Source organism: Pleurodeles waltl, chromosome 3_1 (assembly GCF_031143425.1).
Source record: "Pleurodeles waltl isolate 20211129_DDA chromosome 3_1, aPleWal1.hap1.20221129, whole genome shotgun sequence".
Taxonomy (NCBI): domain Eukaryota; kingdom Metazoa; phylum Chordata; class Amphibia; order Caudata; family Salamandridae; genus Pleurodeles; species Pleurodeles waltl.
In genome coordinates this window covers 862389237-862461325 of record NC_090440.1, presented here as the reverse complement: position 1 = coordinate 862461325, position 72089 = coordinate 862389237, and the positions used below count along the sequence as shown (strand labels likewise).

The following is a 72089-nucleotide window of genomic DNA, read 5'->3' as shown; positions in this document are numbered from 1 at the left end:
TATATCTCTCAATATGACATACTACATTATTTTAATACATTTTCAATAATTCACATATATTAGTTGCGCTTTTAATATAATTTGTGAGCCTTGGTGGTCACTCTCCGGGGGCACATTTCCAAACGTGCTCATTATTTTTCTATGTTAATCATTTACTACATTTTTCATTACTCAGAATACATAAACATTTATCAATAATTTCTAATTAATATATTTGTATTAACACCAGTGAAAGGCCCAAATCCATAATTTGGGACGTGATTCTATGTTTTTTGTCCCCGTGAAAGAGTCCCAGTATGCAAGGCTCCCAAGTGAATGGAATGCTGCGATTCACGCAGTGAGACAGTGTGGACATGTACATAACATGTGCAGCAAGTCCGCCATTAATAAAGTGACACCATGGGCATTCAGCATCTGTACAGTTAAAGTATTTATTTATTTTGGCTGGAGTGAGGTAGGCTCTCTGGGTAATACAGTATTGTATCTGCTGAAACTGGACAAAATAGTACAGAATACGGGGAAGGGCAACCATTTTAATGAGTGCCATGCAACCTGTTACCGACAAGGACAGAGTCTTCCAGAATGTCACCTTTGAGTGAAGTGATAGCTTGCTTCAGATTCCCATTAAAAAGTCGGGATCTGAATGATAGACATTAATACCCAGATATTGAAAAGTATTGGGCTGCCAGTGTAGGGAGGAGACAGCAGGGTGCGGGACGGTTGGCATGTTGGGCATTAGGGGGAAGAGACCAATTGATTCAGTCTGGATAGTGATGCATAAGTGGTGAAGGTGTCAGTTACCACCATGGGGAATTGGGAAAGGTCTCTCAAATAAATGAGGAGATTGTCTGCATATAAGAACATTGAGTGAGTACCATCTCCGAAGGGTATGCCCCAGTCACGGCCCTCCCTTCGTGTGTACAGTAACCACCAGGGGCTCCATGGCCAGGGCAAAGAGGAGGAGGGACAGGGGACGTCCCTGTCTTGTGCCTCTTTCTATATCTATAGGGTTAGAAACAAGGGGGCACAATTTAACCCTAGCTGTTGGTAAAGTGTATAGTAGTCACACCAACCGTAGGAATCGGGGTCACAGTCCAAACCTTGACAAGGTCCTATGTAGAAAAGACCATTCTAAAGAGTTGAACGCCCTCTCCAGGTTGAGCACTAAACAGCCCGCCTGGGGCCAATGGGGTGGCGTGTATTTAAGGATGCAGAAAAATCATCATAAGTTAAGAGACGTAGTGCAGACTGGTACAAAGCTGTTCTAATCTGCTTGTACCAGAGTAGGGAACAGAGGTGCTAAGCAATTTGTTATGATTTTGGCCAATATTTTGAAATCGGAATTTAATAGTGCCAGCGGTCGGTATGAATTAAGTAACATCAGATCTTTGTGAGGTTTGGGTAGTTAGATTAGAAAAGCATCATGCAGTGTGTCAGGAAGGCATGCGGTGGAGAGGGCTTCCTTATAGAGTGTGTGCAGAAGGGATAGCAGCAGCGTCGCATATACCTTGTAAAACTGCTGGCAACCTGTCCGGACCAGGAGTTCTCCTGGTGGCTTGGATTTTAAAAGCCTCCGGTATTTCGGTCAACCTAATGGGCTCCTCCAGTTCCAACCATTGGTCTTGTGTAATCTGGTGGAGGAGTATATTGGACAAAAAGGAATCAATATCGTCTGGAGTGGACAATGACAGAGCGATGAAGATCTGTGTAGTGGCGTTTTAATTTGTCGTGGATGTCATGCTGCATAAAAAGTGGTGGGCCAGCAGCCAGCTGTAGCATCGTAATGGGCCTTTGAGGCCAGTCCTGTCTTATCAGCCAGGCAAGGAGGGAGCCAGCCCTTTTTGCCGTGGCATGCATTTTTGTAGAGTGAGCATTGTAATTTAGGTAGTGTAGTCTTTCAAAGAGCTCTGAATGTTCTTTTTGGGCCTTCACAAGCAATGACCAGCTACTGGGGTCTTGTATCACTGTGTTTTCAAGATGTAATAACCGGCGCTCGACGGCAAGTATCTCCTTGTCTAATTGCCTGCGAATGTTCCAGGTCAGTCCCAGTCAGTGTCCCCAGACATCTTGAAGGCGTCCACTCCGTGGAACATGAGTTGATAGAGCCACTGTTAAGGTTGAAATAATTGCCAATCATCTGGAAAACAGAGGCGCAAAATGCAGGATCTTCAAGTACTGTGGGTTGTAATCTCCATATAGGGACGTGGGAAGAACAGTGTCCTAGACTAATTGCAAATATTGGGGATTGTGGTCCGAATGGGTGCGGCTTAGGTAGTTGCTAGGTGTTATGGCTGGGGTAAGGTCAGCAGTACAAACCAGTCTATCAATCCATCCATGTAGCCCATGTGGGTCTAACTAGAAGGAATACACCCTAGTAGAAATATTGCAAGAGCACCAAACATCCAGTAGATGCCAGTTGCTCAGTCAACCTGCAAGGGAGAGGGCATTGGAGGATGCAGCAGAGTGGGGAAGCGGGGGAAATGGGTGTTCAAGTGTTGTGTCTAAAACACTATTAAAGTCACCCTCACAGAAGCCAAGGAAACCCACTCCAGCAGGACAGTACCTCAAAGAGTTTACGTAGAAAAGGGGCTTGGTCTATGTTAGGGGCATATATACTGCTGATTACGATGTTCTTGCCATCTAATCCTCCCTTAACTAATACATATCACCCTCAGGATCTATCACCTCATCTTCCCTTACAGATGGGACCCCAGGTCGGATCCATATCGGGGCCCCACGAGCATAGGAGGAGTAGTCTGTGAAGTAGATCTGCCCGCACCAGTGTCTTTGGAGCTTGTTTGCCTCCATGCGCGACAGGTGGGATTCTTGTAATAGGGCAATGTGTGTGGTCTGACATCTGGGGTAGGAACAGATAGCTTATCCACGGGAAGGGATGTGGATTTTGCACACATTCCAACTTAGTACTTTAATGTGGGTCATGAGTTGTATTGTTGTTGGTCCGCAGTGCAGTTTCAGAGCAGTTAAGCATGAGGGTAATAGCTTTGGGAGTAGACTCGGGTTGCCTAAATAAAAGCATCTTATAACAAGGGAAGTATTCAACAATGTAAATAACTTTTAACATAGTAAATACCAAAAGAGCAGTGTATAAGAAGAAGTGTCCTTCCAAATCATACACTGGGGTATTGTTGAGGAGATAGCTGGGCTGCCAATACAGGGGTGGGGGTCAGGGAAAGAGGGACTATTCAAATCTACAAGCGGGAATCACGCCCCTGTATTGGGTAAGTGTGAGAGTCTGTCCAGTGATAGCAGCGCATGTAGGGTCTGGAGACGAGTGTCCAGGCCTGATGACAGTGTATTGCGGATACATGTGTGGCATGGAGCCTTGTCAACTATATGAGGAGCTCCAGTGGCAATGGAGCCGTACAGCTAGCATGGCCCCCGCTAGCCAGTAGCAGAAGGGCAGGAGACAACATTCAGAAGTCCCAAGAAGGGAATGTGTTAGATGATGCTCTAATGTCTGGTGGTGACTGCTAGTCTTGCCTAGAGAGCCAGGTGGTGACAGAGCTTTATTTGCTAGATGAGCAAGAGTCTTCTACGTCTGGACTAGTGCAATATGGTATATCCGTGATTGCAGCGGCTTGTTTCAGTGCCCAACTACATTCTGCGATCATTTGTTCCAGGCCCAGGGCTGCCTGAGAGACCCGTCCAGGCTACAACCGGTTATCGTGCCTCTGACGCCGGCCCCTTGGAGCCAAGGAGCCCCTCCCGGTGTCACGATGTGGTAGATTGATAGCCTGAAGGCCAAACATCCCCAACCAGTTCCATGCATCTTCCAGGGTGGTGAAGAAGTGTGTAGTACCTTCTGCCATGACCCGTAGTCATGCCTGAAAGAGGAGAGAGTAACATATTTCCTGTAGGTGGTGTTTAACTGCGAGAAAGGAGCTCCGTTGTCATTGAACTGCAATGGTGTAGTGGAGGAAGAACATGATTTTGGTGTTATTCACCCTTACTTCAGATAGCTGGTGTGTTTCTCTCAGCACTGAGTCTCTGTCCTGGTAAAGCAGGAACTGGATCACCATTGGGTGAGGGTTTGAGCCAGGTGGGGGTTTACGCATTGGAACCTGATGGGCTCTCTCAGAAGAGAAGAGAAGAACTGCGAAAGAGCAGCTGGGGGAAGGGGATCCCACAGGCAGGATTGAACATATTGCACTGGGTCACATCCCTTGGCACCCTCAGGAAGTCCCACTAAACTATTGTTATTATGCTTGGATCGCCCCTCCTCATCCTCGTCTCATCCTTCCAGTGTCTGTACTCATTCTGATACAGTTTGTAGAGAGGATTCTGTACTGTGGGTTTTGGTTGCAGGGGCTCATGAATGTGGTCTGTCTCTGTCATTGTATCTGCAAAATTTCTGATGATCAGCATGAAGCAGGGTGAGATCTGTCACAACTGCATTAATTTTGGCTTCTAGCAAGGTTCTGGATTGATCAATTGCCATAAGGATGGTGTCTAGTTTGTCTTGTAGCGAGGTGGAACAGTCAGTGAGGAGGTGTGTTGGTCAATCGAGCGTAGCTGCCACATTGTAATATCACCAGATGTGTGATCATCTAGGTCATGTACAGGCAACACCGTACAACAGGACCCACTTGCCTGTGACTTAGTTTAATAAGTGCACCACAGCATGAGCAGCCCAGGTCAGCACACCTATAATTGTGGCTGTGGTTTTAGAAGCTTCAGGTCAGATCTGTACTTGTAGAGATGCTGGGAGATATATCTGTGCCCAGGTCCCGGCAGTAAGCGTGACTCTAGGGCTGATTCAATGGGAATCAGCAGTTGTACACGTGTCCATTAGATACATTCGAGGCTTCCTCGTCGAATGTCAACAGCAGTCTCAGGAGTGGCGTGCGACCTTTACTCCCAGATGGTCTCGCCAATACTAGCACTTGTATTATGTAGGGTCTCACAATGGAGATACTTGTTGTTAGGTGGGTGTTGGGTGTATTGCGGGGTGGATATTATTGTATTGAAAGGCCCTCTCATGAGGATGTCCATCACTATCGTAGGGAACTCCCCATCCCATAGCAATGTTCTAGTAATCGCTTGAACTGACCGAAAAAAAAACCTCCAGGGACAACGCATGGAGTATTCTGTAGTACATAAAGAAATTTAAGTAATCATTTTGTAGAGTCACGCTCTACCCATCAGGGACAGCGGCATCTTCCTTCATCTGGCTACATCCTCCCTGTACTGGCCAAGTAGGCCCTCCAGATTCTAAACATAAAATTTGCCAGGGCCTTTAGTGATAAAGATGCTGAGGTATGGAAACCCCATCTCAGTCCACCTCAAGCGGAAATTCCAATCCTCCTGTGAACACCAAACCATAGGTGAGTATGCCACCAACTTTTGCCAATTTATTTTGATCCCTGATTATCTTGCAAAGATATTGAGGGTTTCCAACACCTGGGGAATGGACTGCAGCAGGTTAGCCAGGCATAGCCATAGAGGGAGATCGCATCTTCCTAATTGGAGTCCCGATTTCAAGCCCCATAATGTGGCATCCCTTCTGACGCATTCTGCCAATGGCTTGATGGCAAGGGATGACAGCGGGCAACCCTGCTTGGTAACTTTCCCAGCTGGAATTCTTTTGACAACATCCCTTTAACACACACTCTAGTCAAATATGCTATTTAGAGCAGGCTAATCCATGACAGAAATATCTTCCTGAACCCCATGTTTTCCAGCACTGACATTAGGTATGGCCATTCAAGTGAGTTGAATGCCTGTTTAGCCCCAAAAGACAGCATCAGCACCGGCTCTGCAATAGAGCTCACTCTGCCGAGAATGCCATACAGGCATCTCAAGTTATGTCTCGTGGTATGAACTGGCATAAACCGATATTGGTCCCTGTGGATTCATTTGTCACACATTTTGTAAAGACATGAGGCAAATTCCTGCACCAGTAGTTTTGGCTCTCTATTTAAAAGCGAAATCAGCCTATATGAGGCACAGTCTTCCAGTTTCTTACCGGTCTTGTGTATTAGGGCAATGTGTCCATACAAATGTCTGGGCATAGGGCCTGACCTCCAACGTTGCTTGATACATATGAAGAAGTGGTTCCCCCAACTCGCTGTCCAGGCAATTAAAAAATTCTGCCGGCAGGCCATTCGGGCCAGGAGCTTTCCCTCCTTGATGTGCCGTATAGCATTAGTGAGTTCTGACACCGCGAGCGCCCTGTCCAATGCAAGCCTGTCCTCCAGTGGCAGGACTGAGGTAGGGAGATCAACCACAAAACTCAACAATTCCACCTTTTGGCATTATTGCTGAGAACAGAGGAGGGCCACTAGGTAGTCTGCAAATTAATGCACTGTTTCTGGGGCTGTGTCCACAGTTTGCCCAGTTACCGTAACCACCACCCGCACCCTTGCGATGTGTCAGCCATGGTTGAGTTTTTTTACTTGCCTATATCTTTGGCGCCGCTTGACGAATTTTCACAGACCTTTGCAAAAAAATTGCCAGTCCCGTCAGCTGCTGTCTGGAAAGTTTCGGGGTGATCCGTCTGGTGGAGGCGAGTAAAAGAGGGGGGTCCCAAAACACATTATCCCCATTCATTTTTCCATAGGGATTTTGAACAGCAATAGTGTACAAACTACTAGACGGAATTACACCAAATTTGGCAGGAAGTTAGGTCCTGGTCCAGAAAGAGTACTTATTTGTTTTGGAGTAATTCCATTCAGTAGTTTTAGAGAGATTAAAGAAAATCCAAATTTGTATATCTAGGGATGAGAAGGATTCGCAACTCTTCCTGATCTCGTGCAGACATGTGATTGACTGATAACACTTCAACAACAGAAGACATTGAAGTGTTGTCAGCCGTCTTGGGACACAGCTGAAACCGAGGCCCAAAAAAATATGTAAAAAAAAAGAAAAGGGGCCAGGGTTTAAACACCCTTACCCCTTAGATCTGGTGGTGGGGTCCTAGTGCTATGAAGCATTTTTTTTTTATTTTATGAGTGGAGACAGGCTGGATCCGTGACTTCGCTGTAAAAATTTTAAAAACGTATTGCGGGCTCCTGCGCTTCATTACTTTAATGCTCCCGGAGGCTTTTGTGAAAAAAAAAGCAGTGGGGTCAGGAGGGACGGGAACCGCCACCTCTGAAGAAACTATGGCCCATATTTATACTTTTTAGCGCCGCATTTGCGCTGCTTTTCGACGCAAAAATTGGCGCAAATGTGGTGCTAAAAAAGTATAAATATGGGCCTATACCTCTTGCTAGAAAGTAACTTTAGGACACGAGCTATAGCTTTTTAACATAAGTATAACTATAACTATAACTGATTAATTTCTATGGTTTTGTTTGGGTTAAATATCAACCTAACTATAACGTCCTGTTGTTTAGCCATTTTAGCTATAGTTTTATACACGTTATTTTAGCAAACTAGGCTTGCCACTGTGCACCTTAACCTAGATAGGTTTTATTCCAGCTCCGTCATATTATTTTAACAATAGCCACATTTGCGGTCTTGTTTTATTTTCTCTAGCTATCTGTTCTTCGCCTAGGTCAGTACTTCATTCTTAAACAAGACATTTCTTTCACTCAGTGTTTTTCTCAAGGCTGTAGTAAGATAGCTTTCTGGCAAAAGTGGTACGCTTTGTCTCTAATGTTCACAGAAACATACACACTCTTACGTGTGGATCCTTTCTTGGAACATCAGCCGTTTTATTATAAAAACACTACTTTGACCCATGTACCTTAGAGGATGATTCCAGCCAGATGACCACGACTGTATGCTGATTGCTCAGTGCTTCGCTGCAGCTGCTTATGTAGACTACAGGCTTCTTACTCAGGTATGAGGGATGATGCCTTCCCAGGGGAACCTGAAGGGCAGAATTAGAGCTTAACATGCTCTTGCTCTAACATAGCCTAGTTAGAAACTATCCTAAAAAACCGTAGTGACATCATGGTAGCGTTATTTTTGTGTTTTACTCTCCTTGTCACAATTTTAATCCTGTCATGCTTCATCACCCTAGTTATTGCAATACATGCTTCAGTATCTAAGATGCAGTTACTTCAATAGAACCTTATTAAACTATACTCTGCCTCTGTTTGTCTTTGCATATGTGAGACTAATGTAACTGAGAGAAACGGATGAGATCTGAGTGACCACGATTTCCCTGAGGAGTCATTTGTGCCGGCTTGCCCAATCATTCCTGCTCCTGGGTGGAGATGAGTCACTGCTAGTTAGCCGGAAGAAAACCCAGATTAGGCCGACAGGTGTCACCTAGTGTGGCTTCAGACTCATTCCCCCGCAGTACAAGTGATTCTGCCAGCCAAATCCAGTAGTCTCATTAGGATAATGAGAACCTATGCAACATGGCGCCGCCAATGTTTGGTTAGGCACTAATTTTCGGGTCCTCCTGAGTATCTCTGTCTCACTATGCAAAGACACCTCAGTACTATATACGGAGACGTCTGTGGTATTGAGGATTTTCCTCCTCAGCTAAATAGGGAGTACCTAACTAATGCAGTAGGTTGTTCAGGCTTGAACCCTAAAAGGATTATCCCCATTTGGTGTGTTTATCTCTGAACAAAATTGACCGTTCACCATGACGAACCCGCAAACGGTAGCAATTGCAGTCAATATGCGACCACCCCTTACTGCACATTTATTGGCACATGGCCTAAAGCCCCAGGGGGGTCCTGTTACATTTGTTGTTGAGGTTCATCCAGCCTATAGAACAAAATTTTTTCTATTCTTGGGTCACATTTCCAGCAGCTGATAGGAACACAAATACATTTCACCACTATACACCTGCAAATATACCTGCACAATATAGAGCAAACGCATATTAAGAAATACCTCTATCTTATCAAGAACATAATAATTGGTTTGATGGCGCCCTATTACATACAATCCTACATGTTAGGTTAGGTCCTCTAAGTAATGATGGTCCTACCTGGCCTTTATTGGCCACATATACACTGCACCCTGATGCAGCAACCTTGACGGTAGCTGAAGTCTGCTGCTTATATGCTGAGCTTACAGAAATATACAGACAGTTAGTACAGTTTGTAATGCAAACATTAAATACAAACCCAGCGCGTGCTGCCCCGGCGCAACCACATGCAGTAACGCCCGGCATTAATCCTGTGACTGTACATTCAATCATGGATAAGGTACCCACCAAACGGGAAGAGATTGCGTTTTGGTTAGCTCAAAAAATAAATGCACTGGAAGCAGTATTTCCCCCGTACGGAACCTCAGGATAAGCATAGAATATTAACTATATGCTTGCCATGTGGGATGGTTCCCACAGTAGATAACTGCAATACTCGGGGCACGGTATTTGCCACGCTCTATACTACTGCACACGGTACACCGACACTTGCCAATCTACTGGAAGTGTTAAAACAAATTCAAGATGAATACGGGGCTGCCCCGGCCCTGGACTTGGGGATGCAACTTATGGGCAATTTTGCCGCAGTATCTTCAATCACGTTAAGTAATCTTAAAGGGAAAGCAGTTGCACTAGCAGTATGCATGCCGCTCTGGGTCATTCCTCCACAGGATCAAGAACGTGAGCTCCCAAAGATTATCACTGAGACCTACTCTGGTATAGGTCGAGATAGTCTGCGGGTCAGACCCACAAAACCATATTTTCAGGGTAAATCTAATAAAGATTCTACCAAGCAAGCACCTGAGCGTTCTAAAAAACGCTGGGATAAAAAACTTCAAACACCTAAAAAAGAAAGGGGAGAATCTCTGCATTTGGAGACCCCTCAGAATAGATATGATCTCAGAAATAGAGATAATATAAAAACACCTGACAGATATCAATATACTGATACCCGCTAATCTCGTTTCTTTAAGGACTCACTGGAAAAATGCAGTGAGAGAGTTGGGCGGTCAGAGCGAAGAACTGAGTACGTGAAACCGAGACAGGAATCACAACGCTCAACAGAAGTTTCTGTTAAAAAAGAAAAGAAACTTCCCCAGCACAAACCCCAATTTAAAAAGAAAAATGTGTTAGAAGTTGCCATTTGTCATGCCACTCTAGAAGAGGGCTCTATTGAAGAACGAGAAGTGGGCACTAGATCTGCTAGACAGCGCAGCAGAGGTCACAATAGTTCACCGGAATCTTTAAGAGCATCTGGAGGTGAAAGCAACAGATGACTTCTTACGAGTTGAAACTGCAGACATACGTGTCTCCACGCCTGACAGGGTAAACAAAGTAATGTTGCAGTTAGAAGGAGACATTGTACGCACAATCGACACAATCTTTTGGGACTGTGTCGTAAACATATATGATATTCAACTGGCCGAAAAGGATTGTCCACCTGAATTTGTCCGTACTTTCCCATATGGGGAAGAGGTTATCAAACCATCCTTCTCGCCTCTTGTTCCCGATGAGCTTGCATAATCCTACGCCATTGATTGGGCATTGGCACAGGCACCAGCGTTACATCGCAACCACGTAGGGTGGGATAAAGATTCCCCTTATAATGTAATTCCAATTAAGAATCAACCCCAACCTCAACCCCAGTATCCAATAAAACCTGATGCTAAAGCACCTGTGAGGGAAATCCTCACACAACTAGAGTACCAGGGCGTAACCGAACCCTGTGTCTCACAATTAATAATCCTTTATTTCCTGTAGCTAAACCGGATCATTCATACAGAACAGTCTTAGACTATAGACCCTTAAACAGTCATACACACACTTATGCTATACAAAACTCACACAGCACAGCACTTATGAACAACATAGTGAGCAAAAAATACAAAACTACACTGGATATTTCTAATGGTTTCTTCTGCCAAAATATAGCGCCTGAGAGTAGAGACCTAACAAGTTTCAGCGCACTAGGCTCCCAGAATAAATTCTGTCATTCACAACAGGGGCATAAGAACAGTCCAGGACTGTTCGCGGCTCGTGTGACTTCAATATCGCACAAAATTTATCATGAAGCATTGTTTTATGTAGATGATATCCACCTCACGGACGATGAATTACTACAACATCTAAGACGGGCAGCCCGCATTGTTGTGGGATTTGCCGAATTCGGCTATAAATTCAACTTCAAGAAAACAAAAATAGCTTTCCTTAGTGTCCTGTTTCTGGGATACCAATTATCAAGTGAAGGAAAGAGCCTAGCACCACAATTCTTAGAAAAATGCACAGTTACAACCACCAAATACCATTAAAAAACTCCAATCTCTAGTGGGTTTTCTAAATTTTGGCAGAACATACATTCCAGATTACGCATCACACATGAAACCCTTGTATGACTTGATATGTCCTGACTTTTCCAGTAAATTCTGGACAGACGAACTCACACGCATTCTCAGAGCAATGCAACAAGACATGCTTGCAGCACAACACCTAAACACTAGGGACAATAAAAAACATCTGGTCATCAGAGTAACTGCTGGTGCCATTGGTTTCACCTATGTAACATTCAATGAGGGTGAGACAGTCCCGATTGCATACAAAATATATCTGTATTCAACAGCAAAACAACGTTTTGCTCCCACTGAGAAAATTCTCACTCCTGTTCAGATGGCTGTCATTAAAGAAAGACCACTGGCCAAGGGGAAACGCATTATTGTCGTATCTCCAATTCCAGCCCTCGAGGCTGTTACCAAAGCCAGTGTTACATACGCTAAAGCACTGCATCCACGTTGGATCCAATGGGCAACTTCTCTGACAGCCACTGATGTTGACTATATTTTTGACCCAAAGTTACAAACTCAAGAATTTTTGCAATATGAAGTAGAATTTTTGCAATATGCCTATTAATCAATATCAAAGAGTCATGTACACTGATGGCTCAGCACAACCTGCAATAGGCACATAGCATCAATACTCCACTGCTTGCGCAGTCCGAAGTGGCTACATGGAGGGTAGTAAGTTCTATCCACAATACACTTTCACGCAAACCCTAGGAGATTGCACTGCACAACTAGCAGAGCTAAAGGCTCCTGACCAGCTAACGCTGATTGTCTGTGATTCAGTCCTTCAATGAATATCTGCATTACAGGCACCAGAATGGGTTCAGAGATTCCAAAGGTAACACCATCAAACACAGACGTCTGTGGATGGAAAGTAGCGGATCTGAAGAAAACGCTACCAAATGTCCATCCGGACATACACTCGGACACCAGCACAGTGGAATACACATACACACATTGCTGGGAATACACTGACTGATGAAGCAGCCAAATCAGCAGTAGCTACTGTAATCTCAGCCAGCCACTGGCAATCACTTTGTGCCACATCCTAATCCATTGTTATTTTGCACACCATGCCACTTCAGTTTGGACCCAGCTATGTGGAAAACAGTCTTGACCCTGCTTAGCTGGGAACAGTCCAGCCCGAACTGCCAAGGCAGGCCCTTCCTGAAACAGAGCACAAGCAACCCAGGACTGGTTTCATCCTAGTTAGGACTTAATAGCCTGGTACAGCTCTATTACAGTGGCAGAGTGTGCACAGGACCCGTGTCTGTTTATGCACATTCAAACTAGGACAGCACAATAAAATATAAAAAAAAGTGATTGGGCGCACAACTCCATGTTGAGAATGGCAAAGGCTGCCCACAATGGTGGGGGGAGTTAAGTGCCTGCGGGGAGTTGCACGGTGATGGAGTTCTGAATTCCCGTTTTCAAAAAATACAAATTTCCTGAAAAATACAAAGGTTAAAGTGATGTTATTCTTAGGTATAATAAAGAAAATTTAAAAATTCACTGATAACAACAAAGGTTGAAGTAACATAATGCCACTTACGTCATATCATTTTAAATTAAAAGAAATCTGAAATACACTAGTTATAGTTAACTGAAGTAACTATAACTCAAGCCATGAAGAGGCAATTTCCTCTCTCTATGTGTGCTGCAGAATACATTGCGCAAAGAAATAGGAAGTAATGAGGAGAAATAAACATATTTCTCTTTGTTACGCCTCTCTATGGTAAGTGCAACATTTTGGCACAATCCCAGGAGTAGTACCTTTAGTAAACCTGGGATTGTGTCAAATTCCATGGGTGGGTGCACAGGAGCGCCCATGATCCACCCGTAAAATACCTACTGCAGTGAAATGTTACAAAGAACTAATATCCCCTTTCATTGCTTTGTAAATCCCAGTTATGGACTTCCGTTTTCTTGCTTCGACTTGCGTCATGCAAGGACCACACAAGTCTTTAGTAAATCTGTGCCTGGAGCACACCCTACTATGCACGGCTTTCGCTCTGTTCCAAACCATTTGCAGACAAAGATCCCCTAGTGGTCAATACACTGAAAGTGGGTGGGTAAGCTCCTGGTGCAAAGTGTCTTCAGTGTGTAACAACCCTTCTCAGAGAGCCCACTCCTGCCACCTACTCAAGCCTCCTTAGGTGGGCAAGCCCCTCCTGCACACAGCCTTTGCCCTGTAGTGAAACCCTTTAAATGATAGCTGTCTTCTTGTGTGCAATGAACCACACAGGTGAGCAAGATCCCGCTGCGCACCGTTTTCACGTATATGCACATACTTTTTTCTGACCCCTGGTATGCTGAAGAATTCGCACACAAAAGACTCTTGGGTGGTCCATGCTTCAGTCTCCTCCTACTTTTCTTCATGGGAATCTTCCTGTCTGTCCTCTCCTGCACTTGCCATAGCTGTTCAATTCAAAAGTAATTTAAAAAAACTGAAACAACAAAAGCTATGAAACACTGCAGCAACTCAGAATCAATCAATCAATCAGGGAATTTGTAAAACGCATTAGGGTCTCAAGGTGCTGAAGGGGTATTGGGGGGGGGGGTGTTTCTGCTGCTGCTCGAACAGCCAAGTCTTGAGAAGTAATTCTTGTTTCGATAATGGTATCCATTACCGAAACAGGGCAGTCACTTCCTGTCTACACATCATTCTTGTGACATTAGCCATTGAAATGGTGTTTCATTTTAGGTACTGCAACACTTTAAAATACAAAAATCACAAACAAAAAAACTTCAAAACATCTTCCTTAATTGTGGTTGAGAGGAAATCTCTTGGCTCAAAGTTAAATTAAAGTTACCTCTTTACACCAAACACAACCATTAAAAAAAAAATATTTGTGGGTCCGGCGGTATTCTGGCAGGGCAAACAATAGGAAGCAAACCCCTCTTGGGACTCAAGCTGCACCATTCCATTGGTTTAATGGGTTTCAATAAAGTACTACAGTACCTATGGGAAGAAGAAATGAAGTCAATATCTGCCATTAAGTTGAAAAATTACAAGACACTATGGCCCTCATTCTGACCTTGGCGGTCTTTTCTCAAGACCGCTGAGTTACCGCCGCGGTGAAGACCGCCGACCGCGGCGGTGTGCCGCTGTGCGCATTCTGACCGCTGGGAGCGTTCCGCCGGAAAACCGCCAGCAGCCACACTGGCGGTCGGCGGGAAAGTGGAGACTGGTCAACCTCCACCGCCACGCCAGCAGAACACCGCCCACAGAATTACGACCCACATTTCTGTGTGGCGGTCTTCTGTTGGCGGTCTTCTGTTGGCGGTCACGTCCCTATGGCTCCCGTCGCCTCCCGGAGGACCAACGCACAAGGTAAGTTGATCGTCCGTGAGGGGAGGGGGTGGGGGGGTGTTGTGTGATGTGGGCGTGCATGGGGGTGTGCGTGTGAGTGTGTAGAGTGGGTGTGTGAGTGCGTGTATGCGGGCGGGGGGTGCTGCTGTGTCTATGGGTAATGTGTGCTGTTCGGCAGGTGCGCATGTCGGCATGTATGTGTGCGGGTATGTGTCCCCGTTGTGTATGTGTGTGTAGGGGGCGTGTATATGTGCATGTTGGGGGTGTGTGCATGTCGGGGTACATGTATGTGCATGTCGGGGTGGGGGTGGGGAGGGGGTTCGTACCACCTCTGGGGGGTGGCAGGGGGGTGGAGGGTGTGGGGGGAGGACTCGGGTGGGTAGTGGGGGGTGGGGGAGACCCCTATCAGTGCCAGGGAAGGAATTCCCTGGCCCCGATAGTGCTTACCGCCATGGTTCGCACGGCGGTTCCCGCCCGCAAGAAACCGCGGCGGTAGGCAGGGTCATAATACCCTTGGCGGTCTTGGGACGACCGCCGGGCCGGAGTGCGCAAACTCCAGCCCCGCGGTCATGACCGCCGCGGCGGTCGGAGTGGAGAAGTAGCGGTCGGTCGCGGCGGGGACCGCCGCGGTCAGAATGCCATTTTTAATACCGCCGGTCTGTTCGCGGTCCGACCGCCGTCTCTCCGCCGACCGCCAGGGTCAGAATGAGGGCCTATGATTGATTCCCTGGAAAAAGTAAACATAAAACATAAGGGAGATACTATACTTAACTATGACAGTAAGATATTGTTTTACATTTTAAAAAACGTCAAAATTCACCTTCTGTGACAACGGTGAAAGTGACATTATAGTTAGGCATGATAACAACATCTGTATGTCAGAAGAAAAAAAATCACTGAAAGAAATAAGGGCTAAAGTGATGTTGGGTTTAGGCATAGAAGAAAAACATAGGTTACGTTAAAAAAAAGCTAGGAACTCAAAGAAAATAAAGAAAGTTTAAAGTGATGTTATACTTAGGTATAGAAAAATACCTTAAATGTTAATGCTAAAAAATTGAGAAATTCACTGAAAAAAATCAAAGGTTAAAGGGACATTAAAAAGACAATATTAAAATGTAACATTTTAAAAGTGAGAAACTACTGAGATTCGCCAGTTATAGATCAGCAACCTAACTATAACTTGCACCCACCATGCACTGCTTATGATCTCACATAATAGATCACTGTTAACATAATCAATGACATCATTGATGATATTACTGTTGACATCTGAAATGGAATCACTGATGACATCACTGTTGTCATCATCTAATGAATGTTAAAGTTTGCAATATGCTACATACTGGAAGTGTTTGAAATTGGGTCTCTAGTTGGCAGAGCTGTGCACCCTTTCCAAATAGGGACCGCAGTCCTCGTCAGGGTAAGTCACAATACAACCTAAATTATCCTGTGTTCACCCTCTGGTAGCTTGGCCCAGAACAGGCAGGCTAAGCTTAGAAGGCAAACTGTGAAGTATTTGTGCAATAACTCATACAGTAACACAGTGAAAACACCCGAAAAAGTACTCTGCACCAGTTTATAAAAATAGATAATATTCATCTGAATAAAACAAGACCAAAACAACAAGAATCAAATATGCGCAAGTCAAGATATCACTTTTTAGAGATTTAAGAAAGTCTTAATCCATGGAAATCAATTGGTGTATCATTTTAGCACAAAGTACCTTGGTTGCTTCAAAATAATTTTGCAGAAGGCCGCAAAGGAGGTGATATGTCAGACAGTAAATCGAAGTGATGATTTTTCCAGCATGGCAGAGGTGATGCATCGATTCTTTCCTTGCGGGCAAGGTGACACATTGATTTTCAGGTGTGCAGCCTTGGTTTCTTACTGTGTGAGGGGATACTCTAACGCCCAGGGATGATGCGTGGAAAATCCAAACATACTGTGATGATGAAACAGGCACTGCAGTAATTGATTAGGCACTGTGGTGATTTTTCAGCCGTCGATTCTGCAGACGTTGCATTGATATTTGCAGGCGTTGTGTTGATTTTTCCAGTGCAGCACATTGTCTCTCTCCAGTGATGTCTTTTGAAGGCCCTGAGACCTCTTAACAGGAGGCATGCTCAGTCCAAGCCCTTGGAGACCACTTGTGGGGGAAGGCAAAGTTCTTCCAGCAGAGTCAAGGAGCAGGCAGCAGGGCAATAGGTAGGAGAGAAGCCCTTCCAGAAAAGCAGTCCAGGTGAGTCCTTTGGGCAGCACAGCAGTCTTTCCGACAGAGTCCAGTTGTAGGTCTGGAAGTGTATGATTTGAAGGGGTTATAGACCATTCCTTGTAGCATGTTTCGTTCTTCACGGAGCCACGAGTGGTAGAAAAGAGACACCGGTCCCTCAACAAGTGCTTGACTATAGGGAGGTGCTTCCACCGGGCCCCAGTTTAAGAGATATATAATGAAAACTTGATAATTCATTGTCTGTATGCGGATAAGGGACAATTGAGCCTGAGTATTCATGTTGATTGAAGTCCAGATTACAACAGGTAGGGGACCAAATCAATAAGGGATCAAGGGTCCTGACGAAGGCTGACTGACCCTTATAGGCAATGGAAACTTCCAAAACATGTTGACAACTTGAGCGCAGAGATTTGGGGTGAATGGTTAATTGTTTCCTAATATCACCACCATGAATCTATTTTTGACCCTGTTCAGGGGGTCCCTGAATAAAGATTAGGAGTTGACTCCCATGAGACAGTTTTACTGACATTCTGCATGTTTGATCCCTGTTTGTTTTGTGTTGCATTGTTTTGTGTTCCCTGTCCCTATTACTCCATCCCTACTTTGGTCTGCGTGGGATGTGTTAGAAGAAGCCCCATGATGAAGCATGCCACTAATAGTGAGTGAGTGCAATTTTGTAACAGCTGAACTGTTTCTTATGTGTGGTAGCAGTCTACTCTGCTTGGGTAGGGTGCTTCTACCGTTATTTCTGGTCCTTTATGGGAGAGTGGTGAAGGAGTCACTTCCCTGCATCCAAAGGCACCAACTGCAACGACAACCGGCTGCGTGGATCTCCTCTCATCCTGAGCTGCGTGGATCCTGCATTACAGGTGGGGGTCTCGAGTGGTGCCATTGGTCCTCTCTGCCATTTTGGTGACGGTAGGGCCTTGCCTTCCCATACAGGACAGTACCCCCTTGCACCACGTCTCTTGCAGCTGCCAAGGCTTGTTGACATCCCTCCCATGGGATCTGCAGGCTCTGTGTAGCCCCAGCCCCCAGCACTCTTCCCTGCAACGCACAGCTCTGTGCGTGCTCCTCCTGCGAGGTGGGACCGCTCTTCCGGTGTGCTGCGTGGGCCTCTCTGCGACTCTTGGGCCCCTTGCCTTTGGGTCTTCTGTAGAGGCTGCCTCTTCTTTTTCTGACTCTCTGCACTGCTGAGGGTCGCTTGGGAGTCCCCCCATTGGTTGAGTCCCTTTGGACCTTGCTGGTCCAGGGCAGCTCCACTTTTCCACCACAGCAACATTTGCCTTTGCCAAGGCTTGTTGGTGGATTTTCCACACCACAGACTGACTCCAATCCTTTATCTGGCATGGGACGACGACTGCATCACTCCAGAACTCTTCACCTGCTCCAGTGCTGCATTGCTGACCGTCTTCGACTCACCATCGACCAACTACTGCATCCACAGACGGGTGGGTAGTGGTTCCTGCCACCACTGGACACTCCGACGTGAACTGAACTTGGTCCCCTTCTTTTCCAGGTCTTCCTTTTCCAGGATCCACCTTTGGTTTCTTGCAGTCTTGTCTGGGTCTTGGAAAATCCTTCTTTGAAGTCCTTTGGGTGGGTTTGGGTAAAACCAGTAACTTACCTCTTTTCTCATCGGTGGGGAACACTCTAGTACTTACTTTTGGGGTTTCTAGTACCTCCAGCTCCCCTTTACCGATTCCACTTCCTTGGGTGGGGACCCGACCTTCGCATTCCACTTTTTTAGTATATGGTTTGGTCTCCCACTAGGCATTCAGTATTGCCTATTGCTTTTCACTGTTTTCTTCTGCTTTTTATGCCTATTTCTGATTTCTACTGTACACAGTGTGTTTACTTACCTCCTATTAGAGGATTGCCTCTCTAGTGTTTTAGTATTTGTGTCACTAAAATAAAATACCTTTATTTTTTTAACACTGTGTGGTTTTTTCATGTGTGTACGTGCTGTGTGGCTACAGTGGTAGTGCATAAGCTTTGCATGTCTCCTAGATAAGCCTTGGCTGCTCATCCACAGCTACTTCTAGAGAGCCTGGCTTCTAGACACTGCCTACACTTCACTAATAAAGGGATACCTGGACCTGGTATAAGGTGAAAATACCATAGGCACTCACCACACACCAGGCCAGCTTCCTACAGGAACGACTTGTTAGAGGCAACTATGAAGATCCATTGGAGGGAAGTGGGGGTATGCCCGCGCCTTTGGGCACCAACATTTATTGAGGTTCAGTTCTTTCTCTGATCCTGAATACAGTGCTGTATTAGGTGAACAAATCAATTAATTTTTCAAGAGTAATAGGAAAGTGGTGGCATACTATTTCATCTTTAACTTCGTCTTTTATACCTCTTCAAAACAAAGTCATCAATGATCTCTGCATCCAAGTTTTTTCTGCTGCTAAAAGGATAACACAGACGAGAACATCCCTGCCGAATATCATAAAGAACCTCTTCAGCAGAAGATTTATTAAAAGGTTATTGAAACATCCATTTGAAGACTGCCAGAAAATCAGAATAATTTTCCTAACAACAATCTACAGACGATAGTTGCCTAATGCTGCACCGGACCATGAGCTAAAAAGGTACACTACCTTTGACCGGTCATGGGTGAATAGTAATATTACAGGAAGTTACATCATAAATTCAGGTAAGGCGTAATTTGTGTTGGTGAATTCTCCGTATTAAAACATAAATCAGATGCCATAATTGATGGTATTAAAGGACTTTAAGTCCTTTATTCCAGTGTATTGTTCCCTGGTTGTAGTCAGAATGGAAAGATGGAGCCACCATGAAAGACACTTTCGCTAGGCTCTGGTAAGTCATCAAATAAAAAGAAATACACCTTGATAACTCTATTCAGTTCCTGACCAGCGTGTATCCGCTGGTAGGAAGGCATTGCAGGAGATGCCGTAGAGGCACGTGAAAACAACTGGACACCCGAGGAGGGAAAATGGGCAGCCACCTGGAAAATTTCTCAAAAACAATCCTAGGCTGCCCAGTGTGCAAGCAGAATCTTGGGGGGTAGTAGCCAGGTCCCTAAAAAAGATGTGCAATGCAGTACCATGACATGGCAGCCTCTGTGAACTAAGACATAACATCAGCTCAGGGGAAATCCAATCATGTCCGGTGACGTTAAAGGTGCGGCAATTTTAATTAAAATCATCAAAAGCTCAGGGATCTCAGGGGAAGGACAATGCAGTGATCTTCAGTCCTTCAATGTCAAAATTTCAAGTGAACCTTGATGTCTGAGGCTTTGAGCACTGGACACTACTCCCCATACCACTTTTGTTGTCTGATCATCAAGTCTGGGGTGAGCTCTTCCGGACATTTTCTAAGATGTATATTGGTTTGGGCCTATTGGTATTCAGTGCAAAGGCACAGAAACACTTCGCTCCTGTTGCCGGGCAGAAGGAAAGGGGGAGAGTACAAGATTGCCAAGTGAACAGAAAGGGCGCAGACTTAAGGGGCCAATGGTAGGCTGTGTTTAGGTTGGAATTTTTCCCTTTTTTTTTGCGGTGCGGTTCAAATCTGAAGAAACAAGGAGGACTACCTACTAGGGAGAGGCAAAGACCAGGAGTAGCCAGCAAAGTTCCAAAGCAGCCCATTACTGGCTCCCACTTCCGCTGACCCAGGAGTGCCACCAAAATAGAAGAGCCTCACCGGCATGCCCAACTGATGGCTGGAAGCCCTCTTGGGCGCTGAGGTTGCCCAGTGGGTGTAGTGCAGGAGAGGCAGCCAACAGTCATTGCTGCGAAGAAGATGCCATCCGTGCAGGAGGCACCACCACAGCCAGGGATCCAGCAAAGGAAGGCAGCCCCAGGTCACTGAAGGATGCCGCAAGTGCAGGAGGCACCACAGCAGCCAGGGATTGCTCGAAGGAAGGAAGTCCGAAGGCCAAGGACACCGCAAGCACCCCCGTAGTTCATGAGAGGGTGGGCGACAACCAGCGATGCAGAAGATGCCAAGTCAGCCAGTGACGGAGCCAGAGGGAGCAGAACGCATAGGAAGGAGTCGTCCCCGGCCATGCTCCTTCTCCTCCTGACCCAGCAAGCTAGGAGGAGCACCAGGGAACACCCAGTGGTACAATGCGGAAGCAGAGCCACGGGAGCGGACAGCAGCGGCGGCCACAGTAAGTGCTGCATACTAGCGGGAGCAGTGCAGGTGGACGGCCAGTAACTGGTTTGCAGCAGGAAGCCGCCGACACGAGCCCCACCTTCCCCCACGAGAAAGAAGCAACTTTTAAATCGGAGCCCCAGCTCCATCAGATGGGTTATTTGCGTCCTTTTCAAAACATTAAAGGGTGAAAAGTTGGAGCTGGCCAATAGCTGGTCAGCAGTCCGAGCAACCAGTGTGAGCCCTGGCCACAGCGAGCGTGATCGGGGGTTGGAGGCAACATAGACACGCGATACAGCTCAGCTTCCCAGACACCTTACTGCAGCCCTCCGTGAACACTGCATGACATAAGTTTATCATTGTCTGTGACAAGCAATGAAGCTAGTTACAGAGGGCACACCGTGATCCTAATAACAATTGTGAAAGCACATTAAGCAAAGCACCCCCTCTCCGCATTGGTACATGGACATTAACTGGTGCAGGCAATAGGACCCTCAGCAGCTGGGATAACATGTGAAAGGCACCCCATACAATATATTATTACGAGGTGGACATCTACAGCAGCCTCTAGGTGATGCAACCTGACTGAAGAAGCAACAGAGAAACAAAAGGGAACAACCAGTGAGGATGATGCGACCTGAGTTGACCAGTGAATGTGCCAGGAAAATAAGGAGGCAAGAAGCAGTCAGGAACAGCCCGCAGGGGTGCTGAACAAGGCTGCAGATCACTGAGTATCAGACAGCTGGGGACAGCCCACTGAGGCGATGTGACCCAGTAGCCGGCAAAAACAGAAACTGTGGACCCCACCCAATTTGACCATGGAGGGGCAAAGCACCAGCCAACAGGCCGATCTGGAGGAGATACGCAAGGCACCAAGTGAGGTGGCATCGACACAGGGTAAAGTGTGGCTCCTAAGCAAATCAGGGGAGAGGAAGCAAGGGAACGGCCTGCACAAAAAGCACTCAGAGACAAGGGCAACTCAGAAATAACCAGTGAAGAGACAGAGGCCACCGGGGAACCAAAAAAACTACTTCAGAATTCAAGCAGCAGAAAGGAGAAAAGAAGGACACAGGAGATGAAGTGACTGCCTTGGAGTTTCCAGCACCTAGCAAGCGGGCAAAGGTGAATAATGGTGAGCAAATCAGTGCAATAGTACAAGAATGCTTAAAGTCATTTGCGCCATTGTTGTTTCCGAGTAAAGGAGAATTTGGTCACTGCAGGAGGTAGTGGGATGGAAGCACTCACAGAAGCCGGGGTTTCACCAGGCTCCCCCAGTAGCAGACCTCCATCGCCACGTGCAGAGGCGCACAGTCGGGGGTGCCCGTCACCAGAGAGGTTTGCGGATGAGGCAGCAACATCATGCACTGAGGTACTGCCAACATAGATTTGGGGCACAGAACTGGGAGGTAGGTGGCAAAGGCAGGCCAGTGCAGCCACGTGGGGGATGGTCCCGGAAGCATACAAAAGAGGCAGCTTAGTGGGGCCTCATATTGTCACCAGAGTCCCTGGGTTAGCCAGGATGATACTGCTGGTGGTCAAATAGCACATTTGTCGCAGGGAATTCATTGACATATTCTCACTCCTAGAGATACAACTAGAGGTCCTCGATTTGACCACATGGATAAGAAAGAAGAGGAGAAGAGAGGGAGAACGAAGATAAGAAAGGAGAGGAACTTTGACAACTGGCTAGATGCCTTTAAGATAATGGCCTGTATCGTAGTTAAGAAGTTCTTGAGAAAAGAAGCAGCCCTAGCAAATGCAAAGCCTGGTTAAGGGAAGAAGTGGAGTTGGCTAGGTTCCCTATAAACACAATGTGTTCATAGGCAGCTAGTCAATGAATAGGATAACAAAGAGGACGCTAAATTGCTGTGTGAAAGCTTTGAGCAAAGATTTAGAATCCCATCCAAAGGGAGTGTCCCTAGCAAAGAACCAAGGAACTTCCACTCAGCAAGCGAGCACCCAGAAATAGTCAAGAAAAAATCAACAAAGAGAAGGAGCTGGGGAGGGTGGGAGGCCCTCGGATGGACGGTGCCCCCCCTGGCCTGGTCATCTCACCCCTAGAGGTAGTGCCCAAGAAAGAGCAGGGTCAGTTCAGACTGATCCACCACCTTCCATTCCCAGAAGGTGAATCGAATGATGTATAGCCCCTGAAGACTTCATAGTGTATCAGTAGAGGACGCAGTAGACATAGTGCACTCAATAGGACAAAGTACTTTAAATGCAAAAGCGGACAATGAATCCACTTTCCGACTACTTCCAGTTCATCCTGAGAGCTACCACCTCCTTGGTTTCAAATTTGAAGGGAACACATATTTAGACAAGGTGCTGCCCATGGGGTGTTCCATTTCATGTGCCTACTTCGAGGGCCGTACCACTTTTCTTGAGTGGACCTTACATAAGTGACACCCGGGGGTGGACAGCTGCACTATCTAGATGATTTTCTGTTTGTAGGAAAGCCTAATAGACCAGAGTGCGGAGAATTTCTAAGGGTATTCCAAACCCTAGGAGCAGAGCTAGGAGTGCCTCTGGCAGATGACAAGACAATAGGTCCAACTACAAAGTTAGTATTCTTAGGCATAGAGTTGGACTCAAGAGCAGGCACACCCAGCATGACCCAGACAAAGTACAGGATATGAGGAAGGACATGCAAAAGCTACTGGGTAAAGAGGAGGGCACCCTTGGGGAACTGCAAGAGCTCATCTGGAAATTAAATTTTGCAGCCAGATTCATCCCAGCAGAGAGGGTGTTTGCAAGACTGCTTATATGTTTGATAAGGGGGCTTCAGAAAAAGCATCACCACACAAGACTGGGCTCCGGGGTGAAATGGGACCTACAAACATGGCTAACATCTCTGAAAGAATTTGATGGGACCATCATCTGGAAAAAAGGTTGGGTATCATCAAAACAGATAGAGCTATATACAGAGCATCTGGAGGAATAGGTTTTGGGGTGATACTTAAGAACAGATGGTGTGCCAAAGAATGGCCCTGATAGTGGACTAGGGTGGGTCTCACGAAAAATATCATGCTCCGTGAGCTATTCCCCATAGTGGTGGCCCTGACAGTATGGCAAGAACAGCTGAAGAACATGAAGATCACGCTTTGGTCAGATAACCAGCCAGTGGTCCAAGCAATTAACAAAGGGGCAGCCCAGTGCCCACGAGTTTTAAAATTCCTTTGGTACTTAGTAAAAATGCAGCTGGCAAGCAATATAGATATCACAGCAAGGCACATCTCTGGAGTAAATAATGCTAAAGCAGATGCACTCCCTCCCTTACAGATGGAGAAATTCAGGAGATTGGCGCCAGAAGCAGAGCATGGGATGACACTGTGCCTGGACAGTTTGTGGGGATTGGTAGAAGCGACCTGTCACACTTAATTGAGTATTCTTTAGCCTCAAAGACAGCCAAACACTATGCAACATATGCACAAACAGTTCAGAGGGTAACAGAGCTGATAGCTTTTGATAATCACGAGGTGACAAGCAGGGCAATGGAGAGTTTCATAAAGTGGGCTTTCAAACAAAAGAAGTCAAGGTCCTGGGATCAGGCGCACATAAAAAGCAATGGTGCTTTTTAGCAGAATACCAAAAGGATGGGATCCCACCAGCTCACACTACATAAGGTCGGCCATGAAAGGGTAGGTGGAGGCTAGAGGGGCATGCATGAGATACAAGGCGCCCGATCGAATTCCACACTCTGAAGCGGATGGTGGGGGTGCTGGATTTGGTGTGCACAGACAGCTTTGAGACCACGCTATTCAAAGCAGAATTCACACTAGCATTTTTTGTGGCATTTTGAGTAAGCAAACTAGTGGCTCCCTCAAAGCTTGGAAGATTTGAGGCATGCCGAAAGGCAAAATGGTGGAAAAGAGCGTAAAGAGGATGGGGAGGCCACACTCGGCATGGCAGCGTAGCAGGACTACTTACCTTAAGATGCTGTATAGCAAGGTATAACAGTCGGTGGAGGGAGTACATGAATCACAGCACTTGCAGCCCAGGTCCTGAGGGCAAGACGCAACGAATCACCAAAGGTAGTGAGATAAGCCTAAAAAGTTTAAAAGGAGTATCCCCCCACAAGAAAGGATAAAATCCCAGCGCCAAGACTTAGGGGGTCATTACAACATTGGCGGTATAAGGTGCTTACTGCCGTGCAGAAGGCCGCGGTAGACCGCCACAGCTATTATGACACACAACACGGAATCTGCCGAAATTCAGACACCCACACAACACCACCACACCAAAGGTCAGCGATAAACTGGCGGAAACAAATCCTCCACCTCCACGCCAACAGAAACACACCCATGCTATTACGACCCACGAATCCACGCGGCGGGCTTTCAAACGCGGTATTCCATTGGCGGTACACACCGCTGCACTCAAAATACACACACATCTCCAAAACACCGCCACATTGGACAATTCCAAATACACACACCTGATACACATACACACACCACTCCAACACACCCAACACTATATAAAATACACACCCACATCACACACAAACCCCTACAACCAGAAATTCTGAGAGAAGGCCAGAGAGACAGCACAGCTATTGACAACCCCATCACACAGAGGCACACAACACCATCACCCACACAACATCCACGCACAAAACACCACATACCACTACACTCACCACACTCATCAACACATACACCACCCCACACATCACACCCCATGTCACGCCAAAGACACCCCCGCTTCTCCGAGGAGGAGCTCAGGGTCATGGTGGAGGAAATCGTACAGGTAGAGCCACAGCTATTTGGATCACAGGTACAGCACACATCAATAGCCAGGAAGATGGAGCTATGGCAAAGAATAGTGGACAGGGTCAACGCCGTGGGACAGCACCCAAGAAATAGGGAGGACATCAGGAAGAGGTGGAACGACCTATGGGGGAAGGTGCGTTCAACGGTCTCCAGGCACAACATCGCAGTGCAGCGGACTGGCGGTGGACCCACACCTCCCCCACAACTAACAACATGGGAGGAGCAAGTCCTGACCATCTTGCATCCTGAGGGCCTCGGAGGAGTCGGTGGAGGATGGGACACTGGTAAGTCAAATCTTAACTATCACATCCCCCACCCTACCTGCATGCTATCACACACCCCCACCCTCACACCCTCCCCTATCACCCCAAATCCTCACCAATCTACCCATGACACCAAGCACCCATCCCAACACCAAGCCCTGCATGACACAACTAAGCATGGGTACCCCTCACTAAAGCATGCCCACTGCACATACTCAGAACACCCCCCCAACCATCACCACACAAGCCCCCACACAGGAATGCCTGCACTGGGGATCATGCACACCCAACCATTGCACACCATTACACACACAGATGCAATAATCATGTGCTTATACCCCTGCAGGAACCCGAAGGAACGTCACCACACCAGAGGGTCCAGACAACACCACTCCACCCCCAGAAGAGGCCCACAGTGACGACAGCAGCTCTGCCCCTCTGGATCCTGATGACCAGCCCGGACCATCGTGGGCCTCAGGACAGTCGGTTCCCCTTGCCCAGCCCAACACCGAGCTGCCACCCTCTGGTAACACCAGCACAGCACCCACCCATCGGGCCCAAACCTCCCTACCCAGGACAGGCCAATCAGCGGTGTGTCCACCACTACAGGGCACCCAGGCTAACCCACCACCCCAACAACAACAGGGACCTGGGGGCAGTGGTACTGGGCACACGGTCCAGGGGACGGAGGCACAGGAACACCGGGGAACTCGGAGTTAACCAACTCTCCACGAGGCCCTCTCCTCCATCATGGGAGCATACCACCACTCCCAGGAGACGATGGCCACGGTCCTGGACAAGTTGCAGAAGACCCTGCGTCTGCAGGAGGAACTGTATTTGGGGTTCAGGGAGGAGCTCAGGACCATCAGCTCCGCCCTGGGCACCAGTGTAGGGGTGCTGACGGACATTCAAAAGACCTTGAGGGACACCGTGGCACTCCAAGGGGCCCCTGACACTAGCCAGGACGACGAACTGCCCACCACCTCCGCCGGCGCTAGTGGACAGGACGCCCTGCCACAGGACCACCACACCAGCACCCCATCCCCTGCAGACGGACAACCACCACGCAAGCGGTCCCTGAGATCCAGGAACAGGACAGAGCAAGATGGCAAGACCCCGCCACGAAATAAGACCACACTGATTGTCCCCCAACTGTCCCACTTTGTCACCCTGTCCAGATTGGAACTGCCCCAGCTCCACTTCCAATGCCCAGAGGGGCAGTGCACCTGTGAGACGAATAGACTGGACTCTGCCATGGACATTCCCCCACCATCATCCATCACCATTTTACAACCTTCCTTGATTTTTTTAGCACTTAAATAAACACCCTTGAAAGCCAAAAAAAGCTTGAGTCTGTCTATGATTAGGAACTTTGTATTATCAATTACAGTGTCATAATGGGTTACCCAATGTAAGGCTAACATACCAATGTCACACATCACAAGCCCTTGAAGGATGCAAGCAGTTGACACGTAGGTTACCACACTTGTGAAACTGAAATGGAAGGGTACAACTCAATTAACAAATAGTGAGTGAAATGTAGGTACAGGATAGAGGTAGACGTGTGAAAGTTAATGTAATGTTAAACCAGAAAATGTTCTCACCTGTGTGTCACTGGAAATATTGCTGTATGACTGACTCCCTGTTGTCGTTTTCTTCATCCTCAGCTTCATCCTCATAACTGGCCACTGGCTCCACAGGCTCCACAGCTGCCACAACACCGTCATCTGGATCATCCTCCTGCAGAAAAGGCACCTGGCGTCGCAATGCCAAATTATGGAGCATGGAGCAGGTGATGATGATGTCGCACACCTTCTTCGGTGAGTAGAATAGGGATCCACCTGTCATATGGAGGCATCTGAACCTGGCCTTAAGAAGGCCAAAGGTGCGTTTGATTACCCTCCTAGTCCACCCATGGGCATCATTGTACCGTTCCTCTACCTGGTCCTGGGATTCCTCACTGGGGTCAATAGCCACGAAAGGTTGGGGTAACCAGAGTCCCCCAATAGCCATACATGGTGCCTCTGGAGTTGACCCATCATATCAGGGATGCTGCTATTCCACAGGATGTAGGCGTCATGCACAGAGCCAGGGAACATTGCATTTACCTGCGAGATGTTCTGGTCTGCCAAACAGACCATCTGGACATTCATGGAATGATAACTCTTCTGGTTTCTGTACACCTGTTCACTCCTGCGGGGGGGACCAGAGCTACATGGGTCCCATCAATGGCACTGATGACGTTGGGGATATGTCCAAGGGCATAGAAGTCACCTTTCACTGTAGGCAAATCCTCACCTCAGGGAAAATCATGTATCTCCTTACGTGTTTCAGCAGGGCAGACAGCACTCTGGTCAGCACGTTGGAAAACATAGGCTGGGACATCCCTGATGCCATGGCCACTGTTGTCTGAAATGACCCACTTGCAAGGAAATGGAGCACTGACAGCACCTGCACGTCAGGGGGTATTCCAGTCGGATGGCGGATTGGTGACATCAGGTCTGGCTCCAACTGGGTACATAGTTCCTGGATTGTGGCACGGTCTAACCGGTAGGTGACGATGATATGTCTTTCTTCCATTGTCAACAGGTCCACCAGCGGTCGGTACACCGGAGGATTCCGCCATCTTCTCATATGTCCCAGCTGACGGTGCCTAAGAAGGACAACAGCGAAGAACCAGTCACTATTCCTCCAGGTATGTACCCACAGTTACACACAAGACTACACAAGACAAAAAAGACTTCCTGTATGTGTGTTGAGTATAGGCCTAGCTATGCGTGACGCAGTAGTAAATGAAGCCATGTGGGCCCCTGAAATGGCGGCTGCCTGACCTCTAAACTGGGACAATGGGATTGTGGGGTAACTGCGCTGGCGTTGCACCTAGTCGCGGTAGGCGGTCGTAGACCACGGAGCAATGCTGCATTGGCTAACATTGGACCCTATGGGTCCCAGGAGCCAATGAACAGGTGCGCCGGCGGTGATGATGCGCACCGCCGCAGACGTCACCGCCATTTTCTATCTGTTCACTCACTAGATACCTGACCTTCGGCAGGAGAGGACCTACACTGCTAGTGCTGCTGTGACCTCGGTCTGGAATCGACGATGGCTGCTGCGTCTGGGGAAAGGGCCCCTGCCTTCACTGCACAGGAGTTGGAGAAACTTGTGGATGGGGTCCTCCCCCAGTACACGCTACTCTACGGTCCTCCAGACCAACAGGTTAGTACACAGGGAGCACGTTGTATGGGCTTGGCCTGGGTGGAGAGGGCTGGGTGGAAGAGGGAAGGGGGCAGAGTACATAGAACAGTTATGCATGGGAATGAATGGGCCACATGGCCAGAGTAGGGAGGGGGCCACTCACAACGACGGTGCAGTTGGTAATGACTGTTCCTCTTTCCTTGTGCATGTCATGTAGGTCAGCGCCCACCAGAAGAGGGACATTTGGCGTGCCATCGCCAAGGAGGTCCGGACCCTGGGGGCCCACCAGAGACGGGGCACCCACTGCCGTAAGAGATGGGAGGACATTCGCTGCTGCAGCAAGAAGACGGTGGAGGCTCAGCTGGGGATGGCTTCCCAACGTGGGAGGGGTGCCCGTCGCACCATGACCCCGCTGATGTTCCGGATCCTGGCGGTGGCCTACCCGGAGTTGATGGGCGCTTGAGGGCATCACAGCAGACACAAGGGGGTGAGTACAACCTCATTCAGCGGAGTTTGCGTGCAGTGGAGGGGTCTGGGTGGGGGAGGTGGGCTGTGGGTGTCCCTAGGCCAGGGCGAGTTAGGTAGGCAAGGCCCCTCCGTTATGTAGGCCATGTGGCACTCAACCCCACCTCAGCAGAGTGCCAAGTTGAGGTATACTTGCCCCTGTGGCATCCATGTGCGCAGATTCCCACCATTGCCATGTAGGCCATGTCCCAGAAATTGCATGTGCAGAGGTCAGGAGAACGGTGTAATGCAGGGGGCTGCTGCGTCTGTCTTGTCCGCCAACGGTAGCGGCATGCCATGCACTAAAACTCTCTTTGTTCTGTCTCCCCCCCTTTTCCTGCTTTCCCTGTCCTTTTGTACATCAGCATCATCAGGCGGAGGTACAGTGGCACCGGAGCACGAGGGAGCTGCATCCCACATGGCCATGGAGGGCCACACCACAGACTCTGAATGCACCAGTGGGACGGAGGGCAAGGGGAGCTTCACGTCGGCCACCGGATCACCAACCAGCGACACGGACTCGTCCGCCGATGGGAGCTCCCCTGTGGTGGCGGCACCACCTGTGCGCCCCACTTCTACAGGTACAGCTGCCACCCCCCTACCAGCACCGCCCTCCCAGCAGCCCCTCAGCGTTCGCCTCGTGCCCGCACACCCAGGAGGGTGGGCATCACCTTCGCCCCAGGCACCTCAGGCCCTGCCCCAGTCACCCCTGCTGCCCTCAGTGAGGAGGCCATTGACCTCCTCAGGTCACTCACTGTTGGGCAGTCTACCATTGTGAATGCCATCCAGGGTGTAGAAAGGGAGTTGCAACACGGTAATGCATTCCTGGAGGGCATTCATTCTGGTGAGGCTGTCCTTCAGCGAACCCTGCAATCTCTGGCCTCAGCACTGATGGCAGCCATTGTCCCTGTGTCTAGCATCCCCCTTCCAACTTCCTCCACCCAGACCCAATCTCCTGTACCCCAGCCCATCCCAAGCACACCTACAGACCAGCATGCACACAAGTCAACACACACAAGTAGCTCAAGCAAACATAGGCACCACACACACCACAGGCACTCACGTAAGCCTCACCCACATACAGACACAGCAACATCCACTGTCTCCACTGTGTCCCCCTCCTCCTCTTCTCCCTCCCCCCTCCCAGTCTCGTCTACACACACACCTGCATGCACCACATCTAAAGGCAGTAGGACTCGCACCAAGACACCCAGCACCACAAGCCGCTCACCTGCACTCACCACCTCCACTGCCATTTACACGTCCCCTGTGTCCTCTCCCAATGTGTCTGTGACGCCCCCTCCCAAAGTACCCAAACGCCGGCAATCACTCCCCCAACATCCATCCACCTCACGACAGCCTCCAGTACCTGCACCTGCACCCAAAACACCTAAAGTGACACCTCCTACAACCACCTCCTCTTCCTCCACTCCCAGGCCCCCTCCAGCTACCCATCCCAGTGTTCGTCAGAAACTGTCCCTCTGTCAAATTGACCTTTTCCCCCCCCCCTCCAATTCATCAGTCCCGTCATAGCGCCTCAGCCAAAAAGCCTCCAGTACCAGTGGTGCGTGTTCCAGGTTTTTGGAGTGCACCGGCCACCAGGGCAGGCAGTAGGACCCGGAGCCAAGGCAGTGGCAGCCCACCCCCTGTAAAGGCTCTGAAAATGGAGAGTGGACGACGGGACCGTCTTAAGACTCCTGGTGGGACAACAAGTGACATGGGATCGAAGGCGATTGGTGAGTCAGCTGTAACTCCAACAAAGGTGGGGAAGGTCCAGAGGAAGTCTGCCCAGCCTGTTGTGAGTGTCACGGCGGAGAAGTGCGCCATCATATCCGGCGGTCCAGACACAACCGCCAACACCGTTGTCACTGGTCCAGATACCACCGCCAGAGTCACAGCCCAGGAGGGCCCAAGTATTGTCACTGGTCCAGAGACCACCGCGAGAGTCACAGCCCAGGAGGGTCCAAGTATCGTCACTGGTCCAGAGACCACCGCCAGAGTCACTGCCCAGGAGGGCCCACGTATCGTCACTGGTCCAGAGACCACCGCCAGAGTCATTGCCCAGGAGGGCCCAAGTATCGTCACTGGTCCAGAGACCACCGCCAGAGTCACAGCCCAGGAGGGCACAAGTATCGTCACTGGTCAGGAGACCACCGCCGGAGTCATTGCCCAGGAGGGCCCAAGTATCGTCACTGGTCCAGAGACCACCGCCAGAGTCACAGCCCAGGAGGGCCCAAGTATCGTCACTGGTCAGGAGACCACCGCCGGAGTCATTGCCCAGGAGGGCACAAGTATTGTCACTGGTCAGGAGACCACTGCCGGAGTCATTGCCCAGGAGGGCACAAGTATCGTCACTGGTCAGGAGACCACCGCCAGAGTCACAGCCCATGAGGGGCCAGGATGCCACAGCCCCGCTGGGCAATGATGGAACGTCATGCCACACACCAATGCCCAGTGTAGAGATCGTCATGCCACACACCAATGTCCGTATCAGAACCGCCATGTCAAAGCACCACTGAACAGGGCAAAGACCTCCATGGCAAAGCACCGCTGAACAGTCCTGAAACGCCATGGCAAAGCACCGCTGAACAGGGCAAAGACCGCCATGGCAAAGCACCGCTGAAAAGTCCTGAAACGCCATGGCAAAGCACCGCTGAACAGGGCAAAGACCGCCATGGCAAAGCACTGCTGAACAGGGCAAAGACCGCCATGGCAAAGCACTGCTGAACAGTCCTGAAACGCCATGGCAAAGCAACGCTGAACAGGGCAAAGACCGCCATGGCAAAGCACCGCTGAACAGGGCAAAGACCACCATGGCAAAGCACCGCTGAACAGGGCATGCACCGTCTAGGAATGAATGGACCGCCACATCAGGCAACCTTATCCCATGTGCAGCTGGGACAGTGACAGGACAGATACTTTCACGTGGAGACTCATCCAGTCTGGATCACCAGTCACCCTCCAGAACCAGTGGAGACCTGCATGTACTTGAGAGACTGTGGCTTTGCACTCCCCAGGATGGCACAGTGGGAAAACCACCCACTGTAGTGACTTGAGAGACTGTGGCTTTGCACTCCCCAGGATGGCACAGTGGAAAAACCACCCACTGTAGTGACTTGAGAGACTGTGGCTTTGCACTCCCCAGGATGGCACAGTGGGCAAACCACCCACTGTAGAGACTTGAGAGACTGTGGCTTTGCACTCCCCAGGATACATCAATGGGCATGGAGCCCCGTCGTGGATCTGGCTTCGCATTCATCTGGCTGAGGTGCCCCCCCTTCCCTTCCCCCTGAGGTGCCTGTAGTGTTTCTATCTGATGCCCCGGCAGTGTTCTCTCCGATTTTGGTCAGGTATCTATTGTGGGCCTCGCCCATGCTTTTTTGGACTGTTGGTGCACGGACATTGTTGTGTACATATCTGCACTACTTCTCGGATTGTATGTGTAAATAAGAGTGATTTTGAGATATGTATATCTGTATATTTTTGTATGACATGTATATTGGCACATTACAATGTTTGCCCAATTTTCGCATTGACTTTGCATTCTTCCGGGGGGATTGTGGGTTGTTACTTTGATTTTTGTGACTGCATTGGTGTGTATGTTGTGATGTGCGAGAGTGGGGGTGAGGGTGTTTGGTGGGTGTCCCCCTAACTTTTGCCTCCCCCCTCCCCCGTGTCGTAGGTGCAGTACTCACCGGTATCTTCTGCGCCTACGTAGCTGTTGGTCGTAAAGGAGCAGAAAAACAAGGGCAGGTAGGATTTGTAATTCGGGCTCCATGGTGTCCTCCTTCCTCGTGGGATGTGTTGAGGTAAGCGTTTTTCCCATAGCAAAAGCTGCTTCCGCCGTGTTTTTATCCGCGGTGCATCCGCCCCGGAAAAGGTGGCGGATTGGCAGGTTGTAATAGTGTGGGCGGTACATTGTCTCCCGCCTGTCTGTTGGCGGTAACCGCCGCGCTGCTTGTTTGTACCGCCGTGGCGGGCGGTGTGTTAAAGTGGCTGTTTCCGCCAGGGTCATGATTCCCTTTTTTTGTCCGCCGGCCTGTTTGCGGTTTTACCGCACCTTTAACACCGTCCACCAGGATTGTAATGACCACCTTAATGTACTCAAACCCAAACCGTTTGATTTATGGCTAGGAGATTTATGGTCTTGCTACATTTATAAATGTCGGAATGATTTATGTTAGACCTACCAACAAATGATTTATGGCCTGTGTGGCTCATAAATGTCTAAGTGATTTAGGACAGGCTCAAATGATTTGTGAGCCTAACAAAGAATAATGTGGGGGCCTTCTTGCTAAAAATCCATGTTAATAAATTGCAGCCAATGTTCTTCCAAACTAAAGACTATGGTCCTCATTATGAACTCGGGGGCAAACACCGCCGACCGCCAACAAAAGACCGCCAGTGGCGGTAGCTTGCACACCACCGTATAATGATGGCAAAAAGACAGACTGCCAAACAATTGACAACCTCCACCCACCGCCAGGGCCAACGACGCCGGAAACGCAGTACATATCAAAACGCCATACATACAAATCCCCCGCCCACCAAATAATGATGCACAAATCATCACAGCGGTCAGTGAATGTCGAACAACCATTGGTGGTACCGACCGCCGCAGTCAGCAATGGAAACCGCCTACAACAAATGCACACATTGCATATTAGAAAGCACACACCTGACACACATCCACACCACTTTAAAACACACACATCCATGCCCCACAATCCTTTGCAACGCCGATAGCACAACAGATATTGACACCTCAACACGCATACACTGAACTAACCATCACACAAGTCACACACACAAAACCACCACAAAAAAACTCAAACACTGCACACCCACCATCACAAACCACACAACAGCACCGTCATGAACTCACCTACAACACAACACCCACAACACACACCATGGAACCCCCTGAGCACCCCCGCTTCACGGTCAGGGAGCTAAGGACCATGGTGGACGAAACACTCAGGGTCGAGGCACAGCTATTTGGGGCACAGGTGCAGCAGACGCCCTTGGCCAAGAAGATGGAACTATGGCAGAGGATAGTTAACAAGGTCAATGCTGTGGGAAACCATCCACGCACAAGGGATGACATCAGGAAAAGATGGAACGACTTGCGAGGGAAGGTGCGTTCCATGGCATCACAACACAACATCGCGGTACAGAAGATGGGCGGTGGTCCCCCACCTCTTCCCCCCGAATACGCTGACTGGGAGGAGAGGGTCTTGGCTATCCTGCACCCAGAGGGCCTCACTGGACTCCCTGGAGGACTGGACTCAGGTAAGTCAACTACAATACCCTAACAGTCACCACACCTGTAATGCATGTATCACCCCATCCCTCTCACTACCACCATGGCCCCCATCCCCTACACAGCACACAACACCCAGACACTCATATCCATGTTTCCTGTATGCCCACAACCCCCCATACAAATCACCATCCAGCCCCATGTGCACAGTCACCAACCCATGCATGTAATGTCAGGAGCACTACAACACCTAGAATGCACCTCCTCACTAAATGCATCAAAAAGAACATGAAGAGACCCTGCATGCTACTACATGGGAATGTAACCACCAATTACTGGTGAGCAGTGCTGCATGGGACAAGAAAGTGCAGGACACCCACATCTCTATTCTCTCACATACAGGCATGACCACCCATGCCACCCGGATGGAGACGTCAAGGAGTGGCAGTCCTCCACCTGAAGATGAAGGCCCCACTCAGGAGAATGCAGAGGGATGTCTGGACACAGAGAAAATCCCTAGGCCATCCCACAGTCCTGGACAGTCACCCTCCAGAAGCCCCACCCAGGACACCACTGACACCCCTACCACTCAGCCACCACCATCAGCTCTGGCCCAACACCCCCACACCAGTGTCTCCAACCCATGGACTGTCTGCCCACATGTACAGAGGCCCGAGTCTCCACCCACCACCACGCAGGATGATGAAGGGCCCAGTGCAAGTGGGATTACCAGACCTGTGCACGGGACACAGGCACAGGGGGCTAGGATCAGTGGCCCAGGGGGGGTGACCCAAGGAGGGATGCTGCTGCCCAGGAGATCATTGCTGAAGTCCTGAGAGCATACCACCATTCCCAGGACAGGATGGGCCAGATCCTGGCCATGTTGGAGGAGAAGCAGACACTGCAGGTAGCACACCACTATGAGGCCATGGAGCAATGGAAACAGCTCAATACTACCATGGCCTCCATGGCACGGGTACTGCAGCGCCAGACCAACATACAGCCTGAATCCTCCGCCCACCTGCAAGACCCTTCCACTAGCCAGGACTCTGCCCTGCCATCTACATCTGCAGCAGCTAGTGGACTGGTGGCAATGCCAGAGAACTCACAGGACACCAGCACCCCTTCCCCTGCAGCCCAGGTTCCCCCTCGCAAACGCCTCAGACCCAGACATCGCAGTGAAACACCAGCCAAGACCAAGCCCACCACCAGGAAGTGACTCTGCCCTGAACTGTCTCTCTTGTGTGCCACTGAGCTATCTTGTTGACATACCACTGCCATTTCACCATCTTCCAAAGGCACCATGGACTATGCCACTGTGCTACCAACAGCTGTAGAAATGTACCTGAGTATATTGTTCACCATGTGCCAACTCCCTTCTACTGTCCCATTACTCATGTATGTTTTCTCATCAAATAAATACACTTATACACACAAAATATCTGTCCTTATTTAATATAAACAATCAAATGTTAATGTGTATGTATTAGCCAGTTTCCATCATAATGCCGCTTTCATTGCAGGAGGGGGGTCTAACAGACTGTAGTGTTTGAAGTACGTCACACTGTATATTCCATTGCTGTAACAAACATCTGTTTCTTCATTCATAAAGTTGACACATCACTGGTAAGGGACACCACAGGATTTAGTACATAAGTCACCCTGAAACAATGCAGTAAACCCATTTGCATAATAGAAAATGTACCTGAGAGTCACTGGAACTATAGCCAGATTAGCTGGGTTCTGGAGTTGATGTCTTCCCCCTCGTCTTCTCCATCACTCTCATCCATCCTCTGAGGTGGCAGGGGTGGTTGGACAGCATCCTCCTCTTCTAGAAGTGGGTTAGCTTTCCTCACAGCCAGGTTGTGCAGTATGCAGCAGGCCACCACTATCTGACACACCTTATCAGGGAAATAGCACAGAGATCCTCCAGAGAGATGCAGGGAACAAAATATTGCCTTCAGGAGTCCTATGGTCCGCTCAATCACCCTTCTAGTGCGACCATGTGCCTCATTATAATGGATTTCTGCATCTGTCCTGGGATTTCTCACAGGTGTCAGGAGCCATTGCATGTTGGGTAGCCAGAATCCCCTGGAAAAGTGGGTGAAAGAAGGTTAAAACACACACTTTCTACTTGCATACAGCCTGCCTGGCAGGTATGTAACTAATGCAGTGTCATACACACTCATCTATGAGTCAAGCTCTGTCCCCCTGTAGTTGTCCCATCATGTGTGGCACACTGCTGTATCTCAGGACAAAGGAATCATGGACTGATCCTGGGTACCTTGCACTGACATGAGAAATGGACTGATCAGCAGAACACACCAATTGGGCATTCATGGAGTGAAAGTTTTTACGATTTCTGAACACCTGTTCATTTACTCTTGGGGGTATGAGGGCTATGTGGGTACCATCAATGGCACCTATCACATGGGGATATTTGCAAAAGCATAGAATCCTGATTTGATGGTAGTGAGATCAGCCCTTTGGGGAAACTGTCATAACTTTGCAGCTGTTGCACGAATGAATTCAAAAAATTAGACAGGATATGGCTGAACACTGGCTGAGATACACCAGCTGCCTTGCCCACTGTCACTTTGGCCAAAAACATGTAGCACAAATAATACCTGAACAGTTGTAGTTATTGCATGGGGATTCCTATTAGCTGGCATCAGAACAAACTCTATTTGTGCACATAGTTCCAGGATTGTGGCTTGATTCAGGCAGTAATTGATGATGATGTGACGTTCCTCCATGGTGGACAGATCTACCAGGGGTCTGTAAACAAATGGGGCCCTCCTTTGCCACATGGGTCTGTACCTATTGGGGAGGAAGAGAGAGAAACATTGAGTTGGGACATACACTTCCATAACAAGGGTCCACTAGTCATGTTGTACATGCGACACAATTGTCCCTCACACAGACACAAAGAACGTGGTAATCCTGTCAGGGTAATGTGTGGTGAGGTGTGTATGTTTTATTGCATCACAGTGTAGGCACACTTCCCACCATTATTCTATGAGGAGGATCAGTAATCAGAACAGTACTCGACAAAGGGGAGAGGGAATGGAGCCATGGACTAGGACCCCGGCCAGAATATGAAGGCGTGGTGGATGCAAAATGGCAGCCCCCTGCCGTACAGGTAGTGTAGTGTAGGAAGTGACCTCATTCCGCTGGCGTTAGTCGTCATGGCGGTAGGTGGTGGTCGCCGCCGTGCACCTGATCATTGAATAACATCGTTGTCAATGGGGAAGCAGGGCCAATCATGATCACTGCCGGCGGTGACAGTGCACACCGCAGCGGTATACACTGCCATTTTGCCATGCCCTTGCCACTTGACTCCTGCACCGCGAGTAGGGAAGAACTCCAGTGCGTGTGCTGCTGTGTCCTGAATTTGGTCCTTGAGATGGCACGTACTACAGGGGAACGGGCCCCGACTTCAACACGGAGGAGCAGGAGAAGTTGATGAATGGGATCCTACCCCTGTATGCAACGCTGTATGGGCGACTAGAAGCCCAGGTGAGTTTCTATTTGTCCTCCTTGAATGTGGGTTTATGTGGCGGATGCTTGTAGGCGTTTTGTTGGCTGTGTGAATGCTTACCCATAGTGTGTGTGGCAGTTTTTGGCTTGGCTATTGGCTATATGTATGTCTCCATGGGCTATGTCAGGTTGAACTGGCATGGCATGGGGCACCCACACTGACATCTGTTTCTTTACTCTGTGTGTCCCATGCAGGTCAGCGCCCATCAGAAGAAAGGATTGTGGCAAGCCATCGCTAAGGAAGTGCAGACCCTGGGGGTCTACAACCGGTGGAGCACTCACTGCAGGAAGTGGTGGGTGGACCTGAGGCGCTGGGCCCGGAAGATCAGAGAGGCCCAGCTGGGGACGGCCTCCCAACGAAGGAGGGGTGCCCGTCGGACCCTGACCCCCCTAATGGCCCACATTCTGGTGGTAGCCTATCCAGATTTGGATGGGCGCTTGAAGGCAGCACAGCAGCCACAAGGGGGTGAGTACCAAAACTGTTGTGTTGCTACTATGATGAGTGGAGGTAGGTGCTATGGGGTGCATGCATTGTAGTACCAGGCCCATAGACAGGTGTGTCCCTGCAGTCCTGCCCCCCTCTATGTCCGTGGGGTAGTGTCCTTAGGTGGATATGGCTGGGAATGTAGGCCTGTGAGGGGTCCCCTGTTTGGGCTATTGGTTTTAAGTTAGCCTCATGGATTAGCAGATTTGTTGTCTTGGCATCGTTTCTCATTGTTTCCCATTCCAAAATGTAGCATAGAAGAGGGCCAGGATGGTAATGTGGTGTACTGTGGAATCATGCCTACCAGTCAGGGGCACATTCATATCATATATTGTGTCTGCTGAAGGTTAATGCCTGAGATGGGTGGGAGTGTATGTGTCCCAATATGTATATTTTTCCTGTAATTGACATACTTATTTCTTCTTTTGCCCCACCCTGTGCTCTTGTGTCCTTGTGTGCTTTAGCATTATCTGGCAAGGGAGCTGAGGCACCAGAGAGTGGGGATGCTGCACAGAACCCAGGAGGCAGAGTCCACTGACTCCAAGGGGACCAGTGGGTTGTAGGGCGAGGGGAGTACCACAGGGGAGGCAACTACCACTGGAGGCAGTGACTTCGACACCTCCTCCGATGGCAGCTCCCTGGTGGTGGCGGACCCCACTGGGCCCACCCATTATTTTTCATCTTCCGCCATGCCCCATTCTATCACCGCCCTCCCAGTAGCTCCCCACCCAGTTGCCCATGCCCACTCACCCAGGACGGTGGGCGTCTCCTTTGCCCCAGGCACCTCTTCTCCTGCCCCAGTCAGCCCCGTTGCCCTCACTGAGGAGGCTATTGACCTCCTGAGAAACATCTCTGTAGGTCAGACAACCATTGAGAATGCCATCCAGGGGGCTGGCATCTGAGATGCAGCAATGGATTCCTGGAAGGCATTCACAGTACCATGTCTGGGCTACAGAGATCGTTTCAGGCTCTGGCCTCATTTTTGACGGCAGCCAGTGTCCCTGGTCTTGCCGTCCGCTCTCCCACCACCTCTACCCCTTCAAGGAGCCCACTTCCTTCACCCATCCCAAGCACACATACAGATAGTCATGCACTCAAATCAACAAACAAGAAGCACACAGAGATTACACATGCACCACACGTCGCACATCACATGCAGGCACACACCCAACATACCAAAGCAGACACATCCACCTCCCCCACTGTGTCCACCCCCACTCCTCCAAGAACACAGAAATGCTCACACTCATCCACTCCACACACATCCACCAAATATGAGCATACTAAACAGGCACCTGCATCCAAGTCCAGCACACCTACACCTCATACCACCACTCCCTTAACCTCCACTCCCAAACCTGTCTCCAATCCCCTCCAGCTGCACCTAGAAAGCTTTTTCTCTCCCGTGTTGACCTGTTTGAATGCACTGGCCCACCCGTCTTGTCCCTAAAAGTTCCCTTGGCCTCCACAAGCCCTCTCCTTCCTCTTCAAAGTCCTCCCCAGTCCGCCCTACCCATTCCCATTCCACCTCCAGTACCTATGCCCAAGACTCCCCCTTCCAAACCTGAGTCCCCGCCACCTCCTGCCCCTGAGGTGCCTGGTTGTCCCATTGATGCACCTTCTCAGTGCAGGATTTTTTTCATCGTGGGAGTCAAGTGTGGGCTATATTTGCCCTTCCATGACATGAATATGGACTGGTCTATGGCCTTGTTTGGACATTTATTATTATTTCTTAAAAATAACTTTTAGTGCCCAGCAGACCTGTTGGTGCTATATTGACCCATTGTGCAGCGTTTCACTGTGGGGGTGTGGTGTGCACAGGTGTGTATATTGGTGCTGGTATTTGTTGGCTTGTGTCTGGTATGTACATTTTGTTATGGTATGTATGGCTTGGGGTGGTCGGAGGGGATGGGTGTGCGTTGCGGTGTTAGTGTAATTGTGCACTTTCCTCCCATGTGTGCTAGCCTGCGGTACTTACTGTCATTGCCTTTGTCGGCGGTCACGGTCCTGGAGAAATATGGCAAGGAGAAGCACTGGCATTATTTCCAACTCTCGCACCATATCGGCGCCGGCGTTTTCTGTGTGCCTCCAGTGGGTGTTTCCCCTTATATGGGTCGTTTCCGCCAAGCTTTGCGTGGCGGTGGTTCTCGCCCCAGAACTGATGGAGGTGTGGTGTTTAATTATATGGTGGGCGGGTAGAGCCTTTCCGCCGGGCTGAGGATGGCCTCCACCATCGTCGGGAGTAGGCCACGTGCTGGGGTTTACAAACTTGAGCATGCTGTGGGATGCAGTTAATACACACGGGTCCAAATTAGCATTTAACCAACCCTGGCATGAAAGCAGACATGAGAATGTCATTAGCACTGGAATAATCCATCAGAGGGCAAGAGCATCCAATTTGACAGTATGTGCAGCGTTACAAGTGAGAAACAGTTCCTGCATACATGCCAGAACTCATGATTTTGGTGGCAGACTCCCAATTTTTATATGGAAAAAACATTATTTTACTTTCACTACGTTAAACACGTTCCCCCGCCAGACAATGCAAATTAATGTATAAAAGCGAAAACTCATGGTTTTGGTGGCAGACTCCCAATTTTTATATGAAAAAAACATGTTATTTTACTTTCACTACGTTAAACATCTCCATACAATACAAATTGATGTGGGACTTCATATCTCTCAACTTTTTTCTTTAAATCTCCCTCGTAAGGGTTCCCAAATGTGGGTATGTAGCGTGGAGGCTTTGTCGCATTGTGGTTAGCAGCAGTGATTTAAGTGGTCTGGTACTGTCCGGTACGGAGTACTGCCACTTTTTTATTTGGAAAGGGAGAGTACCTGCACTTCTCAAGAAAACGTAATACTTTTAATTGGAGAGTACCGACACTTCTCAGAAACAAGCAGGTACTCCGATACAGAGTACCTGCACTTTTATTTTTCCATTTCAAGCACTGGTTAGCAGTCCAAGTCAATAGCTTGCGCATGTGAATTCTCCAAACGCTTTAGAGTTCATTCATGTGCTCTTTCACCTCAGTCAGTTATCTGCATGAGATATGTCTCCCCTTTTAGCAGGTGGAGCCACGGCAATACAATCTGCAGGAGAATTGTTCCTTTCCCGCGCCTGGAGCAGTGGTCATTTAAACCCATTAGTTCCCGCAACGCACCGCTCAGCCAAACGAGCTGGTGCCAGTGATCTGACGTAAGCGTGTCCTTCTCCTTTAGGGTCACCAGGTGGCGCTGCAGCGAAATGGGGCCCAGACACAGGCTCTACTCTTGCCGACGGGTGTCCTTGGCGAAGGGCAATGGAAGCATCCAATGGAAAGTCTTCTCGGCTTTACACTCGGTAGTGAGGGCAGCCTAAACCGGAACTCTGGTTCAAGGAGCGTATCTGCGCAGGATAGGGGGGACAGGTAGGTGGAGGACTTGGGGTGGGTTGCACATGCCTTGCACGAGCACGAGCTGGGTAATGACAGAGGATTACATACTGATGTACATGGAGTATGACACGATAGCACCAATTGTCCTGTAGTAGAGCGCGTGCAAGTCGTGTTTTTTGTTTTCCTGCATTTTTATATAGCGCGAACTTTCCCCGAAGGAATTGGAGCGCTTTACATGCGCACGGGCTGCATTACACAAGGACACATTCAATGATTTGCCCACATTCACAGAATGTTGAGCCGATCCGAGATGCGTACCTGGTTACTTAGTTCCAAAGTCAGCATCTCTGGCAGTTAAGCCACATCCTTTCGCCCTCTGCCTCTTTTGGTAGAAAACGGGAATGGATTGGTAATCTGAATTGCATTGAGCGAAGGATACTTTGGAAGGTGAAATATGGACAAAAATATTAGAACATATAAGCATTATGTATGAAAAGGGCAATTTTTCTTATTCTTAAATGTATTTAGCCCACACGCGCTTCCCTGCAGTCATCCACATACCCTTTTATTCACCTCCTCTTCTCATTGCTTACTCGCTTACTGTGTCCCGCATAGACCTCCTAGGGTCTATGCGCGACAGTCTGGTCCAGTTCTGAGTTTTCCTCTGTATTCTGTAGTCTTGATTTTATAGTGGGATAAACAGTACTAAAAGTCACAGAATAAAAGCAGAACCCTAGATTAAATGAGCTTCTCACGCGTGAACCTGAAAAACTGGTGACGAAAATGCCTTAGCATTGGTCAGCGCCGATAGCGGCTGGATCTGCGTTTGCGACCTCTGTGACCACAGAGCAAAATTTTCTTAATGCTATGCGTTAGTAGCTCACCAATTCCTTTTTTGATGCATGACACTCCCGGTCTGGATAAGCTACACTTGCAAAGCAACTGGGAAACTTCATAGCTCCTGTCTCTACCGCCAGGTTTTCCGTTAGTGTTAATTTTTTTTTGTATTCTATGACTTAAAATTGTATTTTTTTAAGTTTTGAAAGCATAACATTGACGTCACTGGAAACAAACTGGCACAAAACTTTACTCCATGTCATTGCAGATACTTGCATTTAATTATATGGAAAAGGTTCATCAACTGAAAGCTTGAGCCAGATGCCTTCCTCTGGATCAGTTCGAGGTCTGTATGGACCCTCGAGCCCAGAATGAGCCAAGCTTTCATTTGGCTTCTGCCTGCCACCCATTGTCTAACCTCATGCACAAAGGATAAAAGACAAAGCATTGACGTTTTGATGTAAAAAAAAAAAAACAGCAAAGTAGATACTTATCTTATGCTGGTATTGCACAGTGTGAAACCAGAATCCTGGAACCAATCCTAACCAAAATGTGTACTGTGGTAAATATTTTATTTCAGTGAACCTCCCCTTTCATTATTATCATATGTGAGAGCACCTTGAAATACCTGAGTTCACGACGTGCCCTCTTCACAAACCTCTTATGTTTGATTTAATTTAATATGTTTTAAAGGTATTCAATCTATGATAAAAATGTAGCCTACATTTAGGGTATATATGACAATGACTTGCCTCTTATTCACCAGTGGCGTCGTCATGCCGAGAGGCTGGGGATGTTTCTATATTCATGTTTTTAAATGATCAAATCACCTTTAATTAATTCCTTGAAATGCAGTGATATAAACTGGTGTGTTAAAATAAAACACTTCCACGTGATAAAGACTGCCCTTTAGAATTTTGACGAGACTCATTTTTTACATGTTTGTTGCATGATTTACATGCACAGATTCTTAGAGCTAAGTGTAATCTTGTGAGCGTTCTCTATTTTTCACCTTTTGAGTAACTGTAAAATAATGTGTTGGAAGTTCTAGAATGAATGGACAGACCATTAAAAAAATTAGATAATAGTTTTAGATGGTCATGACTTCAATGGTAATAGCAGGAATGACCTTTTGATCAATGCCCTCAGAAAAGAAGTGCAACATATCTTCAATTAATACCATCAAGGCAGTATTTGAACATGGAATGTTTAGACCCTGAAATATCACAATACGTAATCCTTCAAACTCAGCACTACCCTCATTGTTCTGCAAGAGTTTAATTAACTTCTAATACAGCCAGCAGTTGGAATTTCACTTTACTCCACCACACTGCTTCTATTTGCAGTCTCACTAATATCACGAGGAAGTGCGGCTAGTCTTCCTTAACACTCCACATCATCATCATCATCATTGCTCCACTGCAGCCATAAATAAATATATATACTATTATCTTGTGAAGGGTAGGAATTAACGTTCTCTATCATCCATCCCTGAGTCACTTTAGAATCCTGTTGTGATGGTTCCAGGGCGAGTCAGTTAGAACTGGCTGGGCTCGGGATACCGTATTGTTCAACTGTTGTTTATTGCTGGAGCATTTTCATACTTTACAGAAATCGATGCTCACGGAGATCAACGGACCTTTTGACCCAGCAATAGAGTGTGGTAAACCCAATTAAACAAAAGCCCAATACTTTTTAACATTATGACCCATTTTGCCATACAAGGACAGCTCCAGTTAGATATAAGGTTAGGATATTTATTAAAATCTGAAGATTAAAGTCATATAGGTTATTCTCAATATGAAATTATTATAGATATGCATTATCACCAGGTGTTGCCCAGGGGGTTGAAAGAAACTTAGTAGAACTAACATTAACAAACTAAACATTACAATTGCCAAAATACTAACAAAATCAATTGAAGCAAATGTAATAAGCGTTGCTCAGTCTGGGCATACATTAATGGATGGTCAGTTTTCATTAAATGAGGGGATAACCCTCCCATGGCCAAATCGTGGACTAGCATGTGTTTGGATAAACACATGCTGTCAAAACAATAGGGGAGAAAAAGAATTTGAAAAAAGAAAAAACCTGGGGCAGCCAGGTTCTAAGGCGAACAAAAAAAAAGGAAAAAGTTTCAGCATGTCAGGAGCTCAATTAAGAGTCACCTGATGGGGCTTAGGAAAATTCTAAGTCTCAGTGCGACTTCTCAAAGGACATGGGCAACGTAGAGAAGAATATACCTCTCCAGTGGTTCAACTTACAAGCATTCTCCTTGAGCAAAAGTTCTGTTTTATAAGGCATCTGGTGAACTGCAGCCTCTCCTCTGCCTCTGAAGCTGAATGCATCTGAGTCTGAATCTGACCAAAGTCCAAAATGCAATGCAATATCAAAGTTCCTAAAACAATTTGATTAGTCAAGGGAATCAGTCCACTTTACGTTAGAGGGACATCATCCAATAATAATCGATCACATGACTCCAAACTGCAACATGTGCGTTCATTCCCAGGATTGTCCTGAGAACATCTTCCATCCATGTGACTCCATGCAGGTTTAAAACAATTGTATACAATGTTAATCCATGTTCCGCACTGTTCTGCTTTCAGGGCCAATATAATACACATTTTCTGTGTTAAAACAATAGAGTTTATTGCCAAAAGACTGAGCTCATGGGAGCAAAATCTAAAAGAAGACTTCACGTTATGAAAAAATAAGTCAACATTTCTAACACAATCACAAAATGCAAGCTCTGCAGGCCTTACTTAAGCAGGCACAAAAATAATGACATTATAATCAAATCATACGTTTTAGGATTAATAATATTTCAGTAACATGCAAATCATATTCAATTTAAATGCGCACAGTCTTAATGCAAATCAATAGATATTTTGCACACATATTTCAAATCAATATTCACTTGAAACTCAACATCGTTTCAATATATTCTATTAGTCTAAATACTATGTTACATTTTAATACCACATTAATCCTACTAACTTTTAATTTGATGCAAATACCACCTAAGTCGAACTCTACATTATAAAAAGGCACATTCATAAAAGTGTCAATGCAACTTTCTATGTTTTAAACTGTGAGTGCTCTGAGTCTAATAAGGAATATACTGTCACATTCTTATGTGACACCACCCAATTTCAAGCTCTTTCATTACTGATAAACTATCTACTATCAAGTCGATGTCCTGGACTTTACTTCACAAAACCTGACCTTTGCCTCGCCTTCACCTGTTAATTTGTTGGCACGCACACATCTAATTATGAGATGCCATTGGTTTCTTTACACCTCTCTCCCACTTTTATCTACTTACTTTTTCTCTTCATGACACCCCTAGTCCATACTACTTTTTTACCTCTCTCGATCTTTCATTGTGCCATCGTCTGTTTCTCTTGCTCTCTCTCTTATGCGTCTTCCATTTAGCTGCAGTCCTCCTAACTGTCATACCATCTTATGTCTCGGGATTTGTCATTACCTCCCATTCTCTTTTTTTTATCACTCCTCCTCCTTACCTCGCTTCTTCTTCCATGCCTTATTCCTTTGTCCCACTCCATTGGTACTTCTGCCTCTTTTACTGTCTCTCTTACTGTCACGCCTCCTCAGCTCTTTCTGTCTCCAGTCCTCATTCTCTTCCTTCCCTCGCCACAGTCTTAACAGAAATACCGCTCTGCTCTTGGGGGATGTCTCACTCTGTTACTCACTTCACATTCCCTTATCCCTGCTCATCTGTCGACCAGATGATGAGCAGCTATCCTTTGAAGTGGAAGATTTGTTCCTGTTGCCCTCTGCGAGGGGGGTGCCCTGCTCTCGCTCCTTGAAGCCCAGTCTGAGCCTGCTGCAATGGCTCTAAATTCATGTTGCAGTTCCAAACCTGTAAATTAAAGATCTTTTTGGTGCCAACAAACAGAGGAAACAATCAGTAAAGAGTCCATCGACTAGTCAGGAAATTCATTCTGTCCCAGAACGTGAAATTTTATTACAAAACTGCAGCGTTTCTCACAACCTATGACTTCTTGCCATGTTTGTTCAAAATCGCTGCAGACTGAGCTGGGCATAGAGCACAGGGTTATTCTTTAACCAGGCACACAAGACCGTGTCAGAAGTTCTGGGAACAAGCTCTGTAGACCAGGGACGTCAGCGACTCCACCCCACAGGTGTCACATTGGCTCTAGGAGCAGGCTGCCAGCTGATTGTAAAGACTCGTTTGGTCGAAAGTCTGATTTGTCACCTTTGGCTAACTGAACCATCCAGGAGCCTTTCAGAGTTCATACAGCTTTAAGCTTAAAAGAAAGCACAGAGCAACACGTTGTTGCCAGATTGAAATCCAACAACACGCCTTAAAAAGGCTGCATAACTACATGATGTAAAATTGGTAGGCTGTAGAAATCGCTAAAAAGTGGTAGCCAACCACTGAAATCTGTAGGGCTGGCAAGTATTTAGATTTTTAGCATGGTTCTCGTCCTTTTTCTGTGCTAGATACAGCTGGAATTTTGGCTGTGCGCATTGCGAAGAAAGTCATTGAGCATGTATTTTCTTTATGATATAGAAGTTTATTGTGGTATAGACGTTCCAGCAGAACTGGAGGTGTACAGTATGGGCATGGAGAAAAGAGAAGCTGAACAGGCGCTGAATTTGTGTTGGCTCAGATAGCCCTTGACGAAGGCAGTGTTTGAACAGACCAACAACACTCTTGCTCATGAGGCTGAACTGAGCCCTACGTACTTGTAAGTGCGTCAAAGTCCTAGCCTGACTACCATAGAGATGTAGTGCCTAAATTTGAGGGGGGAAGTGACCTTCAGAATGGTTCACGTCCCTAAAGCTCACACATCAGATGGTTAGGTAAAAGATAAACATTGCCCTGTGGTGCTTTTGAGATGATTGTCTATTTTGAGTAGAGGTGGAGGCCTTAGCTTTGATGAGCCAAAACACAAACAGTACAGCCACATGAAGTGGACTGTGATGAGTAAGTTTGGGATGATTACTGGTCAATACCAACGGAGATTTAGGAAACTATAAAGAATTCCCATGAGGCCTGGGTAGACTTTGTTGATTCCTCATTATAGTTACCAGAGGACTTGGTGAAAGGCAGTGAGGGTGTTAACATAAGAGCTATTCAAGTTGATCTTGAAGGAGCCCGTTCTAGTTGACGGCAAGCCCACGAAGCTTGGAGTGATAGGGAGGGAGGCTTGACAAGTGGGACAGCCCCAGAGTATCTAAGAAACAGGAGTGGGAAGGGTGGTTCAGGCCCCAGCAAAGAAGTAAACTGGTGACTCTAAAGGACTACACAGCACAGTCTATCTAGACAAACTTGGAAGAACCAGAAGAGATTCTGTCTGCCATGGAGACACAAGCCTTAGTACCCCGATAGGAACTCTGAAGATTGGAAGTTGAGAATTGTGCCTGCCTGCACAAGGTGAAGACTCTGTTCCACTTCCTTCCTCTAGACCAGAGGTCTTCAAACTGGGGGGCGGACCCCCTAGGGGGGCCTCAAGTGATCTTGGGGGGCACCAAACTCTGGGCAAAAGAAATATTATACAGATAACATGCCTTTGTTTTAAGCACAAGCATGTTATTGCAGTTTTAAAAAGGTAACAGTACTTAACTGCAATGTTTAAATAGGTTTAGACATATTTAAACATTGGCATCTTTCTAAAATAATTGTGAAAAATTCTGAGGGGGGGCTCAATGATTTTTATTTTTCAACTGGGGGGGGCACGGCATTAAAAGGTTTGAAGACCACTGCTCTAGACTGACTGAAGGCAACAGGCAGCTGGAAGCTGTGCTGTCTGACTGGAGGGGCCTCCAATGGCCATCTGTGAGTGCTGCTCAGAAACGTTTATTAATTGTCCATGCAGAAAGGAGAAGCCATGTGAAATCAAACTGTTACTTTAATATGCTAACATTTTTACTTAGACTGTGAACCAGTTGTCATTTTGACCTTATTTTATTCTAAAATAATGTCTGAAACAGTATTGCTTTGTTTAGGTTTAGGAAAACAATCCCAGAAAAATATGCTCAGTGTTAAGGGAACTGGATTACTGTTCTTTGTTTTATATTCTTACGTTGTGGAAAGTTAAACTCTAATCAGAATATGTGCAGAGTTTTGGTTTGTAAGGTGTATTCTATAAGCAGTAGTACAATACCATCATGCATTTACCAATGTGCAAAACACATAATAAGCACCTTTTGAAATTGCACACATGAGTTACTCCGCAAACGAGCACAATTCAGTAAAACTGAAGTCCTTTCAATGGTGCTGTTATAGTGCACTAAACGTATTCTTATAGATATTGTTTTCAAAATTAATTTGTAATAGATTCAACAGGTGCCTCCTTAAAGGATGCAGTATGTTGCACTCTATATTGCCTTTGTCAGAACTGCGTGTCACTTTTCTTATAAAATGTGTAGCATTACGCAACCAAAGCAAGGCAGTAACTTCCCTGTTCGTGGAGTGAAACCAAATTTTGGCCCTTTATTAAACAAATTAACTTGAGTGGTGGCTTTACCCTTTGGCAATGCATATGAGGTTATGTCTGCAGTGAAAAGAAGGGGAGCGTTCCGTTTTGTAACATGCGCAAAACAAATATGCTGTCAAGTAAAAGGAAGCCATGTGGACAAAAATTTGAGTTAGTCGCATGAGTGGTAGCCTTACACTTTTTTAAAGACTGTGCTACTGCCTACTTAAAGACAAGTACACGTCATGAGCGAGCAGTGAAGTGGAAAGGCAATCAAGTTTGGCAATCTGAAGAGGAACTACAGTCTTTAAAAGGCCTAGATGCCACCTACTTAGTATGCTCACAGTTTTGCATTATTTTTGCCTAGAATATCTCACCCCAGGCCCCTGATTTGTACCCGACAGGCACCCGAAGGAAGGGGGGGCACCAATCAGATGAGCCCTGGCCTGGTATGGTTCAGACCATAGTAAGACTATCAGCCTGATCCCACGACTACGAGAGATGAAGAGTTTAGTAAGTTGTTTCCTTGGCAGCACATGAACTAATTGGCCCCACTAGTGTTAACCATTCTGTCCTCACCTCTGGCAAGTGCCCTACTTTTTCTTAGAACCCAGTAATCCTTGCTCTTTTTAGTTTATGTGAGAAGGCTTTCTCCTGTTTTAGAAATTCCTCCCAGACATCTTCTACTTCATTATTAGTTTAGAATGGCATTCCAGGGTGAAAAAGAGACCAAGTGGTAAAATGAGACTTAACTATTTTCATTGCTTCAGCTAGGGCAGCAATATGAGCAGCAGCCTGCTGCACTTTGCCAAATGACCTCAAGGTCTGCAGTGACACTGAAAAGGGTAGATCGGGGAAAGGAAGAGACTCAAGTGGTTTAGGAGTACAATAGAGACAGGGGAGAGGAAGACGTGGGGTAGGAGCCAGTAGCAGAGGAGGAAAGAAGACCCACAAGTCAGAAAATAATACGAACATGGGAAAAAGAATAATCTAATCGAGTTTCTAGCACTTTTGGCAAGAGAGCATAGTTAATCAAACCTGAGGAGCTGCCTGCTTCAATTGACTCCAGGTCATCATAGATACAAACGCATGCTCTCTGTGTGTCTTCAAGAGCTGAAGAAGGCCCAAACTGGAGATGAGAAGGGTTACCAGGGCAGGAGGAAGGAATTGGTGGTGTTGGGGAACATTGGAGCCTAGCAATAGGGAAAGGTGAGAAAAGAACCAGCATCAGGGAAAGGAAAAAGGCACACATAATGGCAAAAAATACATATATGGGGCAAATGGACAGATTGAGCTGCATCCCTTAGAAATGGGCTTCTAGCAGCAGAACACAGTTAATCTATCCTGAGGTGCAGTCCGCTACAACTTTTCCAGATGATGTCGAAATCAACAGTAGCACAGACACATGCTCTCTCATAATGTGGCCAGGTGCTAAAGAAGGCTTGCACGGGGGCTGAGAAGGGGATAACATAGTAGAGAAGAGGAGCTTGAGATTTGGGGGAGGGGTACAGTTGAGCCTGTTTCGGGAGAAACATGGGGAAGAACCACCAGCAGGAAACATGAGCTAACACAAGCATATCTCTGCATTAGATTGAAACAATAAAATATTAGTAAATGTTTTTAGTACCCATCCAGAATAAAGCAGCATCTATCAGGCTTTCATTTTTTTCTATTTTGCAGATATTAGTTTTACCTAGTCTGAGTATTTTCTGTAGCTCTTTTGCTAACATTTATTCTACTCTTTTTGGAAGGTGTAATGTAATATTTTCAGTATTCCTACTTCTTTAATCATATTCATAACAAACAGAGAGATCCTCTTTGGTGAAGTGAAGACCTTTAACTTTTCAGATATATTTTTGCAGCGTTATCCCCAAACTTTGTATGTAAGTCCCTAGTATAGTGTACCATGTGTGCCCAGGGCCTGTAAATCAAATGCTACTAGTGGTCCTGTAGCACAGATTCTTCCACCTACAGGAGTAGCCCTGTAAACATCTCCGACCTGCCACTGCAGTGTCTGTGTGTGCAGTTTTAAACCATCAGTTCGACCTAGCAACTGCACCTGCTTGCCAGGCCCATACCTTGCCTTTTACTACATGCAAGTCTCCCCTAAGGCCGAAGGCAGCCCCGTGGGCAGGGTGCTGGGCAGGGTGCTGTGTATTTAAAAGTTAGGACATGTACTGGTGTGTTTTACATGTCCTGATAGTAAAATAGCGCTAAATTCAGTTTTTACTATTGCAAGGCATCTCTCCCAAAGGGCAACATGGAAATAGCCTTGAAATATCTTTTTAAGTGTAATTCCCCAATGGAAGCAGATAGAGGCATGGAGTTTGAGGTCTCTAAACTCAAAATTTAAAAAAAAATATATCTTTTGGTGAAGTTGGTCTTTAAATTGTAAGTTTGAGAATGCCACTTTTAGAAAGTGGGCATTTTCTCACGTAACCATTCTGTGCCTGTCTCAGGAATACGCGTCTGAGTCAAGATGACAGTTGGGCTGTTAGCGAATTCACTCTAGACAGTCACACAAAGGGAGCTGAGGTGTGCCCTGCATATCCTGATGGGTCTTCCTGAGCTGGGGTGGTGGGGGGAGCTGTCACTTGCACCTGAGTAGGGCTGTGCTTGTCCTTATACAAAGCAGTCTCCAACCCCCTGGGAATGTGTCTGGAGCAAGGACAGGAAAGACAGGGTCCTGGGCACTGCAAAACCTTTTCTTTGAAGGTTGCCCACTTCAAAGACCGAAATGGGTATAAGTTCTGGACCTCTGACACCACAAAGTTCGAACACTTCTGGACTGAGAACATTCTGTCAGGAAGAAGAGCTGGATGCCGTAGAAGGGACTGCCACTCTGCCTGTTGCTTTTTTGTGCTGGCCTGCTGCTTCTGTCTTGGAAGTGAAAGGACTGGATTTTGCTTTCTGCATCCTGCTGTCCAAGCTTCTCCAAGGGCTTGAACAAAGCTTGCCTCCTGTTAAGTCTTAGGGACATCAAAACTTCATCTACCCCAGTGCCTGGGCTCTTCTGAGGAGAGTGCTGACTTTCTAATTGGTGCCAGCTCCAGTCTCTGACCTTTGGAAGTGTAAGCTGGTGATCTGAAGAAGAAAATTCATCCGCTGTGGCAGAAAAATTTACGCAGTGCCTGTCCCACGGCTGGAGAATTGACGCAGTGCAGAATCGACACCGCGCCTGTTTCCATCAACACAGCACATCTGGATTTTCCACGTATTGTCCCCGATATGTCAATTTGTCCTCAGCCCCCTGCAGCGCAGTAAGGAACTGAGGCTGCATGCCTGGAAAATGAACGCATCGCCTCTCTTGAAAGGAAAGAATTGATGCATCACGCTCCCTGCGCAATAAGAAACTGATGCATTGTTTTGCTTTTCGGCGCCTCACATCCCCTGTGGCCGCATTGTCTTTGTTTTTGACGCATGCCAGGTATTTTGTGCTAAAAAGAAACAAACATTGATTCCTATAGATTAAGACTCATTGACACCGTTCAAAAGTGATATTTTTACTTGTGTATGTTGGATTTTTGTTTTGTTCTTGTATTATTCAGATAAAAATATTGGCTATTTTTCTAAACTGGTGTGGAGTCCTTTCGTAGTGTTTTCACTGTGTTACAGTGTGTACAAATACTTTACAAATTGTCTCTGAGATACGCCTGAGAGCTTGTGCCAAGCTACCAAGGAGGTGAGATGGGTTATCTTTGCTGTGTAACTCACTCACCCTTTACCCTGACTAGAGTGAGGGTCCCTACTTGGACAGGGTGCAAACCACTGCCAACTAGAGACCTCATTTCTAACACTTTTCATTTGCCCTTTTACTCAGGAAAGTACACAGAGACCGTGTATGTGCTCTACCAACGCTTTAGTGAGACACAAAATATTATAAACATCAAATGGGTCCACAGTTGCAGCCACTCACACGTTACTCCTATCATCTTTCAAGTGTCCTTTTAAACCGTCCGTCCGTTCTGATAAATCTGGCATTCTAGTAGTATGTCATCAATCCTTTGATAGTAGAGTCCACTTATTAAGTCCCCTTTGACACCATAATGAAATAAGGGGCTGGCTTATCTGAATTGGGTCCAAAAAAACAGGAACCTAGGGCATCTTCCTGCTGTACTAAGTATGAGAGAAGTTCCTTCCCAGACTAACTGTTGTAAATAGGTCGCAGTCTACACTAGCCTCAAACTTCAGTGATATCATCAATAGCACTGAAAGTCTGGCTTCCTGATTCTGCAGTGTTTCCTGAGTGAAAACCCACACTGCGTTCACACAAACAGACTTGGGTTCAAATGCTCACTAGAAAAAAAATCTGAAATATGTCAAAAATGTACTTGTACTAAAGGAATACTATTACACTGTCCAGTATGTTTTAGATTCCCCTCTGCAAAGCGCTCCCAAAGTCAAATTATCCTGAATGGATGCCTCCCATCATGCTCTTAATAGACAACACTGCTACTATAACAACAAAACTAATAGACCCTTGCGTCACATGTCAAGATATAAAAAAAAATTATTTCTTTATAATTTCTCAATTATCTTCCTTGCATTTAGATGTATCTCATGGTACACATTGTTAGCCCACCTGGTCCTTAGTAAGTAAACTTACAAGGGGACGAGTATAGGTCAATGAACCTTTTGGATCGCATAGAATATCCTAATCATGTAGTGATCACTAGCATCAATCAGCATAACCAACCATTCATTTTTATTGACAAACGTCTAAAACCATCTATTCATGAATAACCACAACTCAGTAAAGAGTTAAAAAAATGTATTTCCCTATTGGTTACAATACTAAATCATTGAGTTAGACCAAACTTTAATCAATCAGCTCAGAATTAATTTATTAATGAATATCAATAACATGATCTAATCAAAACTTAAGAAATCATATGCTCGAATGTTTTAATGTAAGCCAATAAATGTATATGCACCATCAATAGCAGAGTTCAGCAATTAGTTTGTCAGTCTATTGTCACTGTCAACGACACCCCTAGGAAGCCTACCTAACCAAGATTGGCATTAGCATGTGGGACTTCATGCAAAACAATTTAGGAAAACATGAATTTTGAAAACATCTTTCTAAGTGAAAATCTATAAAACAGCGCATTTCGTACCTAGAAGAAAAGGCACAAGTTAGTAAGTCACATTTTCATAGCTACCTATCCACAGAATGGATCAGCAACAAAGTCAGTCTTCGTCTTCAGGTCATCAGTGGATCGGCAATACATCAGGCCCTCAGAGTATGAGCCCAATGACAGAATCTTGAACAGTGTCTCCTGACGTCATCAATTCTCCCCTCGCATCTGCCTAAATTCTCCCGCATCTGAAATCTTAGCCCCTTGTCATGATTTTTTATTAGTCTTCCAGTCCATCCCCCTAATACCCAAATTGGTCAGTCAGTCAGTAGATATGACTTTAACCTATAATATTAGTTTACCAAATCTATAAATTTTAATATTAGTCCTTTTACAAGACGCGGATTGGTTCACTATACGATGTCCTCATCTTCCGGCTTTTCAGGTATCGAAAATGTTGCATGTTCCTCTTCAGTCAGTGCTTCCATTGTTCAAGTCCTGCGAAAGTACATTTAGCCTACTCTACACATAATTGTATCAAATTGTCTTCATCTCCTGTCCGCCGGTACATTGCAGAAAAATCTAGCTAAGCAACTTTAACATCGGGTGGCTCAAGGACAGGTCATGCATCAGCTTCTCTACAGCTCGTTAGAAATTCAGCCCTTCTCATGAGGCCTGGAAAAAGGATAGGCCTTGGTCACGGCTAAGTTAACTCTATAAATCAATATAAGACATAGGTTATACATTTCAATATGACATATTACTACATTATTCTTATATATTTTCATTAATTCACACATCTTTAGTTTTCGCATAATTTCGTGTAAATGGCTGCCACTTCCCGTGGTCACAATTTCAAACGTGCACTTTATTTTCTCTACAATTAATTACTCTATGAGCTTTTCATTAATCATAAACACCATTAATAATTTTCTAATCGGCACAGTTGCTTCAGCAACATCAGCATATTGTAAAATATTATTAGCCTGTATTCCTGAATCCAGTTATCACGTGTTTGTCATACTAGTGTCTTACTTATACACATTCATATGTGTTGCCGTCTTTATTACGGATATTTATGAACCTCAAATATGTCCCTTTGACCAACAGTCCAAGATGGCGGCTGAATGCCTCTGTTTTTAAATCAATGTAATCACTTCCATTATGCTGTTTTCCTCTTTTAACTGGTGCAAGTCCAGCCTGATTAGTATGAGAGTTGCAAAAAAATATTGTTGCGATAAACAAACGCCTTATGAATATACAGCTGCTCCCAGGACTCCCATATTTTGATACTTGACTAGAACAATGACATTTGGCACGTTCTCAGCATTGGATGTTGCATTTGAAACCCAAGGTGGATCAGTGCTGTGTCTAAACCAATTTTAATTTTGTAACTAGGGCCGTCAAGAAGCTCGGGCAGATATCAGAGATGCATTAGATGCCAATATTACATGTGTAGGACCATTAAGAGTTAGCCTGAGTTAAGACGATGAGATTTTTATTAGACAGAGTAATCAGGCTGAACGCACGATCAAGCTCTTAGGTTGTTTGAAACTCCAGAGGCTGATGTAGCTGCTCGATTACCTCCACTAGATGCGCGCGTTTTTCTTTAGTCTCATATTCTACACTACTTGGTCAAAATCCTCAGCCATTACCATGAAGTACTAAATATAGACTGCTCTGAGTTTACGTGCGGGTAACCAAAGGGTGCACTGTCAGGTGCGCGTTAGTAATTTGACCGGATGAAGGACCGATCGTTAGCAGTTCGTTTGTTGTAAGACATAGAATTGGCAAGTTTTTGTGTTCGGTTCAAAAATTCACTTCCGGGACAAGCCGTACTTCGGGCGGCACACTCCTTTCTCATCTATGCAGCTGGGCATTTGCCTTTGGTGCCTCACAAAGGCTGAATACATGTCTGAAGGGTGGGTTCTTTTCAGTGGAAAAGGATATGCGGTCACATACCGCTGAACCTCTTAAGACGAGTACTTCCCTGCTTATTGCATGAATCATGGCCAGAAATCTGAGCTAATCTCTATAATTTCTCACGCAGTAATAGTCGTTAATGGACTATGCTAAAAAATTACTGGATTAATTTATCATTGTAAACAGTCCAACGGGTATCTTTTATGAATGCCCGTTCCAAAAAAAAATCGCTTTTAGAGCAGAACGAGTACTAATTTGCATACGGTTCTTCTGTGTCTAGTGTCATAAAAACTGAAACATTTCCTGGGATATGGGGCGGAGTTATTAATAATAGATGAGACTAATTCAGGCATTCTGTCCTTATGGTGTTTTTCGAATTCGCAATAAGGTCTCCAAAATTTTATACGAGGAAAGAGGGAGATGAAAAAAATATAAACGGGGGAATTTATTTTTCCCATTGAATTAAACTGAAGCAGAGACAATTTGAAGCAGGAAACAGTCAAAATAAACCCATTTTTTGGCTTAAAATCGGGAGTCTCCACCTGAATCGGGTCTATTGGCATACAGGGGTGTGGAATTTATTAAAATATCTACTTGTCCAGGGGACAGGTTGCTTCTCAAATCTACTTGTCCTGTAAAAAGATCTACTTGTCCCTTTGGTGCCATGTAGTGTGGCGACAAATTATGGCAGCAATTAATAGCCTCTCTGATTATGCCAGGGCTACTACCATAGTAGGGCTTGAATACTTGGAGTTTCAATCCCTACTGTAGCAATTTCCTTATTTTGCCACCTTTCTGCAGATCTGCATACTGGGGCTGGAGGAAGCAGTAAGCAATCGTAACAGGGCTGGAATGCCTTTGAGTCTGCAAACCTACTAACCTGCGTGTTTTAAAGATTTTTACCAGCTTCTCTCTAATATTTTCCCATAATAAGAAAGGTTGGACATTTACTCCTGACAATGGCAGAATTAAAACTTCTTCCAGGGTTGGGAAGAAAGTGGCTGGAGGGAAAATGAACTTGCAAATGCTCAATAGATTTTCACATGAGCAAATCTACACATCGTATTTACCCATGCTAAAATACAGTTCACAAATATTTTATAGGGGTACGACATATACCAAGGGTGCACTTTTGTGACTTTCTTTAAGAATTTGGGGCCATAAGTAGGTAGGTTCAGATTTGTGACCTGCAAATTGCGAGTCGCAAATCCGAATGTAGGAGGGTGTCCTTGACACCATCTGTGATTCGCAAGGGCTTCGCAAATGCCCACATCATGAATAATCATGAGGTGGGTCGCAATTTGCGACCCCCTCGCGAATGGTGGCCTGCTGGAGACACGTTCGCGGTCACAAAACAATCCTACATTGCACTGCGAGTTGCAATTAGGAAGGGAACACCCCTTACTAATTGCGAGTCGAAACCCGTTTTGTGATTCGGTAACCAGGTTACTGAATCGCAAAACTGGGTTTGTGCATCGCAATGTGCTTTTTGCACGTCGCAAACAGCAAAAGTCGCTGTTTGCGACATGCAAAAAGCTACCTACATGTGGGTCTTGGTCCCTAATTAGGTCTGGTGTTAACAAAGACATTTTGTTTTTATTAAACTTCTATTTCTCTCTCTTTCGGCTGGCTTTACTGTGAGTGATCGCATTCTGCTCTTCCACAAGGAGCATATTGGCACACAAAGTAGTTTTGTTCAGTGTCAGGAACTACAGTGGCAATCAGTGACGTAACGAAACTGGAGGGTGCCCCTTTGCAAAGAACATGGAGGAGCCCCCTCTCCAGACTCACTCAGGGCAGGTGCTGTGCTGAACGGGCCCCCTGGAGGGCGGCTGCGGGGCCTTTGTTATGCCGCTGGTGGCAACGTGTGCTTTAAGAGTTCAAAAACTTTTTGAGGGGGTTTTGCCAATGTTTGTTACAATGTTGAGGGCCTGGTAGCTCCCACAACAATAAAGTGTTACAAAAGCCATGTCAAAACAAGACACGCATTGATGAAACTAAAAGACTTATAAAAAAAATGTCAGATCAGTTGGCTTTGTCAGTGTTTGTTTATTTTCATGCTTCCCATAATCTTGTTGAAAATGGTTACACTGATTTTCCATTAGAAATATTTTTGGGAAATACTAGCATGCATCAACACATTTTACTAAATGACACTTCATTTGCATATAATCAGAGAGCATTCTGGGAGCATTATACTTAGCCTCTTAGCCTAAACTTTTCAAACATGTGTGTACACGTTTTTTTTTTTTTTGTACTGGAACCAACGTCAGTAGTGAAGTGTGACCTTAAAACATTTATTTACAGCACGCACCCTAATAATGAAGGCTTTGAAATAATGAACCATAAATACAAGTTGGAACAGCATTATCTTTTGGAAACAAAAGAGAGAGTTCCACTCTCTGTAAACAGGCAGCCAAAGGGTTTGTGCTGCAGGGGGTTGGGCCTACTTGTCCCAAGGACAAAGTAAACATAAAAACTTGTTGCCCTTGACCCCAAACAAGATGTCCCGGGCGTCGGGCGATAGGAATTCCACATCCCTGGCATATATGTAATCTTTGCTAGTATCGTTTCATTATTTTTACAGTGCTGCGGCGCGGCTATAGCTATGCATGTTCTTGTCTTTTTTTGTGGTAGGTGGCTCAGAGTACTCCTAGCAGAATGGATAAATCCTTCTGAACTTTTATCTTGGCATAGCCTGCCACCGTTCATTGATGCGTGCTTTAGGTATGTATCAGCCTCTTAGGTTAACTATTTTTTTTATGGAAATGTATTAATGCTTTTAGACATGTTTTCCTGTCTGAAGTATTTTTATAACTGCATTTTCTTGCATGAGTAAAATATGGCATTTGGCTGCTATCTTTTACTCGTGCTTTGCACAAAGAGTTTGGTGATTGTGTTCTTATAGGAGGAGTCTCACCAGCCCTACTTGGCGCGAGTCTGATACTATAATCTTCTATTGCAGTAGTGAACTTTGCTTAGAATTTGGTTGCTGGCCATCGATTGCATACTCCATGGATATGCAGTGTCCTTTTGTAGTGGCCGTCTTATAGTTACACCTTATCACTGTTGTGGAGTGAGATAAGTGATTTTGGGGTACAACGATGTGTACTCTGTGATATTTGTGTTCTGGTTTGTAGCAGTGCTCGTCTTGTACTTTTGAAATGCTGCAGTGTTTGGACTGTGTTTCTGTTGTATTGCTATTCGGGTGGCATGGATGCCAGCCTTCTATTTAGGTAGTATTTTCAGGCAAGTAGGGAGACTGGTGCTTGGTCCCCTTGCACCACATCAGGCAGGTGGTTTGCATGCCACATTGCAACCCAGGATGGTATAATGTGTTAATTTGGATGCTTCTGTGGTTGGTCACACGTCACATATCATCATTTACTCGTGACTGTATGTGTACTGTGGGCTTCTTGTCTTGTCATGCACCATTGTGAGTGATTGTTTACCACATGAGATTAGTTCAGTGTGCTTAATAGAGTGCTATTTTGACAGTGTACAACTCATGTTCTTTTCTGTACTTGTGCCTTGTAATGCACACTTGGGGTGCTTGTATGAGTGCAATGCCTGATTTGTGGTTCAGTCCGTTTTATTCTAGACTATCTTTGTAGCCTGGTGCCACATGACTTCTTGGTTGTTGTGTCTGGTGTACCCAGAATCTGTTAGTACTATCCAAGCCACAACTTTGATTATTTCTCTGCCTGGACTTTGCACATGTATTGCGGAGGGGGATGATCGCAGTTATTGTGATAGCCGCATTAAGTCTATGGGGCCTTCATACAAAATTGTTCTTACCATGTTGGGATACACTAGTTTTTTTGTTCTCCTGCTTCTTAATATTGTTCTTGTACACTGCCTGTTAAGATGACTGTTTGTGTATTTCACCTGTCTCACTATACGTTTCCATTATTGGCTTTAATACCTCTAATGGCTATATTGTGCATGTACATGTAGTCTGAGAGCCTCAATGTCTGAATGTAACTTGTTTTCTTACAGAAACCATGCTGCCTGTGGTGTGGGCCGTGGTCCGGACCTACGCCCCATACGTAACGTTCCCTGTGGCGTTTGTAGTTGGGGCTATTGGCTACCACCTAGAGTGGTTCATCCGCAAGGACATGCCGCTGCCCAAGGAAGAGAAGAGCATCCTGGAGCAGCGGGAGGATCGTAAGCTGCAGGAGACTACCGGCCAGGACCTTACACAAGTCCTCAGTCTGAAAGAGAAGTTGGAGTTCACACCCAAGGCCGTGCTGAATCGTAACCGCCCAGAGAAAAGCTGAAACCAGGATGCCTTATAGGAGGGCCAGGAAACTCTGGGGGTTAAGGTCGTTCTGGGAGGTTCTGCAGTCATTTGGCCTCTGAATGCCATGTTAGAATGTCCCAGAATCCTTTTGGGAGTGTGAACCATTTCAGAACCATTTCAGAACCTTTGAGAGGGTGTGATGCTTAAGGACGTTTCCAGATCGTCTGGCCGATGAGCGCCATTTTGGAATAACCTGAAATTGTTTTGGGAGTGGGTCCACTTTAGAAAGTCTCTGATTCCTAAGAGGAGTGCGGCCTTTGTGCTATGAGCATTGCCAGCAGCAGCCTGGATGTTTGACAGTACAAGATGGTACAAGAGCTTTCACGAACTTTGGTTATCATGCCTCTGTTTTTCCTTTGTACATATCCAACATCGATTCTTTTTCTCCTCCCCTCACAAGATTTCACACTCACTGCTGTCTACAGTGATTTGTATGTCAGCTTGGGCAGCGGTTGCGAGGAATACAGAGACCCTTCACTATGGTTTGCCAAAGAAATGTGTTGTGTTTTTATTCAATCATCATCCATACAACTGATACCAGAGAGGCAAAAGGCATGTGTTCTCTGTTAATGCCCTTTAAATTAGCGTGCTTTTTTTTCGTTCTACTCGCATTTAGACTTGTGGTGATATTTGCCCCAGGTAAGGTGAAAGAAATAGAAACCAAAATTAAATTAATTTACATGGCCTTTATGCTAGCAAAAAGGAGGATGGCCGTTGCGTGGAACGCTTCAGACACCCTTTCCACAGAGATGGATGTAAAGAAATAGGCAAACGCTGAACATTAAACGCTATTAAAAAAAAGAACAAAAAAAAACAGAAAAGGGGTGCACACTACGCCTGGGGCACTCCCCTGCAAGTAAAAACTGATGCATGCCCTGCTTGAACGACCAGCAAAGTTGAGAATGCTGACTAATTCTTCTGGAGAGGACAATACAGTAGTTAATGGAGAAGAAATAATGTACCGCAGTTTGAAACCCAGCGTGACAACTACTGATCAAAGATAGTAGGGGTAGGCCATTCAGACACAGAATCACTGGTCAAACACATAAACTACGAAAGGTCTAGGCAACAGTAAGGAAATGATTACTCACACCTAACCCATATGAATGCATCTATCTTCAGACACCAACTATGACACATCATACCTACTTGATAAACTGACAACATACACATTTAAGGCAACACTAGTGAAATGTAGCTCTTTATTATTACTAGAATAAGTTGTGCTGGACGTAATACAGTATTTCAGTTTCTCTATAGCTCACGAAATTGATTGCAAATTACAACATTAAGGCAACATGTAATGTCAATCCCGATAAAGAGCCATTTGGGGAAAAAAGGTTCTCTACCAATGAAAAGGAGGCGTCTCCAATGATCTTGAAGCTATGATATTTTTATGCTGCATAATTCAAAGTATTTTGTCTTAATAGACTTACTATTGGCTCAAACTACGGTCTCGGAGAAGAATTTGACAAATATGAGACTGTTCTTTCATTATTAGATCATCAAATCTTATGCAGATCTCCAGTCAGGCCCAAGCTTTGGAACCTCCTGCTAGCACGGTCTGCCCATGCACTGTACTTTTAGAAGAGCACTTAAAACTCAGATGTCCTGCTAATTTTATTTCTGTTCACTAGCATTTCTGTTATATCAGTGTGCTCTTCCAGGGCCAAAATGTTCTCGAGGACATGAACGCTTTGCAAATAATAGATAATGAATTAATGAGTTCCTGTATTGCTCATTCCTCGATTGGTATTGTAATGCCCCAGACCACTAGCCTGACGCTTCTAAAAGAGGAATGCCAGTTGCATGTCTGCCTCAACAGTGTCAGTGAAGTCGAAATGCAGAGTTCCTTCCCTGACATGGTGGGGGGCGCTACTTGGTTGTCACTCATCTTTTTTTTGTTCAAGCCAGTAGCCGAGTGCTAGGTGAGATGGAGAAGTGCAGTACATATACTGACTGACTCATAGGAGAATGAAGAGGTTTTTAGCCAGTGTCACTGAAAGTCTGTCATGGAACATAGTTTGCAGTACGAATCAACCTTGTCATGTGATGGAGTATCCCTAGCTATGCCACCGACACAAGCAGTACTCAACTGTAGAAGGGAAACTTATTAGCTAGTTGACAATTCAACCCATCATTTATTTAAGTGCTTAACACTTAGATGTTTGGGCAGTTTCAGCTATTACTAGTGCTTGTATGAACTTGATTGCATTGTTCACTGGTCAAGTGACACTCCTAGCATTGACACGTGCATACACACTCTTACCATAGCAAAGTGCAAGCGTAATTGATGTTTGTACAAAATGTCCCCTCTCCTCAGTCTCCACTGCTCTCTAGTTCTCCCTCCTCCCGCCATGTCCAGTTCTTGCCCCAGGATGCCCACCTCACATTCCGCTCTTCCCTTCTGGAGTCTCACTCACTCATCCTCAGCCCCACTGCCGTCCAACCGTTGTTAATGCACCACCATCTTCACATTAGCAGAGTCCTAGGGGAGAAGGTTGTTGCTGTTCCTGCTAGGTTTAACTCGTAATATCTTAAATATTCGGATTGCTCGCCTGAGAGAGGCGCAGGAAGTCTTCTGACCCCTTCTCCAGCTGTCTCTCTCTCAAACTCCCTGGTGCAATTACAAAAAGTGGTAGGCTACAAGGAAAAAAGGGCTTACCAGAGGTGTGCCGTTCTCTTGGCTCATCACTGTCATTGTACTGGATCACTTACAACAACTCGTCATCAGACACATACCACACATCCTTATTTCTTATAAAACCATGGTCCTGGCATGCACAAAATTCTCTTTTTAGGCCTCACCTAGAAACATCTTTAGTCCTCTGTTGTGGAAAGGTTTATTGTGTACAATACCAATACTCTCATTAGACTTTGGATTTGACAAATACACAACATTGGTGGGCTTTCTTGTTAGTCTCATTGACTTGCTTCTTTTTCAGTGGCTTTCTTTCCTCTTTTTGCATTTGTCCCTTCCCAGATGCAGCCCACCTTACCCATCCTTTTGATTAGAGGACTTTATCCTTCCGCTGTCTACAGAAAAGGAGCTACTCTTTAGGCTTAGCATTAGATAAGGCCTATGTATTTTAGTAAAATTGCATAACCAATGTACTAATTTATGGACATTTTCAGCCAGCCCTTTTCATACATTGGTCTCTTGTGTCATGCACGTTTTTTTTCACCTATTACAACATATAGATGCATCAAGGAGCATTAGGTAAACTACTTCAGCCGTTGGATAACTTGACTGTGAGTTACAGCGTTCTGCTCTTTCACAAAGCACATCGGCACAATAAGTAGTTCCTTTGAGTGCCAGGAACTACTGCATGTACGCTTTGAGATTAAACAAATATTGGTAGCCAATTTGTTTTTATTTTGGCGGAGGCCAGGGACTCTTACAACAACGTTTTATAAAAGCATGAAAACAACAAGCATTTCCAGAGCCAAAGGCTGGCAGCTACCAACATATCGATTGGCTTTGCCAGTGCTAATTCCTCTTTTGCTTCCAGCACTCTGTACGACCGTGCAGTTCCTTTCTTTGAAATGGGTGTTGAATCTGATACTTGATCCCTGGTTAAAATGTGCATTCAATGTATATGCGATGACTCGGTGTGATGAAGAGCATCAGCAAAACGTTTTGGCAAAGACGAAAGGCAAGACCTACTGGATTTGTCGTTGCTTGTTTTTTTTTCTTGGGCTGGTTATCAGGGTGTAGTCATCCTTGGGTTACAATTGCAGTACAAAATGACGTGGATAATTGTCAAACTTCAACTCACACTCGGCCTCTTCCCCCCCCCCCCCCCCCCCCCCCCCCTCTAAAGCTTGCAACTTCTGCTGCAGTTAATTCATGCGGGGGTGTGCACTGCTGGTGCCGGCTCCGCTGTTAGAGCGATTTATGGTCGGGACTGTTAATATGCGGGTCGCGTGGCGTGTCTGTCTGTGTAAGCGTGCATGGTGTGTGACTGTGCCATTACTGTACTGTGTATGTGAGTGAAGCTTGTACTGCCGCTCCTGATACGGCACTTGTTTCGTCCTGCGAGACATTTGCTCTGCTTCTGTCAGTGAAACATTGGCTCTTTGTGCTTGAAGCTTGCGGTGCCCCTGCATACATTGCACATGTACTGAGTGTTAGCAATGCATGGTAAAAACTGTTTTCATTGTAAATGGTTATTTTAGTTTTTAGTCTGTTATTGCACCCCATCGATACTTCTATAACAGGTTTCTTTTTGCATTTATAAGAATGCCATTGCCGCCCTCGTGTGGCCGGACATGAGATTTTACTGTCGATCGCTAAAGCTACATTGACAATCTCTGCGCCTTTTTTAACGACGCCTAGACAACGCAGTCAAACGAAGACTTAAAAAGAAATTAGTCATAGACTGCACAAGTTGATAAGTGATTTTATCCTTAACACTGGCATGACAAGGGGGTACCATGTACTAAACATACTCGAATTATGGGTGCCCAATTATTCCTCTTTAAAACAATTATTAGGACAACTTTTTTATTTTTAATGAAAATACATTTACATTTTCTTATTCTTCATCTAAACACTCAGACAAGATTAACAGCACGCACCGTACTTATGACCAGTTCCTTTCGATGTTGTAATAAATACACTGCAAACATACTTAAAAAGAATAAACCTTATAAACAAAATTGAGCAAGTGGCCACGAAGGAAGCTTCGGGAACTGGCGGTGTTCATGCACGACCACGGTCTTGGTTGACACCACTCAAGCAGGCGACCAGAGAAAGCTTTAGTCTCCTTTTTTAATTTGGTAAAGAAAGTGGGGCGTACCAACACTAAGGCCCTCATTCTGACCTTGGCGGGCGGCGGAGGCCGCCCGCCAAAGTCCCGCCGTCAGATTACCGTTCCGCGGTCAAAAGACCGCGGCGGTAATTCTGACTTTCCCGCTGGGCTGGCGGGCGGTCGCCTTCAGACCGCCCGCCAGCCCAGCGGGAAAGAGGCTTCCACGATGAAGCCGGCTCGGAATCGAGCCGGCGGAGTGGAAGCTGTGCGACGGGTGCAGTTGCACCCGTCGCGTATTTCACTGTCTGCGCAGCAGACAGTGAAATACATGTAGGGGCCCTCTTACGGGGGCCCCTGCAATGCCCATGCCAGTGGCATGGGCACTGCAGGGGCCCCCAGGGGCCCCGCGACCCCCCCTACCGCCATCCGGATCCCGGCGGTCCGACCGCCGGGATCTGGATGGCGGTAGGGGGGGTCGGAATCCCCGCGGCGGTGCAGCAAGCTGCGCCGCCGCGGAGGATTCAATGGGGCGGCGGTACACTGGCGGGACCCCGCCAGTGGTGCCGGTCCGACCGCGGCTTTACCGCCGCGGTCGGAATCCCCATTGGAGCACCGCCGGCCTGTCGGCGGTGCTCCCGCGGTCCTCCGCCCTGGCAGTCAAAGACCGCCAGGGTCAGAATGAGGGCCTAAGCATTCAGAAATGTAATTCATTGTTTGTAGTCATTTTGATACTGCAAAAAAAAAATCTTAACACTGTCAGGCTGTCAAAAATGATATATTATAGAAAAACAGTGAGTTCGAATGTTGCTGATGAAGAAACTTATAGCTTTCTTTTTTACTTAATTTCTACACATCAGGTACCCCATTTCACATCATGGCGGGCTACTCTGTGTTAAGCTAACACGTGTCTTGAATGCAGGCCAGGGGCTTTCTCAAGAGTTGGAGGATGGATTTTAAAACAGTTCCTCTTAATTATTATGTCTGTCTCGTGTATGTGTGAGCACGTCTGACCTTATTTGGGCTTTTATAATTGAATTTGTAAGGGGACGCTTTAGAGGTTAGATGGACCATTTGCTTACGCTTGGAGTGATTCCACAAAGAGATTCACCTTTACGCATCTAATCCTTTCAATTTAATCAGTAAACCAACATTTCGTCTGGAGACAATAATCTTTACACACCATGACCCATTTTGCCACGAATAACCACACCTTTATGTAAAAGTTAGAACGTTTATTTCCCTATATTAACAATGCTAATGTCACGTAAATTAATCTCAAATTCAAATGATAAACATACATGAATAACACCAGTTGACCAAATCTTCTAAAGAATCTCGGTTTATCTAAACATTAACAATTAAGCATTCAAGAGTCTCAGTACAAATTAACAGCAAGAATAGCTGCACAATAGAAATGATATACATCTAGATTCAGCAGGTGAACAACATCAACTCTTTGTAAATTACAATTTGTTAACATTTCCAGGGCTCCGTAGCTAACCTGATTAGAATAGCATGGTTGGACTTCAGGCAAACAATTTAGTTAAAGTTAATTTGGAAAATATCTAAACTATGGCTTTATCAAAATAGCGGTTGGTACCTAGAAACAAAGAACAAAACCTACAACAAGGACAATAGCATTTTGTTATACCTCTCCCCATATGGATCAGCAAGCTGCGATTCTCTTCGTCAGTTGGTCGTCTGTTTGGTCAACTTCAGCAACAGACAGTGAAAGGGGATGACTCAGACAAGGGGGCTCTAAGCTATCTGAACCATTTAGGAAACAATATCCAAGGGGTAAGCATTAGAAACTTGAGCAATAAAGTCAAAGGTACAAAATAAAGTCATCAGGAACTGTTCGGCTCCTTCAAAGAACCACTACGGGGGAAAATCAGAGTAAAATGAGCCTCCTCTCCTCTGTGTAGTCGGGCTAAGATACAGTGACCTAAATAATCTTCCCAACTTGTCATTGGTCAGAAAATCGTACATTTCCAATTAGTCCAATAGAAATGAAAACCCAAATCTAACAGATAACTAAACTGTCTTTCACATGTCGAAGATTGGCTTGTCTTCTCCTGTTCCCATCGTCAGACTCACCAGCTAACTTTCTTGTTGCAATCAGTGCATCCATTGTTGGTTCCTGGGAACATAGCTGTCTCACACATCAAACTTTACAAAGTTGCAATTTCAAATACAAGACATTCCAGCAGCGGTTCTCATGAGAAAGTCTAAAACATTTGCTAAATGTTTGGTCAGCACAATGTGAACAAGAGAAGCATTAGTTCTCAAGTCATACATTTCCCACTACTTTATTAGACATTGTAGCTTAATATGAGGCTGTGCCCACTAGGCCCAAACCTCGCTAACTTAAGGCCCATAATTAATAAAAGCAAAATACATAGCATGAAATAATTACTATGACACACTACTATAATTTTCTTTACACATGCACTTCAACTAATAATAGTATGCATTTATTAAAAGCATTACATATTAATGGCTGCCACTCAAGTGGGCACCTTTTCCAAGTAGCACATTATTTTCTATATTAGTGTAATTCTATGCACATTTTTAACCCATAATAACAGAAAATCATTATTGATAAATTCAGCTTTCACAATCCCTCCTCTGACAAATGTCATCACACCTTACATCACACTGTAAACATTTTTGTTCATCTAAATTTGTTTTCTCTGTAAGTTTTATTTCTTCTTTCCCTTGTCAAATTTTCTATGAAAAACATTTCCTTTTAATTTCTCCCCTCCTCTGATCATTTTAAAATTTCTTCATTTTAATCACATGATGCAATTTATAAATTCCCCATGCTCCAATTATACATGTCACAATAATCAATATTATCTGTAACGTTTTCAAATTATCCCTTTTTTTTTAGGTTGCCCTGCCAATTTCCCACAAAAGCAAGAACTTTGCCAACATTTTCCCAAACTCCTGGTTCTTTCAACTCTTTCAAATCAGCGCTATCATTAGTCAGATTGTTAATAGGGCGTCGGATTTCTTTACTATTGTTGGGTATAAATGTGCAACAATGTTTCGAGTTCAGCATCTTACAAACTCTGCGCTCCTTTGCTAAAAGGATTTCTAACGCAAGACGTTTTTGAAGAGGCACTGATCTTACCACAGCCATTTGTGTATTCATTAGGATCATGGTTACTGGAAAATTTGTCAGCATGTTATCCACAATAGTAGACAACTTTCGAATTTTCAAAGAATTCAGAATAACTCCGACTGAAGGAATTATTGTTCCAACTATGCCAGAATACGCTTCTCGTTTTTGTCTATTGTGATCCAATTCAGTCATTTTAGGTTTTTTATTCAGGTTTTCAAGTTGATAAATCTTTGGGAAAACTATTGCCAAGTAACATGTGCCTCACCATCCTCTTGGAAGACGGTAATATGCATTTGGTCAACAGAAGTAATAAACTCATGGAATTGCTGGGTCTTGTTCATTTAATATAAACGTCCATTTACTCTGAAACAAAAACACATGTCTACATTCACTCGTTCCCACAATGTGTCAGTTCTAGATTTAGGCCTATATACACACAAAGCTTCCCTACATACTGTGTATCTAAAGCTAATTTCCCTTGTGCCTTTATTTCACTAAATGCATGAAGATTTCTAAATGTCCTTTTCTCTAAGCCCTTCTCTAATTTCTCCTTTAATACCTTTCTCCTATTATCAGTCTGATATAAGAAACTCTTTTCTATAGGTGTAAGCAAGCATGTCAGGTTGTTTCTGTGAGCGTAAGTTGTGCCAAAGGTTAGTATAGGTTCAATAAATCCTCTCACTAATTCTATATTATTTTCCTTAGCTACTCTATTTAGGTACTTAATTATAGGAACAAACGAAAACACTGAACCATGGTTTGAATAGAAATACTGAATGTATTTCTGGTTATAGAATCTTGTTAGTAAAGGACTACAACTTATTCCATACGTAAGGGTAAAACTGTGGTAATTCCTTCCTCCACTGATGAAGGAATCTGCGTACAGACATAACAATCTTTCGCCTTCATTGTCTCAACATACTCGCACAATAATTGATAGAAAACATTGGAAGAAAGTTCTCCTTGGGAGCCGTCTACGTGCAAATACTTCTAATCTATTCTAAACTTGTCTAATTCTGTGATTGTAGTAGTTGTCTCTAAAACAGAGGTATGGTCGGCTACAATCTTTTCAAGAAGAGTCATACTCGCAATGAACATCAAACCAATATAATGCCACAATCGCCAAACCAATACCTTTGTATTTACAGCACCCACCTTTCTAACCTGTTGGCTGTAGTTACTCATGATCTGTAAAGAATCAGAAAGAAGATAACAATTATAACAATGCAGCAAAAAGCAAAACAAAATCTTCAATCTACTTTAGCAACAATCTACAGCTTTCAGTCTTTCTTCCAGGACTTTGTCAAAAATGGGTAGCTTGTCAAAACCGGTAATTTATCATATCAGTTCAGCAGCTTGTCAAATCAGGTTATTTAAAGTCTCTTCCGGTTACCTTCAATAGTCTCTTTTGCACCTTCCTAAGTTTCACAATTTTTACAAAGTTCAATTAATTGATCTTTTTCGCATACTAAAGTATTGAACTGTGATTTCTCGATAAAGACAAAAATTCACTTTGCCATAAACTCGTTGCATGTCGTTTCATATGCCCATTCAGGACCTGTGTATCTTTGATTTGCAATTATCTTTCTTTTCAATCTTCGATCTCCATTTAACTCTCCATCACTCAAGTCTTCTCTTCTTGTTGTGTCTATTTCCTCTTCAATTGTTGTCACTGCAGTTGCCTCTTTCCTCTTGGCTTGTGATTTCGGCCACTTATCCCCTTTCAGTGGACCTTTGGCATATACTCTTCAGTGTTGGACTTGTAACTTCTCTTTGTTCTGCAGGATTTGTCTCTTGATGTACCTAGAAGTGGTTCTGGAGGAGTCAGATAATTGTGATTTGGCCCTCCTCCACTCCTTCCACGTCAAGGTCTGTAGTTTGCGTGGTTTGTCTTTCAAGACCGGCTGCTTCTGGGAGAGCCCTCCTCTGACTAGACTCCTACCACCTCAGTTGAGGATGGTTCATTCTCATGCTCCTGTATGTCTTCCTTTTCTTGTCTCACAAGTGTTTACACTGTTTTCGGTCTGCTTAAATTCAGCTTCTGATTCTCCCGTTCTCTGATTCTGGATTTTGTCTGGAAGTTGTTGGTACTCCAACAATTCTTCTTCATTGTCCAAAGGACAGGGTACTTTCCAAGTGTGGCTGGCATGAATCCAGTTCATAACTCCAGCGCACTTCACAGCTGTTGTAGTAACTAGTACTAACTGGTACGGCTCTTTCCACATTGGCTCCAAGCAAGTCTTCCTCACATGCTTTCTGATCACAGTCCAATCTCCTGCTCTTAGGTTGTGGCTCTGGTCTTGAGACGGTTGCAGTGTGGTGGCTTCCACCTGATGAGAGAAACAGTGAACCATACCAGCCAGTCCTTTGCAGTAATCACACACTGTATCATCTGCTATGCTCACAAGAGCATTGGCAGGAACCGTTGGTAATCTCATTGCTCTGCCCATGAGGATTTCATGCAGGAACAGTCTAGTTTATCTGTCAGGTGTGTTTCTCATACTCATCAGAATTAATAGCAGTTTGTCAGGCCATTTCCGATTCGAGGACACAACATTCTTTGCAATTATGGACTTCAAGGTACCATTTATTTGCTCAGGCTTCAGGGCGGTAGCTACAAAGCAACTTCTGCTCAATGTTTAAAGTTGAACATAGTAATTTAATTACTTCATTGTTTAAGTGACTTGCTCTATCTGATTTTAAAGAGACCGGAAAACCAAAATGAGGTGTCAGTTCCCTAAGCAATAACTTTGCTACTGTAAGGCTGTCATTTCTTCGTGTGGGGGTAAGCTTCAAACCAGTGACTAAAGATGCATTCACCAACACATATCTCAATCCTCCACACACAGGCATATCATTAAAATCCATCTGTATTCTGCTAAATGGACCTCACTCTCTTCCAATATGGCTCATATTACCCACAGTCTCTTTTCCCACGTCCATCTGCTTACAGATGATACAACAATGGCAAATTGCGTAGGCAACCTGTCTAAATTTTGGATTGAACCAAAACTGCTTAAATGTTCGAATTATGGCATTCCTTCCAACATGTGCTTGACCATGATAATATCTAGTCATTTGATTCAACAAATTGTTTGGTAAAGCCACTTGTCCTTCCCCAGACACCCAAACGTTGTCCTCCTGTGGGACACATTTCAATTTTAGCCAAGTTTTCCTTTCATCCCTGTCAATATTATCCTGGATCACTTTCAATTCTTACCAAGTATCAATCACTTTTACAGAATAACTGACACAATTTTCTTCCTCAGGTACCAATTCCCATTTGTCTTTGAATGATATGAAGTTCGATGCGCAAAACTTTGCGACTTGATCCGCAA

The 72089-nt window shown here is 45.8% G+C and overlaps 1 protein-coding gene across 1 annotated transcript; it reads left to right on the top strand.

Annotated features, from left to right (window-relative positions):
• The first annotated feature begins 42179 nt into the window (after nucleotides 1-42179).
• On the top strand, nucleotides 42180-61366 carry SMIM12 (small integral membrane protein 12). The gene is made up of 2 exons (XM_069223787.1): nucleotides 42180-42295; nucleotides 60567-61366. The coding sequence occupies exon 2, from the start codon at nucleotides 60572-60574 to the stop codon at nucleotides 60845-60847; it is 276 nt and encodes a 91-aa protein (XP_069079888.1). The 5' UTR covers nucleotides 42180-42295; nucleotides 60567-60571; the 3' UTR covers nucleotides 60848-61366.
• The last annotated feature ends 10723 nt before the right edge of the window (nucleotides 61367-72089 follow it).

What these genes read in the sequence shown, in the direction of transcription:
- SMIM12 (XM_069223787.1), top strand. Translation starts at nt 60,572, where the DNA reads ATGCTGCCTGTGGTGTGGGCCGTGGTCCGGACCTACGCCCCATACGTA.